This window comes from Anastrepha ludens, chromosome X (assembly GCF_028408465.1).
Source record: "Anastrepha ludens isolate Willacy chromosome X, idAnaLude1.1, whole genome shotgun sequence".
Classification (NCBI taxonomy): domain Eukaryota; kingdom Metazoa; phylum Arthropoda; class Insecta; order Diptera; family Tephritidae; genus Anastrepha; species Anastrepha ludens.
The window spans coordinates 45,003,276-45,075,364 of NC_071503.1; the positions used below are offsets into that span (position 1 = coordinate 45,003,276).

Here is a 72,089-nt window from a genome sequence, read left to right on the forward strand (position 1 = left end):
AAATACACTCGGAGGTTTGCCATTGCCGAGATTCGGACCTACATTCTCTCCAAATTCCAAATGGTAGTCACGCACCAACCCATTCGGCTACGGCAGCCGAATTGATGTAAGATGCATACCAAAAATTAGAGAAGGAGCTCGGCGAACCACCTAACAAGGGATGCAGACGCCAATTGTATATATGTACAAAACATACATATAATATAAACAATAAATAGGTTACAAAATTTCTAGAGCGCCAGTAACAAACGTTTTCAAGCACGGGCCAGTCAAATAAAATCTTTGAAAAGCTTTTCAATAACATTGGACATTTTATCATTTCATTAAAATTAGCGATATCAATTAAGAAGTCTCTGGCTCAACATAGATGGAAAGAAAATTCCCCAAAATTTTCCCTTATTTAAGAAAATAAGCTGATTTTTTAGCAGCTTACCGACAACTCATCTTCCGATCAACTTTATCAGAAATTAACTAATAGATGCTCACATTATTCTGACTAAGCGCTTATCAAAAATTGAGAAAACGGTCCTAAATCTTGACGAAAATTTCGATAACATTTTCGAGCATTTCAATTACGAATATCATTATCAGAAAATCAACATAATATTAGCAAGCAATAACCGCCTAAGTCGACTCAAAAAAATACTGAGTTATATTTTTTTATATCATATAATTGTATACGCTATTATACTATATTGACAAAACTTGATGTTGAAAAGAAATCCCAATAGCCCAAACGAAGATTTTTAAATTGCTATTTCGCGAAAGCATAATTTCCGATTTAGGCGCTTATTGCTTGTGACTAATGATATCTGTAATAACGTATGCGTGTGCGTGCATGAGTCCATATTAGTTCTTTGAGTGTGCACTCCGCTATTTCGTATCTTACATAAATATCGAAATAATTATCAAGACAATTCCAATCTCTTCTTCTTTGTTTTCTCTACGCTTGCAAACTGAAATTGTTTTGGATAATCATGAATAAATTAATCAAATGTTGTAACCAAAAATAAAAACAAATTAAAAAACAATTTGTCAATGTAATTGCGCTAAACTGCTCATCTCCTATTTACAAATAGCCCCAGTTTAGGCGGCATGGCGAATTCAGGTGTCGGTGTTCGCGGCGTTGGCGTGGGTGTAAGCGTTGGTAGCATTGGCCTCACTACAGGCATGCTGACACCCGTAGTCACAGGTATTGGCGGCATGATACCCAATTCATCATCCTCCTCGTCGTCATCGTCGTCAGCATCATCATCAAATCATTTGCAAATGCTCAATTCAGTCGGGACGACTTGTACCAGCGGAAATAGCAATGCTGTAGCGACATCAAGTGGCACCGGTTTAGTTAGTTCAAATGGTGGCAATCCGCAACACGTTGTATCTGGGGCTGGTGTTGGCGTCGGTGTTAACAATTCCATCAACGCCGCCGCTGCTCAGCTGCTTAACCAAGCTGCGGCCGCGGCGGCAGCAGCGATTGCCGGTCAAGCTAGCAACACGCCCCAGTTAAATAGTAACAATGCAAGCGGGAATAACAATATGCTTCAACCATCGTCAGTTGTGGGTAGCATCATGACATCGGCTACAGCAACCGTTACTAACGGCGGGGGTGGTGGGCCGCAACAACCGTCACCGCAAGCGCCACCAACGTATGTCAACTTATAAGTACAACTAATTTAGACGCTGTTAAACGATATGACAATCGTTAAATTGGGAGCTCACTGCTAAAAAGACAATTCAACTCAATAAACAACCTCTTTTTTTCGAAAAAAAAAAAATTCCTCCGAGTCATGTGTCATGTTAAATAGAGCATTAATGCAACTAACAATGGGAGGTAATTTGTAAACTCCTTTCGGAATCAATTGGAGTCTGCTGAGCTATCGAATATTTGGAGCAACTACAGCGTTTAACCAAATTTCAACCAATAAAAACAAGAGTACAACAAACTTGAAATCATACCACATAGCTAAATTAACAGCTGATTACAAAACAGAAATTAAAACAAATCATTAGTAAAATTAATTGAAGCAAAGAAATTGCAAGAAATTATTAATTTTTTAAGGGAAATTGTTTATTTAATTTAGTGTGGATTACTTATTTATAATAAAAAATTAAATAAGAGAAATACAAATTCAAATGCAACACCCAGATCAAACCCCAGCTAAAACTGCAAGAGGAAATCGGGAGTAAATAGTGATCACTCTGAACTTAGAGAAACGAAATCAGCAGAAGTCTCTGTTATGGAAACTGGTTTTATATAATTCAATGCTGACAGCTGCTGCGGTGCTTCTTGTAGTGACACTTGCATGTTAATGCCCCCGAGACGTGTTGCGTACTTCGAAAACAACAAAAACGGGTATACTCGTATGCGTTGAAACCATTGTTGTCTCGCTTTCGTTGATTTGTACTGTTTTCGTTTGTGTTTTTGTTTGGTTGCTAAAAATGCTTAATGCGATTACTTAAGTAACATAAAATTATCTAAATACATATTATTGGTGTAAGCAATTTGTTTGATTAACATTTTAGCCGATTATTTAATATACATATTTTTATACATACATACACGTGCATTTGCGTATATTGTGTTTCTCGCTCGAGGATGATTACTATCTTTGAACGTTACTAGGAAACCATTACTTATTACTGTGTGAAAGTTACTCACATTTCAAGCAAAATCAGATCTTTAGATATGTAGAGTGGGGAGAGTAAAAATTCCGAAAAAAATAAACAAATTAGTTCTCATGTTGTTCTTGCCATCCGCCTAATGAAAATATTTTTTTGGTTTTAATTATCTAGATGATATAGGAACAACCAAAATTCGTCAAAAATTCGATCAGGATATCATTCAATACGTATTTTGACCCCAATCTCAATAACTCGAACTCGGATAGTGATTTGTTTAGACTTCCAAAAATTGTTTAGAAAAACACTTTTCAAATGTTGCTCTTTTCCATCACTATTTACAAAAAATAAAAAAGTTTAATTGTCTTTGTTTTTTTACTTATGGTACTATATTTAAAATGTATTTTCCAACAAATTTTGTAAAATATTGGTAATAACTTAATTGTATTATTAATATTTTGTTAACTAAAATATCTACAAAATTTGAATTTTGAATGAAAAATGTATCGGATACATAAATATAATTTTCAGGATTTTTTAGATTTACAATCAAATACATAGACATAATATTTATATTTGCTCGGTACATTTATATGTATATTATATATGCAAATAGAATATATGTATATGTCTTTATATTTTCGAACTATTTATTTATATATTGGGGCAAATACGCGGCGATTGATACCCCTATTAATCACAAAATTTCTTACACAAATTCTTACCTTTTGTTCACTAATATATTATATAATGAAAATAAAAATTTTGCATAATATAAAAAATAAAAAAATTTATCTCATTTAATTTAATCAAATCAAATTAAATTAAAGAAGAATATGTTTAAGCAGAATTTTTAGTAAAGGAACACGAAAAAATTAAATGAACGAAAATTTAACGAAAATTTTACTCAGGTTGAGTAAATAAAACTAAACGACATACAACTGAATTTAATACATTCAACCTACAGGTGAATTGTAATCTTTTCCAGCAAAATCTCTAAACAATAATATATTATATGTAAATTTATAGGCCTCAACTATTTTGTGTACATCTGTAAACAAACAAAAAAAAAGTACAGTGGTTCAAATGCTTATCGAAACGTTAAATTAATTTTATTTGGAAAAAAACCAATCATTTGTTTATATTCAACTCGATTGAATTACGTATATAGAGTTATATTTGCATTCAACATTTTTATACTGAAAAATAAAAATCAACAAACACGATTCCATGGTTGCCAAGATGCGGCTCATCTACAACTGCTCAAACTTCTCTAAACAAGCGCTCAATCGACTGATCTGAATATAATCGAGCATATTTTGAAGGAATTGTCTAAAATTAAATTTTTTCGGATCACAAACTAAGCAAAAGAATGTTAGGAAGGAAGAAAACCATGCTGTAGTAAAGGCCAAAGGATATAGTCAGTAATTATTTATTAGAGAGTTTTGTATAATATTTTACGGACATTCAATTTTGTATGAATAGGACATGAATTTAATGGTTTTTTTATTTTTATATCTCAGTATAAAAATGTTGAATGTAATATATATATAATTTATTTACGTGAATAAATGGAGTAGACTCCATATAAATGATATATGTGTGCCTTTTTCGAAAATTAATTACCTTACGGTTCCGAAATTTTGTTTTAAAGTTTAGCAGTGAGTATGCATGATTAATCGTTTGATCCACTGTACTTGTATATGTTAACTGGTGCTAAAAAGTTGTATGTGCCTTGAAATTCATTTTAGTATTTCTTTTTACTCAAATAAATTGACGCATGCAATTATTTCAATAACATGTTCTTCTGCACCTTGTTAATGTTTAAATATTTTCATAATCATTGCTCTAGGCAGCATTATGAAAGCATTAGCAATGATTCAAATAAATAGATTCACAGTTACTAACAAATACCGTTACTGTGGGACGAAAACTAGATACTGCAAATAATTATATATGTTTACATAACTATGAATTCAAAAAAAAAAATAGTATTAGAAATTAATTATAGATACAGTTTCAAGCTAAGTGCCACCCCTTGCAATATAAAATACCGCAACTAATATCCATTTTTAAATTGGCTCTAAGCAAATAAAACATTTTGACTTATGAACACTTGGAATTATAAGCCATTATCTATCGAGTGTTTTTTATAAGTTAGGAATGCATTTTTTTATTATAATCTGTTAGATAATTTCACGATATTTATTTTTTTAATATATTTTCCGGCATGTATCCGCCTCGTTTACGAGTCACAAGGTCTTAGCGATTAGTCCACTTTTGACCAATTTTTTCAATAAATCTGACCGTATGGCGTCAATGTTAGCTTGAAAATTACAATAAATCGATTGTTAAGTGCGCTGTTAATGTCGTCGATGTTTAATAATTTTTGGAAACAGAAATTCGGCCAGCATGGCTCCATAGCTCTCGCCACTCATCGTAACGGCAGCTCCTTCTTTATTTCGAAAGATATAAGGACCGAAGATGCCGGAACTGCTCTATTAAGATCGCGAACAGATTTTTTGTTTTCAAAACAATTTACACAATTTGAAAGAGTTGTTCTGGCGTTAATCGATTCATGATGACTTGCCAAACCTTATTGAACAGAAATGTCAATGAATGGCAGCTGTGAAATCATAGTTATAGATATCGATAGTTCTCATACAGCTAAAAAGCACCCGATGTAAATATTAAGCCTGTTTAATCAACCAAAGGCAAAGGTTTTATGCGACTGCATTGTAGTTTCGGTTTTCGTAGTGAGTTCAAGCATAACTACCATTCGATGGAGCTCGTGTTCGATTCCTGTCTATACAAAAAGTATTTTCTAATATCGATCGTCTTATATGTATTTGTAACATCATGAAATTTTATATATTATATATATACCATATATGTATATAATTTTCGATCAGTTGGGGGAGGGCATTTGACAGATTGCAGAGAACTAAACACTGGGTACATGTACTACATAGAGACAAATTCTTTCCAGTGTATACAAATATGCCACATAGTACATATATGTCTATACATATACGTATATATATATATATATATATATATATATATATATATTCGCATATATATATATGCATATATATTAAATTACATGAAAGACAAGCATTGTTTTAAGCATTAGTTTTGTAATTTTTGAACACAATTGTTGTTTGGATGTGGATTGCTCGTTAATTGTTGATTTACATTATTCCATACTGCATCGCTTATGTATTCACCATATACAAGTGTACACATACTAGTTATTTAATGTTGTTCATATAATATAACGCTTGTATTTCAGTTAAATTTTGATTATTTTCGCACATTTGCATGTTTGATGATAAAATCTAATTGCACTTATCCAAAACTGCAGATATAATATTGTTGATCTTAGAATAATACACACTTTTTATAAAATAAAATATACAACAAAAATATTTACAATTGTGATCAAAATTCATGTATCCACTCGTAGTATTCATTATAATATCACCATGAGTGTTCATTTAAAAAACTAAGAGAGTTTAAGTTAATTATAATGATTCAAAATCCGATAGAGAGACTTTATTTAAACCAGACAGCATTTGTGATACATTTGTCATGATAAATTTGTAAACAGAAAGCACCAAGAATTTCGCTACATATGTACGAGTACTTATAATATTAAAGTAGCATCTACACGCTCAATACTGATTAATGATTTCACCCCTTTTGATGTCATACAAATCTTATAGCTGAAAAAAGCACTGGAAATGACAGCCCGTGGAACGTGGGGAATTACAACTCTGGGAAACTGATAAAATAATGTTAAAACAATCCTAAAAATAAAGTATCCTTTATATAGAATGAATGAAATAGAGGAATTCCGGAAAAGTCGTTCACGCGAAAATATGTATAAATTTCAAATACGATCAATTTGTACGAATTTAAATTTCATATCTACTTTTACATTAGCCTTTACTGATTTTCGGTATCTTCAGCACCTTGTTGTGTATTCCAAAGCTTTTTGTCGGGTGTTGTGCTAAGTATAGTTACACATTTTTCTTATGTTATTATTATTTTTACTTAAACTTTGTCTCTACAGATTTTTAAAAACTCAGTTTTTTAATTACTTATTGCATAAGTAAGTACCGGTAAATTGTAACAAGTAACAATTTAAATAGTGAAAACTTCCTTCTAATATGGCTTACTCAAGTTCAAGCTCTCTTGCAAATTTTTGGGGTACGAAATTTTGTAACAATTGTCATGATGTTTAAAATCAGGCTCCGCTGTGGCCAAATTTAACAGTATATTGTTGCCATACTTGCAGGGCCGTTTCTGTACAATGTCTAATCTCCAAAGGCAAACTCTAATTGCGCTCTGCAAGATGTAGAAATCAGCGCGCTATGGTCCTTTGAGTTCCTTCCAATATGTTTTAGAGATTTCCTGCAAAGTTCATTTCAAACATTTTTTTTTACTTTTAGTTTTAACGAAAAAATACACGATAGAGCATGCATTTTTGTCTGCATAAAATCAATCTTTGACCGCATTGGTTGTATGTTTGGGATCATATTACTGCATAAAGTCTGTGAGTGTCTAATACGCATACATATGTTACGTTAATATATTTTTCTGATTAGCAGTATTCATTATTTTTCTAACAAGTTTTGAGGATCTTGCTTATATTATATTCGTTGTTTATTTCAGTCGACGTAGTAAAAGTATCGATCTTACATTTTCGGACAATGAATAATTTTTTTTAAGTTAATCTGACCAACTTTTTTTAATCTGTAGAATGATAAATGTCCCCACCTAATTCCATTAAACAATGTACAGCAATTCAATGTACATAAACGTATATATAAGAATGGGGAAAGGGCTTTCCCCCGCCTGAAAATATCATCGGGTGCACTAATCGGAAAATTTGGAAATATTGTACATCACAAGTCTTAACATTTTCTCATCTTCCTTGTAGCGTTTAATGCCTGAGCAACACATGTGCGAGCATTGTTGTGCCTTTTCTCATATTGGCGACCTTTTCTCTCAATGCTTGACTAAAAGGCATTAGTTAGTTTCGGTAGCAAACAAGCTCCTGCGATCCAGAACTCTATAGCTCATTGTATTCCATGCTGAGCTAGTTACGTTGAGCTGCTAAATAAACAGCATTAATCATGAATGTTTAGCTGTTAGTTCCTCTCCGAGGGGCTCTCACGATTTTTACGAGACTTTAATTAATCACTCAATAAACATTCGTCAATAGTTAAATGACTTTTGTCTGTAACTATTAACTGATGGGAAATAATAAACGCTGCGAAAAACAAAAAAATTGAAAAACAAATAAAATGATCTTAAGTAGAAGAAATTACAGTTAATTTATGAAAAGGTTTTGGCAATGAGATCAGAAATGCCGTTATGGTCATGTGTTTGTTTTATTGAATCGAAGCAACTAATTTTTATCTAAATATTTTTTTTCAAATCTAGATGTTGAAAGTAATTTAAATTATAGTAAATATAAAATAAAATTCAGTACTGCTGAAGATTTCTTGAACTTCAACTGTCTCTTTTGCATCAAATTTATCATAATTTGTTTTCCAATATGACCTTTAAAACTAAAAGGTGTAAAATAATTTTCTTTAGACAAAAATAATTTTTACTCTTCTGAGTCAGTGTATAAATTGTCATTATATTTATTAGAATAACATACTTATTTATGAAAGTAATACTGATTTCTACGTACTATTGTATTATATAGTTAAAGTAAACAGTTCTGACCATATCCCAAGCCGCGCCAAATAGTCGCATGAGTAATAATCAACACTCTCCTCATGTCTGATTTAGCGGTAAAAGGCTTTGGAATGGAAGCCAAACCTCTTTCCGTCTTGATGACGAACATATTGGCTAACTGAAATCCATATTCACTGATCGATAATCATACATGATCACACACTGAAAGTCAGTCAAACTTCGACTTATCGCTTTTGACTGACCAAAAATGGCTCAGAATTCTAAATTCGACAAGGAAATCATGAAAGATGTCAAAGGGCATAAAAACTTGTGTTACATTACGGGCGCATTAGCTTCGTTTCTATTCACCAAATGTCGTGAAATTTACTGCAATACTCATATTAGGTACGAGTAGATGATACAAACAGACAAAGCTCAATTTCAAAAACGCTGCTTACTTCCGAACACACTTTGTATATATATAGAAAATATTTAAAAATAAAAATGGAATAAAATTCCTTTGCAAAGTTTTACTTTGTGGATCACTATATCGCAATTTTGCCGAATCCACGAACCAGCTATTTTGGTTTTAAAAGTATCAAGCAAACCAAAGGCTTTCCACACTTAATTCTTCCAAAGCAGAGGAGAACTTCCTCTTCCACTGCCACTAGGTTTGTGCTGAATCACGCTGCCGTATCCGTCGTCGCAAAATTTTCTACTAAATCTTTCTCTCAAACATTACAAGGGCCGCTATCGGCTGTATTATTTCACGATTCTGCGTCATACAAATTAACCAAATTTAAATGCAAAAAATGTCCAGTGAAGTCTGAATATAACAAGTCTTGATGAAACGAAAAACTCAATGGCACACAATTTTTCTGAGTCCTTTGAAAAAACCTCAATGTTCCGAAATTTCCCATACAAAAATGCCCCTTAGGTATAACGACCTTCATGGTACCTTCGAGATATATTGACGTTTAGAGTCCCGTTAGCATGTAGAGGTCTTATATAGTCCACAGAATTGGTCTCTAGTATTGCTAAGATTTTGCACTACTATCCATTTATGCATATTACATAGAAGCATGCATTTTTGGATTGACTAAGGCAAAGCTTGACTAAGGCGGCCGCCGCAGCCGAATGGGTTGGTGCGTGACTACCATTCGGAATTCACAGAGAGAACTTAGGTGCGAATCTCGGTGAAACACCAAAATTAAGGAAAACATTTTTCTAATAGCGGTAGCTTCAGGCAATGGCAAATATCCGAGTGTATTTCTGCCATGAAAAAGCTCCTCATAAAAATATCTGCCTTTCGGAGTCGGCTTGAAACTGTAAGTCCCTCCATTTGTGGAATAACATCAAGACGCACCCCACAAATAGGAAGAGGAGCTCGGCCAAACACCCAAAAAGGGTGTACGCGCCAATTATTTATATATATAAGGCAAAGCTTGACTAAATTATTCTATATATATTATTTTTTTATAACTTGTTTTTTTATAACGTCAATGAGACATCGTACCAGTTGTTTTTTATTGAATCCAATTTGTTCACATCTAATGCAGATACGTACATTGGTTGGTTCTTGCAATAAGATTTTTCCTTATTAAAAACTAATTACTGAAAAAGGCTGGTTGGCAAGGTTGGCAAAAAAGTCTTGCTGTATTTTTATTGAATTTTCAATTGTTCATAAAATTGGTTATAATAATGCGATTTAAGTCAAATATGCACCGTTTTGTTCGATGACGAGTTCCCAACGAGATGCCAACTTCGTAATGTCCCTCTTATAGAAGCTCGCTTCCCTATTGTCAAAAAACTCGCAAAGCCAATTTGCACAGGACTCTCTTGAGGACAACTTCCGACTACCAAGCTCGTTCGCCATGGACAGAAATAGGTGGTAATCACTTGGTGCGAGATCCGGACTATACGGTGGATGCAAACGAACCTCCCATCCGAGCTCCCGGAGCTTCTGGCGCGTCACCAAAGATGTGTGTGGCCTGGCGTTGTCCTGATGGAAGACAATTCGGCCTCTGTTGATCAAAGATGGCCTCTTTTGCATGAGTGCTGCATTCAAGCGGTCCAGTTGTTGGCAGTACAGGTCCGAATTGAGCGTTTGGCCATAGGGGAGCAGCTCATAGTGGATGATTCCCTGCCAATCCCACCAAACACACAGAAGAACCTTCCTGGCCGTCAATCCAGGCTTGGCCACCGTCTGGGCAGCTTCACCGCTTTTCGACCACGACCGTTTGCGCTTCACGTTGTCGTAAGTGACCCACTTTTCATCTCCAGTCACCATCCGCTTCAAAAACGGGTCGATTTAGTTGCGATTCAGAAGCGATTCGCATGCATCCATACGGGCAAAAATGTTTTTTTGCGTCAAGTCGTGTGGCACCAATACATCGAGCTTCTTTTTGAATCCAAGCTTGATGACTCTTTATTTTGCTCCATGTTTGCGACGCTATAACTCACGAACGAATAAAAGCAAACAACAATTAATCAAACACGTGTTAGCTTGTGAAAAGAGATTTCCAAAAAGCTCTAGCGTGAACCGATGCGACGAATACAACTACAACTACGCGCTTGCAAAGACAAGCTAGCGGAAATACCGCAAGACTTTTTTGCCAACCTTTATATTTTTCTTATTAGCTTCACAATCCTTGGTGGACCATAGCTTAATGAACAATCCACGGCTTCATCTCTCCAGTTGTGTATGTTCATTTTTTGAAGATCTGGTTCGATGTTGTCTAAATATCTCTTTAGTGGCGCCCTCTTTTTCTTCCTCAAAGCGGTGTTAAAATAAAAGCTTTTGCTTCCGTTGGGCTTTGATAAAACTTACTACATCCGAGGCTGTTGTTGGAGTGTCGGTACAAGTTTTTTTAAAACTGAGATTAGGTTGCCAGCCTAAAGGTCAGTCCCCTTTCGGGGCCCTCACCTTACACCTTTGATTCCTTGGGTTTCCACCAAGATTTGTTCTTTCTTGCAAAGACACAGCAACTTGATTTCCGCACTAAGTTAACAGTGTCGCCACGTGAAGGTGATGTAAGGGGATTGGAAAAAATAGGCGAAAGGCTTAATTTATTTTCGATCTGCCATCTCGTTGCACCTTTTTTCCATTTGTGGCTGGTTATACAATATATATAATATAAATATATAATTGACGCTTACACTCTTTTGTTGGTTGTTGGGCAGCTCCTCCTTCAATTTGTGGTGTGCATTTTGATATTTTTCCGAAAATGGAGGAAACTACAGCTTGCTGCCGCCTGTGAACGCCTGATGGTTTTTTATGAGGAATTTTTTTCATGACTGAAATATACTCGGAGGTTTGTCGTTGCATGTCATGGGCCGATGGGCCTATACCCACGGTTGGTTTCGAATCTTGGCACTACCGAATGGTAGTTCGCACCAACTCATTTGGCTACAGCAACCGAAGGCCGATTACTACTCTCTATGCTATCAATTCATATGTCAAAATAAAATGTTGAGTGTTTTTCCTATACAGCTTATATAGTCGTTCTATTTCAGAACTGTCCATTTTGTTTATCATCCTCGTATGTCCGGCCACAATAAAATTCAGTTCAGTTCAGTTGAGGCAGTGCTGTGACAGAGGTTAAATAAAATGTTATCGCACCGCATTGACGTTACTTTTCGCCTGGGCATTCAGCCTTTGTTCAAACCTTGCTTCCTAATCCAATTTGCTATTTTATATTTTATAAAACAATTGTGTGTAGTTGCGTTTTTTTATTATTCTTTTTTTGCGGAAATTTTTAATGGGCTTTGAATAATCATGCATGTTGCACGAGTAGCTGAGATGTCTTTATACTTTGTTTTTTTTTTTTATCAAATTAATCTTAAGACATTTTTATTTATTAATCATGTATCCGTAATATCTTCGTAAATGTTTAAGCAAAAAGATTTACGTATATGTGCTTATACATTTTATCTATGCATACACCTTTTTATTTATGTAACCACAAAATTACACATGCCACTGCGAAGCGAATTTCATAATGTAATTGATTGGAAAAGTTTCAAGATCAATTTTTGTTGTAAGTGCAATCAATTACATGTATAGAATTCGCTTTATGCTTACACATCTGAGCAGCTACATGTGTATTGTATGCTTTATCACTTATTAATAATATTTACTTTTCTCTACGTTCTTCCCTCGCCATGTACAGGCGTAAAAAGAAATGTATCCGTTACATGGAAGCGATAAGCAGCGGCAGTGCCGGTAGCAGTGGTACCAAGGATGATTGTTATCAAGAGTTAGACGACTTAGACGACCATGGCAGCGATGACAATTTAGGCAGCCCACAGAGCATTGATGACAATAATAAAACGCCAGATAATGATATAGAGTCCCTGAATCATTCGTTATCTAGTCCAGGCTGTCTAAGCGGTTTGTCTAGTCTACAGAGTCCGTCCACAAGTTTGGCAAGTCCGTTAAATCTGCTCGCTAGTCCAGCAACGCCAGTTACCGTGGGCCTGACATTCGGGATCGGCGAACATCAACAGAATGCGCAAACCCAACAGCCATTGCCGCATCAACAATCGGCCCTACAAGCGCAGCAGCTATTATTGCAGCCGAGCAGCGTTGTCGACGCGTCGGCAACACAGCAAATGCGTATGCAACAATCGGGTCAACAAATCCATTTGGGTCATTCGCATACACATACAGCACCCCCGCTCTCGAGAAGTAGTATTTTTGAGAATCCTAAAGCCACAAGGTCGTTCCTTTGTACCAGCAGTGGGAGCGGTGGCGCAAGCGTATTAGTGTCACCAACTCTGTCAAATAATTGTACTAGTGGAATATGCATTGCCAACAGTCTAACGAATACCTCATCTTCAACTGCTGCGGCTGTGGCGGCGGCGGCTTTTACAGAACGCACAATGCTCACAATATTGAGTCCTAGCCCATCTACTTTGCTGATCAATAGCAACTGTTTCCCGCCGAGCAACCTGGAGTCCAGTAATGGCGCGATAGGGTCAATAGCCCAAATGCTATCCAACACTAACAATGCAACATCTAGTTTAAACGCCAACATTTCTAAATCTACTTCAGTCACTGCAATTTCTAGCGAGACTACAATCACCCCCACCACAACCGGTGGCACCGGTCGTTCAAATGAATGTAATTCCTATATCAGTAGCACCAATTGTGGTATTTTTGAGAACATTTCGGCGGTAACTGTTACTCAGTCCACATTCACCGCAACCAAACCCATTGCAGTTATCAGTGGAAAATCGACAGCATCCTCGTCTGCTTCGTCTGCGGCCTCTTCGCCTGCTGCCGAAAACTTTGAAAAGTCAAATGTCGTAACAACACATCGAAATCCAATCGGAGCGAACCCACATGACATTAACAATCCGCTAAGTATTAACCAGCTGACGAAATGCGACGAAGGTACAAGCAGTAGTAACTGTCACAATAAGTCCCAAAATATCGGAGCCGAGGTCAGCACAACATCAGCGTCCACCAAAGTTAGTAATGGTGTCGCACAGCAATACAAGGATAATAGCCAACTGCTGCAAAAGGAGTTAGTCTTGCGATTACCACCGGCTGCGGCACAGCATCAGCAGTTGACAACGTCGGCTTTGTTGACACCAGCACAACAACAGTATCAGCAGCAATTCCATTTCCATGGCGCCTCAGGACCTCCGCCACTTCCATCGCATCATAATGCACACCATCACCATCCGCACGCGCATTCACCGCTATTCAACCAGCACTTCCAACAATTTAGCCACCACTTGGCGTCTGTAGCGGCAGTAGCAGCGGCAGCGGCAGGCGTACACGTGCCCAATATATTGAATGCGACAGTTGTTAGCGCCAATAACAGTATACACCGAAGTCCCAGCAGTGTACTGAATAATTTCAATATGCCGAGCGCATTCAGCATTAATGAAGCACCTTCCAACTTTGCTTCTCCGGCAATAACAACAACAGGGACAGGAACATCGACAGAGGCAGTAACATCGAAAGCGGCAGAAACATCTACAGCGGCTGAAGGTATCAGAGGTTGCAATACGGGAACTGTGAGCAACGATATCTCAATGCCGATTAGCCGGCACCTAGTGGCGGCAACGGCGACCGACGCTAGTGTCAACGGTTCAACTAGCGTTGTTGTCAATGCAAGCGCTGCTGGCGGTGAAAATGGTGCAATCAGCGTTACATAACTGTAACAACAACAAGTAGTCGTGCAGTCAGGTAATATAACAAGCAAAGTGTTGAACAGCGTCAAAGCAATAATCAACCCCAGAAACAGCACACCTTCAATAGCAAGGACAACATTATTCATAAAAATTCTCGTTTATTTTATATAGTTAAATATTTCTTATGCATGAAGGCACTAAAACTCAAAGCAGTACATACATATGTACATAAACAAGCATTCTTATCATTATTATCTTACATTGTAAGCGAAAACATGATTAGTTGCTAAGCCTTTTTAGAGCAATGGTGTTCAGTTATACATACATATGTAATTGCTATCAAAAAAAAAAAATAGTTATAATATCATAGCAAGCATTTTTGCAATCATTCGTAATATAATATAAATAATTATTTAATTGATTATTTCACTTAATTGATACTGCCTTGCAGGGAGCGGTATTCCGATTGTTATATTATGCTATATGTATATACATATGTATATATATTATGTAAGTATGAAGTTGTGTTTTCCAAAATGCTTAGAAAAATCTGTTCAGGTGGTAATTTATTTATTTATTTGAAGTACCTGCCTGCCTTCTTCGTAATTGATGAGTTTGTAGGATATTTTTTTTTGCAGATTTACTACAGCCCTTTTAGATATGTATGTATATCAGTTATAACTTTGAATACTAGTTTACAACACACATGGTCCCGCTGATTGGGTTAAAAATGACTGGATGGTATTTGGGTATTTGACATATGTACATATGTATGTAGGTATCAAAATCCTTTGTAAGTGCCTGTCCGTACTATCCAATTAATAAGACTGGTTGGCCAATGATTTACAGTTGGAAAGCTAATACATAGATACATATTAAATGTGACGAAAAGTTGTATTAATTCTGTTTGCGTTTAAAATATATATGTATGTACATTGTAGGAAATTTTTTTACGATTTTTCAAATTTTACTTTTAGTTTATGTTGAGATAAGTAGACGTCTATGAGATGTCATATAGAGGAGTTTGCGCCTTTGTATTATTATTCAAAGGAAAAATATTGCTCTTCCAATCTTTTCGCAGTAATATCTAGGATTAGATAACTTCTTCTAATCAGGATTTGTCCTAACAAATCCATTTGTTCACATCAAAAGTTTTTGTTAATTTTGGCCGAGGGCAAGACACTTCGCCAGTTTATTTTTCAGAGCGAATTCGCGTTAATTACCTTGTTATTTTTATATCAATCGCATCAAAGTATAATGTTTTTTTCGTAAAGTCATATTACAGGTTCATTTCGTATGTGTAGTTGGTCAGGTAAAAAACAGTGGTAGCAAATTTTTATTATCTTTGTAAATGACTCAGTGTCCAAAATTAAAACCTTACTTGTGCTTAAATATACTTATAAAAATTTTGAAATATTTTTGAGCATGCAAACATAAGCGGAGGTCAAATTTCCGGACATGAAACAACAAATGATACAAAAGGTTTTTTCTAATAGCGGTCGCCCTTCAGCTGGCAATGGTAACCTCCGAGCGTATTTTTTCCATGAAAAAGCTCCGCATAAAAAATGGTATGAAGCTGTAGGTCTCTCCATTTGTTCAAAAGATCAAGACGCACACCACAAATTGGAGAAACAGCTCGGCCAAATACCCAATAAAGCGCATAAGCGCAAATTATATATATATATATATATATAGAATAATAAAATAAATAATTTGAAATTTGAAACTCAGTTGTACATGCATATTTACAAATATGCATCAATGAATGCACAAGTTAATGAATTAATATTAAATAGATAATAAGCTCATAAATATTTAGAATCAAATTAAAGTCATATTTCAAACAAATAAAGCCTAGAAAAAAATATTTCGTAACGCAAAATTACACAAAAAAAGAACAAGTAACAGTTGATCGGTCGAAATAAAGTACATGCGCAATCTTCTGATATAATGGAGAAAATAACCTAATGATAGACTTAAATGAAACTCTAAACGAATTTATTAAAAACAAAAATGATACTGAAATTGTTATTAACAATATGCAAAAAATTAAATATAAAGCAAATCTGATCATATATTTTGTCATACTATTTACATAAAACCAAAAAATATCGAAAAGTTTTTTTTTAAACACAATAAGACTAAAATGTCTGCATTTTTCATACGTACAACAAACATACGCAACCAAACACAAATAAAAAACAAGCAAAAGGCGATAAACAGAATGCAAACGAATACATATAATATACGGGTAGATTCTGTAATTCACTTCCGAATTGCTAAAAAATGTAAATGAAATTTACTGCATAACCTGACCGATAATATTGATTTTTCCAACAACCCTATTGTATTGGAAACGTTAATAACGAAATCAAATTCGCTCTTGCCTTTTTTTTTGTACAATATATTTAAAAAGGCTTTGAAATGTTTAATTGAATGATTGGTCGAGACATGATGACGTATCATCAATACTCCTTTTTTCTACTGACCATTGATAATCTCTGCCCTATGGTCGGGAAGTCGAGGTCCAAGCTTTAGTTGTTTTCGACTTTCCTTTCAATGTCATGTGCGAGGCCAATTATGCTGGGATCTACGGGCCAGTGTAACTCTGAGAAACCCCATATTCATAATACCAGGAATTGAAATTTCTCAACTATTTCCTAGTTATCATTTTTGCTCTCGCTACTGCTCTGAACTTGAACAGATAATATCATAGTTGAGCAGGAACGCAAAACGCGTTTCGTTATTGCTAGCAGCTCAAAGCAGTAGTTTAATAAAATGTAAGTGCGCTTTGTAGTTGGAGTAGTGGTAAAGAATTGGAAATTGCGTTTGTTCTCGCTTCTGTTGCTCTGCTATTACTCCTATAACTACTATTTGAGCAGTGTTCGCTTTTTTGGGTAGATGCGTTTTGTATGTGCTTTTACGGTGCTACATTGAAAATATAATATAACCGACAAATTAGGTATATCAGTATACTGACATAAACTGATTTCCCACTGCTTGTATCTGTAAAACAGCTCATGACATCAACGTCAAAATTGTTCTTACGACAGTTCAATATATTGTTTATAAGCCATCAAAAGCATTTGCGTCTCAGTTTTGTTGCATTTTTAACACACTTTTATAAGGTCGGGTTGTATGTATGTATGTATGTATGTATGTATGTATGTATGTATGTATGTATGTATGTATGTATGTATGTAGGATTGCCAGGATTAATATTTTCTTTTTTTACCTGTGGGCAAAAAGTAAGGTGAATTTGGTTGTAAAATGAAAAGTCTTTATTTATTCTTGTAAATCAATTTCATCCCCTTCAAAACAATCCCCTCTCGATGAAATACACTTATGCCAACGATTTTTCCAATCCCCGAAACATGCCAAATAGTCCATTTCCAGTATAGCCATCAGCACCTTCTTCGATTCAGCTTTTATCTCCTCAATCGACTCGAAACGCGTTCCCCGGAGTGGTCTCTTGAGTTTTGGGAATAGCCAGAAGTCACACGGAGCCAAATCAGGCGAATACGGTGGTTGCGGAACGATATGCGTGGAATTTTTGGCGAAATGGTCACGAAGAACGAGTGCAGTGTGAGACGGTGCATTATCGTGATGCAAAAACCAAGAGTTGTTGGCCCATAATTCTGGTCTTTTTAGATGAATTGCTTCACGTAAACGACGCACAACGCTCAAATAATATTCCTTATTAACAGTTTGGCCAGGTGGAAGGAATTCATAGTGCACCACACCACGAAAATCGAAAAAAACTGGCCCATGGAGTGGGGTAGCCGTTTCTCAGGCTCCCTCCACGAAATAAGTTCTTCATCCCGATTACTTCTTTATCACGGCCGATAACTGCATAGCTTTAGACTCACAGTCGATAAGAAAGGAATTAAATATAACACGAATATATCGAATCATTAATTCACTGACTGCAATGATAACACTAATTTTCATTCATGATAAAAAATACTTTTAAAAAAAAACTAAAAAACACGCTTTTTTGCTAATCGAACTAAAAAGTAGAAAATAAAAAATAGTTTAAAAAAACTAAAAAACACGCTTTTATTGCTAATCGAACTAAAAAGTATAAAATAAATTTTAATGACAAAGAGACCTATAACGAAGTAATAGCAAATCGAACGATCAGTCATAGTCAACTACCTCAGAACAGAATTATAACAAAAATTAAGATACAAATAGAACAATTCAAATTAGAGTTAAAAGCGTGGGATGCATTTTAATTCACTTTCATTACCTTCTGTACATAGGTAGTTGGCAATAGAATGATTGTAATATTTACTATATCAAGCATCCAACGCTTTTGACTCTAATTTGAATTGTTCTATTTGTATCTTAATTTTTGTTATAATTCTGTTCTGAGGTAGTTGACTATGACTGATCGTTCGATTTGCTATTACTTCGTTATAGGTCTCTTTGTCATTAAAATTTATTTTATACTTTTTAGTTCGATTGGCAATAAAAGCGTGTTTTTTAGTTTTTTTAAACTATTTTTTATTTTTTCTGTGATGGAATTCAAACGTAATAGTGTGATTGCGTTATATTTGGCTGGAAAATCACAACCAGCATTTGCTCGTGAGCTCAGTCACCTCAAAGTGAATAAAATGTTTGTGTATCGCACTATAAAACGTTACAATGATACTGGTAGCATTGCAAAACGCTATGGAGGTGGACCAAAAAAAACCGCAACAACGCCAGAAATGGTTGGGAAAGTGAAGGCTCGACTTGAACGAAATCCACGTCAAAGTGGAAGAAAAATGGCCAAAGAACTGAAAATATCGCAAGACAGCATTCGACGCTTATTGACAATTGAGCTCAAGGTCAAGGCTTACAAGTTCCAAAAAGCACACGATCTTTTACCCCAGCAAAAAAAGTTCGATGCGAAAGAGCAAAGGAGTTGTTGCGTTTGCACGAACGTGGCGAATTTCCTAACATTGTGTTTTCTGATGAAACAAATTTCCCAATTTAGCAGTTCATAAACACTCAAAACGATCGTGTTTACTTGACCGAACGCTCATACGAGAATCTAAACCCACGTATGGCCACTCGAAGCAATTTCCCATCGCAAGTAATGGTTTGGGCCGCAGTGACCGCTGATCGACGCTTTCCAATCGTTTTTATCGACCCTGGTGTCAAAGTGAATGCTGCCTATTATCGGGAAAATGGTTTAGAAGTTGCTTTAGAGCCGTGGGCACGCAAACATTTCGGTCGTAGACCATGGACGTTCCAACAGGACTCGGCACCGTCTCATAAAGCTCGAGTGAACCAAGAATGGTTAAAAAATCATGTTCCACACTTCATTTCGTCCACACAATGACTTTCGAATTCGCCAGACGCAAATCCGATGGACTATTCCATGTGTTCCATTTTGGAGAGCAAGGTGAGGACTAAAAAATATGCGAGTATGGAAGCGCTGAAAAAAAGCGATTATACGAGAATAGACCAAAATACCTCAAGATCACATACGTGCAGCATGCAACTCATTTTTTGACCGTTTGAAGGCTATAGTCACGGCAAAAGGAGGTCATAGCGAGCTAAAATAAATATAGGTAAAAATTGTAATCATTTTTGAACAATTTTGTCTTTGAAATCAATAAAAACTAATTTCACACAAAAAAGATATGGTGTTTTCAATAGGTTACACTTCATATCGTTCACCCTGTTTGTTGTAAGTATGGTTAAATGCAACTTGCAATTTTTTATAGTTTCTGCATCCTTCACAGTTTTATGTTAAAAAAATCCATACATGCGAGGACTAATCTATCTATGGATATCTTGACTTTTTTTTTATCGATTTATTTATGCTGCACCAGATAACAAACACTTAATCTAATCACTTGTAGGTACATGTATAAGCAACCTAACAAATGAATGTTTATACATGGTGGGCCATATAGCGTTTGCTTTTTGAACCACCTATTTTTTTGAGAATGGTAACACAAATGACATGTCAAATGTGTTCATAATTTACTTAAAGGCTTGACATTTACGAAATGGGACGCTATACGCTTGAACAAAATTGGGAAATATTGAAAACCTATTTCCAAAGTGTTCATAATTTACTTAAAGGCTTGACATTTACGAAATGGGACGCTATAGGGTACGTTCGCGATGGCAATCAGAACAGCAGTGTTGCAAATTTTGCAAAGTATCACGTTCTTCTTGAATCTGTGGCAACACTTGCAAAAGTCAAACGTTCTATTTACTCATCACGCGCGCAAATAACCTCAATAACCGGCAACACAAAATTTTTGTCTGCAAGCTTGCATTTGTGTTAAGTAATGGAAAAAGAAAGGTAAGCGTAATTGTTATGTATTTAATGTTTTATGCACTTTAATAATTATAATACCGATTAATTTAATATATTTTTACTTTATTTGCAGCGAAAGACTGAATACTGCCATGAGCAAGCTATTAATTAGATGCCGGCTGGACATGGAGGCCGAATTCGCTGCCGGCAAAAAGAAAAGATCTGTTCTCTGGGGTAAAGTCCTAGATTCCATGAAGGCAGTAAATCCAGATGTTCCTGATAGTAAGGAAGTACTCCAGAGAAAATTTCTTAATTTATTAGCATCGTATAAACGCATAAAAAAGCGAAATAAAGAATCAGGTCGGGACGCAACCACCTGGGAGTACTTCGACGAGTTTGATGCCATGTACGGTTGTCGACATTCAGTTGAGCCGCCAGAGGAAAATTTGCAGTCTTCCTTGGCAAGCCCATCGGGTGATGAAAGCGAGTGCGATTTGGAAGAGCAGGTTGGCAGCGCAAGGAAACGTTCCAAGAAAACGGCAAATGAGGCGATATCATTTTTTAAGGAAGAAGCTAGCAAGGAGCAAAAACGTCATGAGGATGTACTACGGTTAGAGAGGGAAAAGCTTGAGATTGAAAAGGAGAAAATTCGTGTGCTAAACCCTTTGCGCGACATTTTAGCTAAGAGGACGTAAATGCTTAAACAAATTTTGATATGAAATTAATTTTTGAAGCTAATTTTGCAATGTTTTGTAAACGCAGTACAAAACACATATGTGGTGATATGAATTAAATTGTACCTTTCTTTTGTTGATTTTTATTTCTTTTAATAAACTACAAATTTAAGACATAAATAACATTTTTAAATCGTTTCTTTTTATTACTCCTTCACTGCTTTCAGTAATATTTTCGACAGCTTCTAAGGTTTGAACATGAGCAGCATTTATGCTTTGATCTAAGTTAATGCTGCTCAAAATATCCGCTGAACTTGAATCGCCATCGTGGGTTATGATAAAATTGTGTAATATAGAGCAGGCCATTATAATTTTAGAAGCTTTCTTTATAGTTGATGCATCAATGTGATTTAGTATTTTAAATTTTTTTCGAAAAACGCCGAAGGACTGTTCTATTAATACACGCGTTGAACTGAGGTAGTAGTTGAATCTTCTTTCTTCGGTAGAAAGATGCCCATTGTCCCTAAATGGGACCATTAAATATTTTGCTATGGGATAAGCTGAGTCTGCTAAAATTATTGCCCCATTAGCGAGCTGAACTTCTCCCGACGTGATCTTTTGGTAAATTGGGCTATTCTTCCATACGTTAGCATCATGACAACTTCCAGGATAACCAATAAAAACGTCTCGAAATCGAAGACTGCTATCACAAATAGCCTAAGAAGATTGAAAAAATTTAGTCACGTGTCCCTTATATACATTATATGTACATATACATTGTTTACCTGCATTATTATGGAAAAATGCCCCTTGCGGTCGTAATAGCTCACTACATCTTGTTTTGGAGTATTTATTTTAAAGTGGATTCCATCCATACATCCTACAACATAGGGAAACGAATTGGGTCGTTTTTCCTGGAACTTTTCCATCACATTCTGTTGCTCTGCCTGTCGCAGGCCAACAAATTTCCTTTTTAAGGCAGCATATTGCTTTAATGGTCTTGTAAAAGAGTTTATGAGCTGTACCCTTCCCCACATTGAATCGGTCAGAGAGCTGACGAAATGTAATTCGGCTGTTACTTAGCTTCCATAGAGTCAGGTACATTGCCTGTTTCAATGAATATCTTGTACCCAGCATTGACCAGAAAGGGTGCAAGGCAGTTATCAGTTTCTAAACACATTATTAAAATTAAATTATAAATAAAGCCATAACTTCTCAAATTTAATACTTACATGCAGTGTATCACGAGTCATACGAAAGTGGGAAAGGAATACGTCAGCGTCGTATAGTTCAATCGTGATAAAAAAATGTTGGACCTTTACGATACGTCTTTTCTTAAGAGTTTCTTCAAAAAGAAAACTCTTTTTTTTGTTTGCGTGCCTCCTTCTTTTTTCAAAATTTATTAAAAAACTATCAGCACTTTTCTCAATCTCATCTATTATTAAATTAATTTCCATTTCTACTGCGATCTGAAATCAAAACTTTTTCTCAAATTGATACCTGCAACATTACAGCAATATAACAGCTGAGTATCAGCAGTGTAGTGCAAAAAAAAGCAACAGGGTTGCTGTATTGCTGCAGTTATACATTTTCGCGAACGTACCCATACGCTTGAACAAAATTGGGAAATATTGAAAACCTATTTCCAAAGTGGTGAGTCAATAAGCAAAATTGTCGGATTTGGGGCTCCGAAAATCCGCAGGTTACTGTAGAGAAGCAAATGCATTCACAACGAGTCACTGTTTGGTGCGTTTTTTGGTCTGGCGGCATCATCGGGCCATTTTTTTTCGAATGAGCGAGGAGCCGCGGTTACAGTAAATGGCGAGCGTTACCGTGACATGCTCAACGAGTTGTTTCCAAAAATTGAAGAGGATGACAGGGACGACATTTGGTTTCAATAGGACGGTGCAACTTGTCACACTGCCAAAGATACACTCGAACTTTTGGCTACCGTTTTTGAAAACCGAATAATCAGCCGAAATTCCGACATCAATTGGCCGCCTCGGAGCTGTGATTTAAGCCCGTTGGACTATTTTTTGTGGGGAGCCGTTAAGGACAAATGCTATGCGAACCATCCAGAGAAGATTAATGCTTTAAAACACGAAATCCAAGTTGCCATTCCTAAAATTGAAGCCCAAACAATAGAAAATGTGCTTAAAATTGTGCTGATCGAATGAGCTACTGTAAAGCCAGTCGTGGCAGTCATTTGAACGATATTATTTTTCATTCATAAATGACAATGTTCAATTTTCAAAATAAAACAAAAAGTTCGAAAAAATATTGATGAGTTTTTTTTATAGCCAATTCAAAAAGCAAATTTTACATGGCCCACCCTATACTTCAGTTTTATTTAACTATGACTTAATGTTAGAAACTATTAAATATAGAGCATTAAGGAATTTCCAGGAATTGATCAAGTGCTTAATATTTACTTCAAACAAAGCCTTTTTTTAAAACATGAAAGTACACACGCGCAACAGAAGCCTAAATTTTTACTCTTATGGTTAATTTGGATATTTGGTCTTGAACCTTTTTCTATTTTTAACACACTTTTATTAGGTCGGGTTGTATGTATGTATGTATGTATGTATGTATGTAACGGAATCTTTGAGCTTAATTTTCACTGGCTTCTAAAAATCTGATCGACTTGGAATTTTGCACACCTATCAAGGACCGATGACAATGCAATAATTTAATAAAAGTTTTCCATTATCCTTATTAGGATTGCCAGGATTAATATTTTCTCTTTTTACCTGTGGGCAAAAAGTAGTGTGAATTTGGTTGTAAAATGAAAAGTCTTTATTTATTCTTCTAAATCAATTTCATCCCCTTCAAAACAATCCCCTCTCGATGAAATACACTTATGCCAACGATTTTTCCAATCCCCGAAACATGCCAAATAGTCCATTTCCGGTATAGCCATCAGCACCTTCTTCGATTCAGCTTTTATCTCCTCAATCGACTCGAAACGCGTTCCCCGGAGTGGTCTCTTGAGTTTTGGGAATAGCCAGAAGTCACACGGAGCCAAATCAGGCGAATACGGTGGTTGCGGAACGATATGCGTGGAATTTTTGGCGAAATGGTCACGAAGAACGAGTGCAGTGTGAGACGGTGCATTATCGTGATGCAAAAACCAAGAGTTGTTGGCCCATAATTCTGGTTTTTTTAGATGAATTGCTTCACGTAAACGACGCACAACGCTCAAATAATATTCCTTATTAACAGTTTGGCCAGGTGGAAGGAATTCATAGTGCACCACACCACGAAAATCGAAAAAAAACTGGCCCATGGAGTGGGGTAGCCGTTTCTCAGGCTCCCTCCACGAAATAAGTTCTTCATCCCGATTACTTCTTTATCACGGCCGATAACTGCATAGCTTTAGACTCACAGTCGATAAGAAAGAAATTAAATATAACACGAATATATCGAATCATTAATTCACTGACTGCAATGATAACAATAATTTTCATTCATAATAAAAAATAGTTAAAAAAAAAACTAAAAAACACGTTTTTTTGCTAATCGAACTAAAAAGTAGAAAATAAAAAATAGTTTAAAAAAACTAAAAAACACGCTTTTATTGCCAATCGAACTAAAAAGTATAAAATAAATTTTAATGACAAAGAGACTTATAACGAAGTAATAGCAAATCGAACGATCAGTCATAGTCAACTACCTCAGAACAGAATTATAACAAAAATTAAGATACAAATAGAACAATTCAAATTAGAGTTAAAAGCGTGGGATGCATTTTAATTCACTTTCATTACCTTCTGTACATAGGTAGTTGGCAATAGAATGATTGTAATATTTACTATATCAAGCATCCAACGCTTTTGACTCTAATTTGAATTGCTCTATTTGTATCTTAATTTTTGTTATAATTCTGTTCTGAGGTAGTTGACTATGACTGATCGTTCGATTTGCTATTACTTCGTTATAGGTCTCTTTGTCATTAAAATTTATTTTATACTTTTTAGTTCGATTGGCAATAAAAGCGTGTTTTTTAGTTTTTTTAAACTATTTTTTATTATATATTATATTTGGAGCAGGTAATAGCTGCACTAAATACTTCAAGTGTCGCTAGCAAGTATTTTCAAGAGTTCACTCGCTTACCTGCTAAAATCTCAAATTATATATACATATAAATAAATAAATCGTTAAAATAATGGCCAAGATATCGATATATTAGTATGTTCCAATTTTTGCTATTTAATATATGTATATATTAATTCATGCTAATATTAATTAGCATCTTCCTAAGAAGTGATACATGTCTTCTTCATCGTTGAAGTTGCACAGGGTGTAAATTTTCACCGCGTTTCCATAGGCTATTGCATTCAGTTTTAGCAATCCACATCTTACTTTAAATATTGTTGAGATATCAGCTAACCGCTTATCTTCTCTAAAGGCCGGCGGGCCAATTAGATGTCCTAAATTCAGTAGTTTTCGCGAAGCGTAGTAGGATGAGAAAAAAAACAATTAGCCATATGAAGTTTTGGGGATAGTTTAATATATATTTGAACTAAAAAAAAAAAATTTGTACAATCTCCAACAATATATTGTAAGCCGAGTTATCAATAGATTCCCAGAGCGCCTTGCCACTGAAGTATCCAACTTCTGTACAAGATACAACTTGCAATTTTCATCTGAAAACAAAAAAAAAAAGATTATTAATTTTGATGTAATTATCTTCGATGTGAACTAAGAAAATTGGGAGAAACACGTAAAATTCGAATTTTTGGGGAAGGTAGAAAAAAAAAGTGGTTTTTCAAGGAAAAAAAAACTCTTCAACTGGGTAAAAAAGTCGCTTAAAAAAAGTTTTTGGATGTTTTTTTTAGTTCACATAGAAGAGAAAACAATACTGAAGATAACGCATTTTGAATGAAATGGATAGCTCGTTTAGTTTTTTTGCAATCGTGTACATAAATTAGGTAAAATCGTGAAAATAAAAAGCCGAGAAAACGCGCTTACAGAGACGTACACAGAAACAATACACTACAACAATAAGCGCACGGTAGCTCGACGCCGCACTACGCTCGGCTCTGTAGCTCTGCAAATACTTGGAATTTAACTCCGAAAATTTGTGTCTCATGTTCTTGAATATCTAAGCTATTGATTTCAGGAAAAAAAAATCGATTTTTTTGACCTTTTAATTGGCCCGCCGGCCTAAAATATGATTCTGCTTTTGAGTAATACAAGTACATATTTATAAATTCGCGTTGTGCTTGATATTTTTTTTGCCATGTTCAAATTTTATTTTTTTCAAGCTTAAAGCCGAACTCCAAAACAAGTTTGTTCGTAATATGAACTGTGTTTATTTGTGCAGGAGTCTACTGGTGCTGTATTCATAAATAGTTTTTTAAATGTATTTCTGGTGTAGTTCTAGCGAATATAAGTAGCTATTCGTTTAATAAACTAATGTTAAAGTTTATTTATTTCTTCAAAGATTCGAGCGGCGTATGTTTGTTGGCTCTATACACAGTTTGATACAGAAGAAATTGCTTCAGGCACAATTAATGCTAGCATTTGCTGACTTATTTCTAGCTTCTACATACTTAGCAAACGCCATTTTTGGTGTGAGAATGACAACAATATATTGTTATTCTGCCACCACTTTTATTCCTTTGCATTTGCCACCATTTTTCAGTCTTGGTTAGTTGACCACATTTTCCATCAATCGGTAGATCACCTTCTAAACAGTCGTGTAGATCATTTATGTATGTATAATGTGAAGAGCAATGGCGATAACGAACAACCTTGTTTCACACCAGTGGTGGTTTCAAAGTAATCTGATACTTACCCATGTACCTCTCCAAACTGCTGCTCTCGTATTTAAATATAATATATATTTTCAATCAGATTTGTTATTTTGTTTGATATTACCATCTCTCATAGTTTATAAATTAATGGTTTCCTGGACACCCTGTCGAAGGCCACTTTGAAATTCGCGAAGTCTGCGTAAACTTTTTTATTTTCATTGAACTTTAAATATACTATAGATGTCAGATTGTATATGTATGTTATCCAACATTGAATAATCTTTCCTATAACCGGCTTAAAGTTTAGTGAGCCTGTTGGTGTTTTCTATCCAAATTGTAAGTCTTGCATTAATTAATCCTATCAATACTTTTGCGATACAGTTCTTAATGAATATTCTCCGACAATTTCTTGCTGTATTTGCATTGGCTTTTTTAAAGATTGGGAAAATTATTGTTTTAAATAATGATTCTTCGATTTTTCCGGTCTCGAAGATGATATTGTATAATTTCGTTAACCCTCTGGCAATGGAGGCAGCCTTTACTAACTCATTAGGTGTCTTGTTTTCTCCAGGCGCTATGTTTGTTTGGGATTTTTAATGATATGCTCTGCTTCGGTTATTGTTACATCTTTATCAAGATCCTTATCTGTACACAAATCAGGTGCTTGGTGCAACATACAGTAACTGGCACACCTAATTTGTCGGTTATACTCGTATTGTCAGTGTAGTACCGCAAAAGCATCTAAGAAAACAAAAATGAACACTGCCCAAATAGCAACTATAGCAGTAGCAGCAGTACTGCAGTACACATGAATAATTTCGCAAGTAGTGCTTCGGCCGGTTCCATGTCCTTTACTACTACTCCAACTACAGAAAGCACTTAAAATTTTTTTTATTACGGCTCTGATCTACTCATCTGTTCAAGTTCAGAGCAATAACGAGAACTGATCAATGTTTTGTTTGATAATGCTACTACAAAGTAGTTATTGCAAACACTGCTATTACATTCATATGTATGTATGCATAATATTACATAAACGTCTTCCGACGCATATATTGTGCTGGTATGGAGGTGTATGCATATATTTATATTTAGGGATATTACGCGATGTTAATACGTTAGCCGAAAAGGAATTTTATTTATCAATATACATATATCAATATACCAAATCCATAAACACACATACATACAAACACGATACTCTCATTTTTATCACCATGGGATTTATGTATGTATGTGTAATTGTATGCATATATCGTTATTGTTAAAATTAAGAATTAACATAAAAATGCGAAGATTTAAAAGAAAAAAATTTAACAAAAACATTAAAATTATTAGATGATTTCTCAGTTATATCTTTAGAACAAAAAGAAAACCAAATAACAAACACTCAAACACTCTAATACAATAAAAAAGAAAAACACGTGTGCCACATTATTGCCATATTTTTGTCAAATTTTATCTTACGCAAAGTTATGTAGGCGTAAATACTAAAAAAAAAACAAATAATACATTAAGCACATTACAAAAAATACTCTAAAAATATGGGACAGCAACAAAAAAGGTTGAATATTACAAGTAAACTAAACTTAAACAACGACAAAGATAAAATAAAAATATCATAGATCTTAACATTTTCAAAACCTAATAACAAATATCAACACAATAAGAGACAACACAAAATGCTAACAAATATATATATGTATGTATGTATGTAGGTATTGTTTACTTAAAAAGTGTTATAAATACAAAAATAATAAAAGTAAAAAAGTATATGCCCAGATGGGGAGCAAAGAGCCGACATACAATAGCTGCATTCTATTTTAATCCGACCTGGAAAATAACTCTAAGAAATTTGCGTATTACATGAAAGGCAACAACACAAAATATACTACGCCTGCTGATATAACCGGTTTGAGTTGAAGCATTGAGTAAGTAATAACATAGAGTCGTAATCTCGAACAAAAGTTATTTTGTATTTTGTTGTGTACTGGCACCCCCTTTGCACGCAAATATGTTCCGCCTCCTTTTTCATGAAAAGTGAGAAGTATGAAAAGAAGAGGATAGACAAATCATCGTTTCCAGTTATATTCGCATTCTTTGTCAGAAGAAAAATGTATATGTAAACACAGATACACTACAGCAAAAAAAGGAGTAGTCTTGTTTCAAAAGAAATTTCTAACTTCACTGCTATATTATTTATTTGTATGATTCGCATTCGTTATCACTGTAGCCATTCTGTCGCGCACTTAGAAGACATATTTACATACATACTATGTATGTATGCATAAAAATTTAGATTCTTTCAGATTCCACCATTTTATTGAAAATACGGATCTTAACAAGTATTTATGAGAACGTCTAAGGTAAAATCCGTCAAAAAGTCGATACTGCTGGAGGCACCACAAAACCGAGGCGCATCCACACTTGATGATATCAGTAGATAGCTGATTTGTGTTTGTTTTTACGATTCGGTGATTTCAATGACAAGTGCTTTTTTTTAATTGTTTCGCCTTTTTTTATATTCTGAATTTTTAAAATAATAATAAATGCAAATTTAGTGTTCATCCTACTGCTGTAATCTTCTTTGGATTCGCTTTGAATAAAACGAGATATAAATATGTCGGCCAGGAAGTTAAATATTTTTCACCAAGTTGTCAAATGTTTCCATTGCTGGGATCACATGATTTCAAACACTGAGTTCCCAATATTAAACAAAAAGTTATCAAATGAATATGTTAAGATTAACCTTTTTGAGTTTAAAATGCATTTTACATTTGCTAATTCAAAGGCTTCAATATTCACGAAAAAACGGAGGAGATGTCTTACTTGTAGGTACTGTGTCAGTCATCATTCAAGATTTAAGACATATGTACGTACATTCTCAACTTAACCGCAAAAATAGATCTGACTTAGATGCATATAATGCTTCGTTACAACAATTTTGCAACTGAAAATTACTACATACATAGTATTCTTCATACATATTTTGTTTATTTTTATTTTTTTCGTTACTTACAGGAAAAGAATTTAACCCATTTACTCAGATTTCGTAAGGACTAAGGGCTATGCCGCAAGGAAGTTAAGGAAACATCACAATTAGTTTAGGTTATGTTAGCTTGGCAGAAAATCGCTCCGTAGTGTTGTTAAGAGAGTGTGTAGAAGTCTGGGCCTTTCATACCACTTCTGATGCACTGTTTTGCAAAATTTAGGCAGTTGCGATGTGCAAAATGCTGGTCAGTAGCACAAGGGTCAGCCAGCGCAGGCGGTACCTTTGAAAAATTTCAGAAGTTCACAAGTTCTTCAACTTAATAACAGCCTTAGTAATAGTAAACGTCTTTAAAATGATTCACAATCTATAACCAAAAATATTTAATTTCTTTCGCAACTTTTAATGAACTATCACTTTTGCGTTCAATACCCATTTTGGACATGACAACACCTAAATAATAAATTATATTATATAATGAAGTACCTCAAAATAAGGAGGTAAAAAAAACTAAATTTACTTAATACCAATTCTTCAACCAAACGCGTTTACTGCTAGTAAAATTTTTCCAGAGGTATAATTTTCAAGACATCAGATGTTACCGATAGAAAGAAAGCTTTAAAGTACAAAAAGAATTACATGTATTTTTCAGAAAATAAAAATATTATACTTATATAAACTTTTGGAATTGTCGCATGCAATGCTAAAAGGGTTAAATTTCCACTGCATTAGCAAAATTATTGTTTCCAACAGCTATTAATAATGTTATATTTATTAGGAGTTGGCATACAACTATTGGTCCCTCCATTTGTAGGTCTTCTTCAAAGCACACACCACAATTTTTCATATTTAACTTGCCAATTAAAATTTGTATTGCCTCTTTGTCTGATATGCCTACGATCCTGCTTTTAGTTCGGCAATCAGTGAGAATCATGTAATAAGTGTTTTCGTGAATTCTGGCAAAAACTAAAAGTATTATATCTTGAAAAAAAGTATTAATAGACTCTCAGTTATCTTAATACCAATATTTTTGCCTTCTAATTTAACATGTCAAATCTATTTGATTTCATTTTCCGATTGACTAGAGGGAAGACAATTCTCCTGCCTGTGCCTTTTAATCACAGAAAATGCCAAGGTGAGGAGGAAACTTACTTAAAGAAACCGTCAAGCTTTTCTGAACTAACAATAACCTAATTAAAAAACAAATTTTAAAGTGATTTATTTTATATAGATTTGGATTTCCTGTTCATGCAAGGGTTTATACTAAAAAAACCAATAATTATAATATAATAATTTGATAATATATGTAATATGTTCTAAAAACAATGACAAAAACATGTATAACATAACCAAAGCAATTAAAGGAAACAGTGTATGTATATAAGAGTTGAAAAAATGACAGCAGTAAAGCTATTTCATGGAGGATAGAGGCGTTGACCATTTTTAACATACAATTTTTTTTAACAAGCATGTAGAACTAGCTTATGAAAATCTTTTTCAAGTTTCACATACGAATGCACGAGTATGGGTGGTTATAAAAGCGAATTATTAAAGTAAAGCAGTCACAAAAAGCAATTTAATTTAAACTGCAATGTATAGGGTAATATATTTAGAACAAATAACCAAATAAAAAAGGAACTAAAGGAATGGTAATGGAACTACAAAAGAGAAAAAAAGAAACATATGAATATTACCAATGCAGTTTATGAATGCATGCGTGTTGGTAATTGCCAATTTTCGTAAAAAGACTGTTACAATCTATTAGTTGTATACATAAATAACCAATAACAAAGTAAAATTGTAAAGGTAATAGCAATTAAGAAATAAATTAAAATTTATAATTTGTAAACAGAAAAAGTTACAAAAATAAAAACATAGAACACACATATATGTATAGTTAATAGTTATTAAATAAATGTATGCATGTATGAATGTATGTTATTATTTAGTTATAAGACAAATGTAATGATGTATGTTGTGAACCAACTCGAACGTTAAATTGAGTTTTTGTTGTGTGTGAACAACTAAACAACCCAGGAGGTACCAATTAACTAACAAGAAAAGAAATAGCATACAAATCACTAATACTACACAGGCCATTTAAATCACAATATGCGCTATGTACACACAAACGTTGCTCCTAACTTCTGACTTTACATTAAGGAGTAAACTTACATATGCAACATATTTAAATGTATGTTTGCAGCAGAAATGTTTCTTTTTTTTGGAAAATGAGTTTGAGGAAAGTTTCATTCTTTGATGACGTGATTTTTCTGTCATTATTTCTTTTCATACTTGGACTTTATACTGTTATTCTAAAATTTTTTCTTCTGTTTTTAATATTTAAACTTTATAGTGTCTCTCTTACTTTCATTTCTCCTGATGTTCTCAACAAATTTTGTAAACTTAGGCTTTATGGTATTTCTCTAAATTATTCATTTAATTTTTTTTGCTTCTTTTAGGGGTGGTAATCTTTATGATTTCCTTTACAATTTTTATTATAATATTTCTAATTTTTTGATTTTTAATTGAAACCTTTTTGCTCAAAAACATCTTGACTTTTATTTTGTTTATAGTATAGAACTAAAAAAAAGTTCCGATACAATAAATAAATAAAAGTTAAGAATAAAAAAAACTTTAATTATTTATTTTTAGCTTAAAAAGAAAATTAGTTTTGAGTAAAAATTTCCGTCCTTTCTTAGCCAAAGTTACGAATTATTGAAACAATTAAATAATACATGATGTTATGTGAAATATGTGCTCTTGAAAGCCACAACTTCACTCCATTTTTCAGCTAGCACACGGATTCCTCTGACGAAAAATACAAGTTCTTTGAGTCCGCTTGCGATGATTTTTACTGATACAATTAAAACTTTCATACTAACAATGTAACTAATTTCTGCAACAGAATAACTATGCTATATTTCTGAAAATGTGATAATTGCAACAGTTTTATGATATCTTCGGGAAAAATAGTCTTTATGTCACGAACAAAACTTCAACAGATCTCTCATTTAAAAATAACTTGAGAAAAATTGTAATCTTTTGATAAATTGTAATCATGTGGGTTTATTTGATTAAGGAACTATTTATTCCTCTTTCATAAATATACCATTTTTACTCGCTTATAAGTGTAAACTAGTTTTACTGTGTTATTATTATTTTTGAGCAAAACACTACAAATTAACTCTAATCCCATGATGATGGTCGTTCGTATTCGGCCTGTTTTTCATAAAACTACTGCACGGTGCATGTTTCATACCATTTGTTTGTGTTAAAAAATGTGCGAAAATAATACAAAATTAAGAATCAATTTACTTTTGATCGATATAACCACCTTTTGCCTTGACAATGGCCTTGAAACGAGTCGCTATCTGCCCGAATGTGACTTGCAGGTATTTTGGCCCACTCGCGGCCAATGGCTTTTTTCAGCGCCTCGAGACTGGTGAATCTTTTAGTTCGGATCTTGCTCTACAAAATAGCTCAAAGAGATTCGCGTCTGGTGAATTTGAGAGCCATTGTATGGGCGTTATGGAGTTCGGAACATTGGCTTTTAGCCCTTCTTGGTTCACTCGAGCTTTGTGAGATGGTGCCGAGTAATGTTGAAACGTCCATGGTCTGCCCTGAAATGTTTGTCTGCCCATGGCTTCAAAGCTACCTCCAGAATATTTTCCCGATAATATTTCGCAATTATCTTGATGCTCGATGAAAACGATTGGAGAGCGCCCATTTGCGGTTACAGCGGTCCAAACCATTACCTGTGGCGGGTGCTGCCTCCTGGTGGCCAATCGATGAATCAAATTCTCGTACGAACGGTCGGTCAAATAAACCCTATCATTTTGGGAGTTTACGAGTTGCTCAATTTCAAAAGCCTTCTCGTCAGAAAACACAATGTTCGGAAATTGACCGCTTTCGGCCAAGCGAAACAACTCCTTCGCTCTCAAGTCTGACTTATTGCTGCTTTGGTTTGAGATCATTCACCTCTTGGATCTTGACTTGAGATAATTTTTCAGTATGTGGCGGATGCTACGGTCAGATATTTCAGTTCTTCCGACAGTTGATTGGCACTTCGTCGGGGATTTCGCTCAAGTCGATTCTTCACTTCTTGAACCATTTCACGTGACTTTGCAGTCTTTTGATGACCACCTCCATGACGTTTCATGATGCTACCTGTATCATTGTAACGAGTAATGGTGCTATAAACAAACACTTTATTTACTTTATGGTGCTCGAGCTCACGAACAATCGCTGGTTGTGATTTTCCTGCCAAATATGATATAATGCAATGACACAATTACTTTTGAAATCCATTACTGATTTTCTTTTTTCGCGTTTACTCTCTGCAAAATGCTTCCGCGCGTTTGTAAAAAATACTCTGGACTGTCATTTAGCTAACTAACAGACAGCTGACGCACGGGCATCGAGAGGTCTGAAGTTGGGGTTTGTTCGAGGCACGTACTAAAAGCAGCAATACTGCTGCACTGATGCCAATTTGCAACACTGTTGCAATTGCTCAACTGATACTTTTCTGATGTTCGGCAAACAAAAAATTTTTGATGCCGATTTATTTGTATTCGCGCGCAACATTTGCCGAATTTGTGACACTTCGAACGTGATGCTTTTGATAAGGTTGCCAGAATTTTACATCGAACGTGATACTTTCACAAATCATGCAACACTGCGGTTGTGATTGAAGCTCGAACAAGCCCTTGGTTACATTTCGAGTGCCGGACCCTGTATTAGGATACAGATTATTATTACACCATACTGGACAGGTCTCAAAAATGGAAATCATTGCTACAACCATCTTTGTATTTTGTGTAACTAACGGAGTAATGATGATTTTCCGGCACTGGTTTTTGATGCTATAATTTTATATTTATTATTAAAATATAGGGTTGTTCAATAGGTGCGCTTCAACTGTGGGCGAACGACGCAATATTTTGTATTTTTCGCTTGTCATTTGTAAACTTCATTAGTATACATTTCATCATGGAACGCTACACACTTTAGCAACGATTGCAAATCGTGGAAATTTTTTATGAAAATAATCGTTCTGTTGCTGCTACTTTAAGAGCATTACGGCCATTTTACGGTCCATTTAACAAGCCGTCCCGTTTTGGGGTTATGTGAAGTCATTGGTCTACAATAACAAGCCGGCGACGATTTGTGAGCTCAGAGCCAATATTGAACGCGAAATTGCTGGAATTTCGGCCGATTTATGCAAAGAGTGGTCGAAAATTCGGTTCAACGATTGGACTTCGTAAAACGTGCACGCGGTGGTCATGCAAAAGAAATCGAATTTCATACTTAAATGTATATGCTCAAACTTTTTAATAAAAAAAAAATTAGTTAAAAAAGTCAAACCGTTTGTGTTTTATTCAAAAAAGTTCAAAAATTGAAGCGCTCTTACTGAAAAACCCTATATATTAATATAGTTTGGGAAAAAGAAGCCCATTTTTTCTCGGTAGATGGCTGTAGTGATCGATATCTCGTAAAGTATCGATCAAACAATTTAAAGTTTATGCTCGTTGTCAAGGTGACATTTCACACTAAAAACATAATTTGCTGTTTTTTGCTCGTTCCGTTCAGTACTGAATTACAGTGTGTTAACAATGGAGGGCAACAAATGGGAAATTCGGTACATTTTAATGTTTTTCTTTGATAAAGGCGAAAATGCCGCTGAAATTGTTGGTGTTGATGATGCCGATACTCTAGCAGCTAATTATGTGTAATTTTGGTTTCGTCGATTCCGTTCAGGCATTTTTGATGTTAAAGAAAATGTCAAATATGTCGATAAAGTCAAATAAATAATCGGAGTTGACCGGCATGTTAGCACCGCCCAGGAGCTAAAGATCGACCATAAAACAGTTTTAAACCATTTGCGGAAAGTTTTACGCAAAAATAATGAATTTCTTTTTCCCCAACTAATATATCTATAGCAATTGATAAGTAGGGATTAGAATGATTTTATACATACCGATTATAAAAGTGCGATACATGTATGTAGATATATAATTCAGCCATATATCCTCTTATTCAAAACAAATGCTTACAGTTTTTAAAACTTTACAATAAATTAAAAAAAGAGATTCTCAAATCCTTAATAAGAGAACGTTTTCTTCACTATGCTCCCTTCAAGTAGAATATCTTTGTTGCTCTCTCAGAGTAAAAATGTCCATGTTGAATTGTATTGGGAATGATCAATCTGATCCAATACTTTCGCGAAATATGATAATGCCATTTTTTAGAAGTATTTATGCATTATGTATGTTGTTAAAAAATTATGTTTTAAAACTACTTAGCTCTGATTGACTATAATTTGAATTCATTAATTCTAGTTTGCTTTTATTACGCTTTGTCCTGCGATGATACTGATTAAATTCGAAAAGTCGGAATAAAAAACAAGCTTTAGTTTAAATTATTGTGTAATTGCATATGTATGCATTTATTTTAAAGTTTTTATTTCTGAGCAATTTCGGAAAATGTAAGTAAGTTTTCCGTTTTTTGTAATTTTTTGTGTGTTTGTATTGGTTTTTACCTTGCAAACTTTTGACTAATATATAATTTTTTATATGTAAATCCAATATTCTGCTAGTAAAAAAAAAAAATAAATAATTGGCGCGTACACTTCTGTTAGGTGCTTGGCCGAGCTCCTCCTCCTTTTTGTGGTGTGCGTCTTGATGTTGTTCCATAAATGGAGGGACCTACAGTTTCAAGCCGACTCCGAACGTGCCCATTTAGTGCCCATTTACACGATGTCTCCTCTGGAAGGGAAACATTTTGTTCGGTGGTGAAGGACGGCCGCGGAAGAGAGAAGGGAATTTGTCTCCTGTACTGGCGACACGCTTTGTGCTTCTTATTCGTATTTCCAATCTTAAAGCAATTTTTGACAGTTGCTTCATTCGTTTTCTTCTTTCGTGGAAGAAAGTTCTAAGTTATGTGTTGGTTTTCAAGCAAACGGAAGATAACAACGATGACAAACATACGAACGCTGCTTGGAAAATGCACAATTATTTTTGCTAGTAAAGTAGTATAATTTAAAATAGTTATGGGACATGTTTATGTTGATTTCTAATTTTTCCCTGCATTTCTAGATACTCCGTTTAATTTTAAGTTAATTATTTACATATGAAGTATTTTTAATTTAATTTTTTTTATTCAAGTATAAGAATTTATAAATATATTTCAATAAAAAACCAACAAATTATTTATTATTTAACCAGTTTGCATTTTTCATTCATATATTTAAGAAACTGTTGTCGAACGCTCTCTGCTTTACATGTAAGCGCGTGCTAGAATACATCCGAACCAGACGATGCTAAAGTATTAAATGTCAAAATGTCGCCGAAAACAATTTTGCCCGTGTGGCCGCGAATGAGACATGAAAAGAGAATTTCCAGTGTCTCCATTCCAGATGTCTCCGTGTGTAAATGGGGTGTTACACGAGGAGACAACTGGAAGGGAAACATTTTGTTCGGTGGTGAAGGACGGCCGCGGAAGAGAGAAGGGAATTTGTCTCCTGTACTGGCGACACGCTTTGCTCTTCTTATTCGTATTTCCAATCTTAAAGCAATTTTTGACAGTTGCTTCATTTGTTTTCTTCTTTTGTGGGAGAAGGTTCTGAGTTATGTGTTGGTTTTCAAGCAAACGGAAGATAACAAAGATGACAAACATCCGAACACTGCTTGGGAAATGCACGATTATTTTTGCTAGTAAAGTAGGTATAATTTAAAATATATTATAGGGCATGTTTATGTTGAATTCTAATTTTCTCCGCATTTCTAGATAATCAAGTTAATTTTAAGTTAATTATTTATGTATGAAGTATTTTTAATTTAATTTTTTTCATTCAAGTACAACAATTTATAAATACAATATTTATATTTAAATAAAAAAACAACAAATTATTTATTATTTAACCAGTTTGCATTTTTCATTCATATATTTAAGAAATTGTTGACGAACGTTTTCCGCTTTACATCTAAGCGCGTGCGAAAATATATCCGAACCAGACGATGCTAAAGCATTAAATGTCAAAATGTTGCCGAAAACAATTTTGCCCGTGTGGTCGCGAATGAGACATGAAAAGAGAATTTCCAGTGTCTCCCTTCCAGATGTCTCCGTGTGTAAATCGGGTGAACGGCAGATATTTTTATGAGGAGCTTTTTCATGGCAGAAATACACTCGGAGGTTTGCCATTGCCTGCCGAGGGGGACCGCTATTAGAAAAATGTTTTTATTAATTTTAATTTTATTTTATTATTCTGCTAGTACATATTATATTATCTTAATAGCCACTAAAAAATCTATACGCGTGTGCAATATGTGTGCGTCTTCAGATCACGAACCCAATTTTGCTTTCGGCAAATATGTACATACAAATTCCATATACATATTCGAATGTATGCAATATCACAAGTTTCGTGCTAACAAAATTAACGTACTTGTGTAAAGTAACTAACGAAAGAGTAAAAGCACATTATATAATTAGGTATATAATATGTTATTTGCACCAAGTATGTAACTGCTGTTGAGAACACTGTAAAGTTTGAGAAATATAATTGTAGTCAAGATCGCTGTTAGATTTGAAAAATGTTTAAATCACTGTCTGATTTCAGAGCTTTATGAACCTTTATGTAAAGGCATCAGCTCCGATATTTAAGTCTCGAGTGTTATTTCCAATTAACTACGTATTTATGTTTGATATAAAAGTAGTAATTTTGTGTATACAAATTTTGCAGTACATAACGGACTTTGTTCGGCCCGCAACTTGTTTCGTCTTTGCCTAGAATTACATATTAAGTATGTTTGCATACGTAGATGTGGCGGTCATATGGAATGGAAATTTTCACATTTAAACAAATCGCACAGTTCGACTGCAAGTAAGCGTAAACTCAGGTTACAAGAATCAATAGCTGCTTTCATATTTACCAACCACATAGCAAGTAATGAATAAAATTTAAAATTCCCTAGAATCTACCTTTGCATGTGATTGACAGCAATAAATTAGCGAACTGATATGTAATTCCATCGCCTAAAACTAAGCACAATGGTTTGATCCCGTTGTAAGACATTCCAAAGGCAAGCATCCCGTTCCTTACTACTCACTCAAACTGTTATGTAATTCGATTTTTTTCAATGGATCCCGCTTAAATTATGCAATATAAATATAAATGTAATAATAAAAAAAGACATCCCTACTTGTACTTGGAAGCACTGGCCTTAGCATGTTGCTAAGTGGCTAAGAGGCGCTTGGACATCGCTGGAAGTATTCGGGCAACCGCCGTAGACAAATGGGTTTGTCTCTGGTCTTGGTAGGCAATGGTAAACCTCCGAGTGTATTTCCGTATGTGAAAATATATCAAGACGCACAGCCAAAGTTGGAGGAAAAGCTAGGTCAAGCAGTCAATAAGGGATTTAAGGTCAATTATATATGTATATAAAGGGTGATTTTTTAAGAGCTATAAGAAAGTTTTTCAAAAAAACACACGTAAATCGATAGTACAGTCCACACAATTTAATGTTTGAAGATTATTTAATGCAAATGTTGACCGCGACTGCGCTTTAAATGGTCCATCCGCTTAGTCCAATTTCGGCATACTCTTTCTAATGTTTCGGCCGGTATCTCACTTATAAATGCTTTAATGTTGTCTTCCAATGCGTCAATTGAAGCAGGCTTGTCTGAATAGACATGAGCTTTAACATAGCCCCGCAAAATATAGTCTAAAGGCGTTATATAGCACGATCTGGGTGGCCAATTGACAGGTCAGGAACGTGAAATAAAAAGTTCACCAAACTCGCCTCTCAATAAGTCCATTGTTACGCGTGCTGTGTGTCATGTGGCACTGTCTTGCTGAAACCACATGTCATGCAAGTCAAGCTCTTTCATTTTGGGCAAAAAAAAGTTAGATATCATTTCACGGTAGCGCTCACCATTCACAGTTACGTTACGATTCGCAGCATCTTTGAAGAAGTACGGTCCAATGATACCTCCAGCTCATAAACCGCCCCCAATTGTGACCTTTTCTGGATACATTGGTAGCTCTTGCAATTCTTCTGGCCCATCTTCACTAAAAAATCGACAATTCTGCTTATTTGCATACCCATTGTTCCAAAAATGAGCTTGGTCGCTGAACACTATTTTTCGATAAAAAAGTGGATCTTCGGCCAACTTTCCAAGAGCCCTTTCACCAAAAATTCTGTTTTGCGGTAGGTCGTTCGACTACAATTCTTACACCAGCTGTATTTTGAAAGGCTTCACACCTAAATCCTTTCGCAAAATTTTCGACGTTGTTGAGTTACAGAGGCCCAATTGCTGCGAACGGCGACGAATGGATAATTGATAGTGATTTGCAAGCGTTGTTCGTTTGTAAGACGATTGATGGTTGAATTATAGACCAAAATGAAGATGTTTGACAGTGAAACAAAACACGAAACGTGCGTCAGCTGTTTAGACCAACTGTTTAAAAAGATAATAGCTAAAAAATCACCCGTTATATATATCTTCTTCAGAGATGCCCCGAAGCTTTTGAAAACTCACGAATTTTTTGACGGTCCCCTTTACATAAAAATACAGAAAAATTAGATATTTCTGAAACTCTTAACTGCAGTTAAGTTCTTAATAGAAATAGGTTACACGGTTGGTGGAAAATACTGCTTTACTGCTTGTTAATAAGCTTCTGCAATTTTATCTAAAACTTTTTTTAATTAATACTAATTCGTTCTAATTTCTAATTCGTTCAAATAATTGATTTATACTGATTTAGAATTACGAATAAAGTTTAGATTTTATTTTTATGTGAAAACTTTTCCAATTTTATGGTAAAACTTATCATGCAAATACTTCCATCGCTTTAGTTTTTTATTATTATTATGTTTATATACATACGTCTTAATCTAATATACAGTCTATTTCACTTGATTAGAGGCAACAATTTTTATGGAAGAAAATGGCTATTAAAGCCACCGTATTTGACCTAATAATCCAAGATTTTCTTATAATTCAAGTGAATACCGTATTTTGCTCGAAAATAAGCATGCATGAAAAAATTATTCCGTCTAACGGTATTTCGCAGCAGTGAAACTTCAGCAGCTGTAATACTTTATTCGTTCACTGGGATAGAGGCACTAAGAAAAAATAATAAATAAATAAATAATAACAAATGTAGGAAATTTGGTTTTTCACACATGTTATTTAAATCTCAATAGTTTGTGCTGTCGCTTTGTTTTTAAATTACTTCGTAAACACGCTGATGAATCGTTTTAATGATTCGAATTAAAGAAATTTTGTCTACAAGGAAACCATCCCCATAGATTTTTTTTTTATACTTCAAATATGGCGCTTTTAGATTAGCCTTCGAACGGCAGATTTGCGATTTGGCTGCAAGATTTGCCATTTCTTTAATTTTTGCTGTTGGAAAGGCGAAATTTTATGCAATCCTAATGATTTTGCGAATTTCCTTCAGTATCAAAACCATCGTACTTCTTACTTTCTAAATGTTATCACAGGAGTCACCTTCTTTCGCGTAAAGATTCACAACGTTTGGACTTCAACCAATCTTTTGGGCGATTTGAAAGTACCTCTGAAGTTGAGATTGTTTTTGCGATCTGTTAAACTTTTCTGCTTTCCCATTTTATTAATATAGAATTAAAAATTTTTCGACCAAACCCAATGAATGCTTAAAAACGATCCTTTTTTACAGCTTTAATGTGCAAATAATGTATGCAAACTGACTGCTTCTATTCAAGTGAACCAATAAATCAAGCACAATATGTAAATATATTCAAATATATATGCAAATATATTCAAATATAATATATGTAAATATATTCAAATACGGTTGCTTTAATAACCATTTTCTTCCATAAACAGTATTGCCTCTACTCAAGCGAACCGAACTCTACTTATGGTATATACCATATACTTATGCACATAGATATACATCTCTTTTAACGAAATGTTTTAATTTTCCATATTGTCTCATTTTATAATGGTTTTGTCATAGTAATACAAGGAAGATACATAAGAACACAGTTCATATCATTATCATTATCAATTCCCACTTTAACGACCCGGGTCATGTTAATGGGTGTTGGCTGTGATATAAAACTTCTGTTTTTGTAGTACGAAAAAGAAGAAACAAAAACAATTTGTAACATTCTTCCACAATAATTGATGTCGAAAATTCATTCAAAAACGCGATTTCTACTGAAAATCAGGGGTTTTCAAGAGCTAATCAGTTCAATTGTTATCTGTGAAGTATATCTCTGAAATACTTTTCTAATTTACTTCATAGAACTTCATGTTTATGTATACATTCAATTGTAAGTGCTACCAATTACAGGCTATGCTGCCAAACTAATGGTGAAAAACAAAACGAACAGACGCCGTTAGATTTTTTTGTTGGGTACCGTATGTTATGCGAAGAATTCAGTAACGATTCCTTTAAGGCAAATATCGAGCAAACTTTTTGTGGATATAGCTAAAAACTAGGTTAAGAGAATGCAACACATGAATGAATTCGTATTTAATAAATAATGGAATATTTGGTATTTCGAATGAATGAATAGCATACCGAAAAAAATGATTTTTGTTCGTTTCTTAGAAATTTTAAAAGAAAACCACTATTTGGACTACACTTGACATATATCTGTATTAGCGGAATATTAAATATTGGCATAGGTGAAAAACTTCTTCTTTGTCTACTACATAGCGATCTGTAATTAAAGCTGCTGTATAGTGAAATTATGACAGTTCTTCGATCTTCGCCATTGGTCTTTCTCAATCAGTTTTAGTCATTAATAAACTCTCCATGCGATAGTTTGAAAAACATCATATCACATTTCGATTTTATTTACGGAACTACATCACAAAAAAAACAAAATGCTTGAAAATTGCCCAATGTCTTCTCTTTTCTTTCTTTATAAACATAAAAAAAAATTACCGACTGACCAAAACTCCAATATACTTCAAATCGTAATCAACACATATACACAAATCCTTGTAAAACTCCCATTTTATTGAACTATAGAAAAAAGGATTAAAAACAAATTCATGGGATACGTTTATAGGTACTTTGCAACTTAGTAATTTATGTTGGGTCGTCTTTTGATCATAACTTGTTGAAATGGATTTGATTAAGGCATCGATTTGATTAAGGTTTTTATAATATTTTGATACATTTTTTACCATTCAACATTAGCGCTATAAAAATGTCTGCCATTTTTGAAAACCGATTAAGAAAGTATTGCCCATATATTGTATTTTCGATTGGTTTAAGGTCAAGGCTGCAGCAGGCTATTCTAAAACTTCTGTTTTGAAGCATGAACGGATTTATTGCCATGCTGGAAAATCCATTGCTCATCGAAATTATCGTCAAAAAAGGTATTAAGTACTTTGTCTAGAAGTTTTTTATATTTGACACTATTCAATTTTGTGGATATGATACATAAAGGTGATTTTCCTTTGACACTAATAACCCCTCCGAAATTACGACCCATTCTCTAAACCTTATTCTCCCGTTTCTCATGCCTACACATTCGTTATTCTTTTTACATATTCTAGACAAGAATCCGCTTGCAAAATTTATTGCACACAACGGGTAGTATCTTTGAAATTAAGAGTGTATTTAATTTCAGCACATCCATTTTATTTATTTATAGATAAACGTTTGCTTTCCCGAGCATCTCTAGCGCTAAGTTTTGGTTCTTTACCATTTCTCTTGGTACATCCGTACTTTTCTTTCAAATGGATGTTATGCAAAAGCGAAGCTCTGCTTCTTTTTAGTTTTGAAGCAATCTCTCACATTGTAAGGCTTCTTTCTCTACATGCTAAAATTTGTCTCTGCTCAAATTCAGACAAAGCTTTTCCGCGCGACATAGGTTTTGTTTCTAAACCAAAACAACCACATAAATATGCGAGCGTGATAAAGTGATCAAAAGCAACTCTAATAACAGTATAATAATTTTAAAGTAATAACTTACACGTACACTTTTAAATTAAAAGGAAATTCTTTTGGTCTCATAATTATTTCATTTTACACAGAACAAGAATTTGCATGTTAATAATTTCCGTAATGAGACATTTTTCTATTATTGCATTAATAGATATCATCATAATCATCATGGTCTTATAGTTTTTTCGTGCGGTGCACCTTATTTGAATTTTGAGTGTCCGTACATATGAGGTAATGCTGAGGTCGATAGAATACAGAAGAATAACATATTAATAGCAAATGAATAAAATTATGGTAAACTACAACAAATCTGTAAATGGGATAAATGAGACCTCTGATATAGGTAATTGCATTTGGGATCTCTGTGTTTGGAATATCTTGGCGGAGAGTGTTATGCGTTATGAAGTAATTCAGCTGTATTTAACATACATGCACTTCTTTTTCAAACTCGTTTTATGAAATGTTCAATTATTAAGCGTTTGTTTATTTTAAGAATTCATTTAAGCCACTGCAATTATCCAAATCTTCCAAAAACAAATATTTATATTTTTTTAATTATATGACAAGTAGAAGGTAGATATTTATTATCATGTATAGTATATATTTTTTGAAGAAGTACATTTGTAAGCTTTAATTTCATTGAAATATGTACGACGTTATAAAGACAAAACATTCTGCTCACCTACATATATTTCTTACATAAATTTATTTATGCAGCACTAACTTAAGATTTTGTTCGAGTAATTCAACGCATATTAAATAAATAGAGTGAGAACTCCTTTCGTATAAGGAGTGCAGTAATACACTCAAAGCAAATATGCATATATGTAAGTTATTTCGCGAATTTTATTACATAGGTACATTAAAAATTACTTAGTTTTTGTACATTGCACACAAAAACTAAATATAAATCTATACCCATACACAGAAAAACTTAAAAATGTAAACGAAACATTTTAATTGCATATATGTATGTATGATTAGTAGATTCGTAGAATTAAGTGATTAATTATTTTGTTATGAATGACCGACTACGTTTAGTTACAAGTGATTAATACTACTATTATTTTTAAACATATATATACATACATATATATGTATACATCTATAGAGATTTATATATGTATGTGCATACAAATATATTGTATACTAAAAATAATTACTGTTAAAAGAATTAAAAAAAAATATGTAAGCACCCTGTAATGTGACCACAACCACAACCAATAAACAGAACAAACATCTTCTTTATTAATTTATAAGAAAATTCAAATAAAGAACATAATACATCAAATAAAAAAATGTTTTATTCTTCTTTAAATTCCTTGGCTTAGCTGGGAATAAAAACCAATGTCTGTATCTAATGGTACTTGGCTCTACATGTTTATACAGGGTGGGCCATATAGCGTTTGCTTTTTGAACCACCTATTTTTTTGAGAATGGTAACACAAATGACATGTCAAATGTGTTCATAATTTACTTAAAGGTTTGACATTTACGAAATGGGACGCTATACGCTTGAACAAAATTGGGAAATATTGAAAACCTATTTCCAAAGTGGTGAGTCCTCTTCTTCTTCCGCGGTTACAGTAAATGGCGAGCGTTACCGTGAAATGCTCAACGGGTTTTTGTTTCCAAAAATTGAAGAGGATGACATGGACGACATTGTGTTTCAACAGGACGGTGCAACTTGTCACACTGCCAAAGTTACACTCGAGCTTTTGGCTACCGTTTTTGAATTCCGATATCAATTGGCCGCCTTGGAGCTGTGGTTTAAGCCCGTTGGACTATTTTTTGTGGGGAGCCGTTAAGGACAAATGCTATGCGAACCGTCCAGAGACGATTGATGCTTTAAAACACGAAATCGAAGTTGCCATTCATGTAATTGAAGCCCAAACAATCGAAAATGTGCTTAAAAATTGGGTTGATCGAATGGCCTACTGTAAAGCCAGTCGTGGCAGTCATTTGAACGATATTATTTTTCATTCCTAAATGACAATGTTCAATCTTCAAAATAAAAAAAAAAGTTCGAAAAAATTTTGATTCGTTTTTTTTATAGCCGATTCAAAAAGCAAATTTTACGTGGCCCACCCTATATATAATATACGCCCTACAGCTACCAACCAATCTCACTTTTAAACTGTCTTGGAAACATTTTAGAAAATATTATCGGAAACCGTCTCGCTTGGTATGCCAAAAGAAATAATCTTATGAGATCTCGTCAAGTGGCATATAAAAAAGGGCACGGTACAAAAGATGCCTTGCTAACCCTTGATCATTTTGTAACTAATGACCTATCTTGTAAAAGCCACATATTTTTTCTATCATTAGACTTCGTAAATGCTTTTGATAGCATAATAATTTGTCGTATATTTAGACAGCTGTTACGGCGAAAGGTTTGTACAAAAATGTTAAAACTTTAGAAGATCGTTTTTTGCTAATAGGAAACTCTCAATCACGGCCAATGGTTCGCACTCATCTGTACACAATTTATCCATGGCCCTACCCAAAATCATCCCTCTCAGCATTATTATTTATCGTCGCCTTTGATGAAATAAGTCACCTTCTATCTATGTATAATAAATACCATAGATAATAAGATGCGAAACTCTTTCATTTGGCGTGAGAACGCGCCCATGAGTTTCAAAACTTGGCAGCATTCACACATAATGGAATGATGAACAGCTGATGGGCGAAATGGCGGGCTGCCATAAAAAACTCGCGGAAAATAACTGCCAAAGTTTCGTTTGTTTTTGCTTAATTGAGAAATGCCGCGATTGAAATATGTATTTATAATTACACAGGCCGACAGCATCTCAGATCCAGAAACCGGACTATATATTTCCGAAGGTTTATGATGCGCTAAATCCAAATTTGACCTCAGAATTGCTCTATTAGCTCTGTGTTTTTAGATATCCTAACTTAAAATTGCAAAAAACACCGTTTTTGCCCATATTTGAGGTTATGTAGCCTTGCAGATGTTTTCTTTCACCAAAATTAAAGGATGGCATCTTTAAATACAAGCCTTCTTTTTTCAAATGGCGTTGAGTTTGCTCAAATATCGTTTCTTTTCGCTGAGATATCGCATTTTGAAATTTTCATGTTTCTAAATTTTCCTACACCTGAAAATCGATTGAGATAACATAGACATGATATAGTCGATTACTAATTTTCTTGAATTGAGTCTTATTTTTCTTAAAATTTTGTCTCACACCATAAGTGTGCTGACTCACCACACCCCTACACTATCTAACCCACGGGTACCGAGTCACACCCAGCCCTAACCCCTAGAAACCACCCTTACCAAACCGCAAACAGGCTAACCGGCCAGCGCATCATAAACCTTCGGAAATATATAGTCTGGTTTCTGGGTCTGAATGTTGGTTAAATTTTGTCGGCCTGTGTTATTTATCTTAAAATTAATTCAATTAAAACGTAATAATTTAAATTGAATTGAGTTTTGAGATTTTTCTAAAGCTTCTTATATCCTTCTATATACTTCTAATTAGTCTTGTGTACATATATATTTTTTTTTTTATTATTATTTACATTGTAACTAGTTAATAAATTATAAACTAACGAACAATTTGGATTTAATTTTGTACAATACAACTAAATTTAAAAATACTCTGCATCAGGCTTGCAGGGAGATGGGCTACTGCGTGAGTTGGTGCGGTTTTTTTCGTTTCAGCCTTTCTTTCCATTTAACGGGGTCAATTAGGGCTGAGGCTTCGCTATTTACATGGTGGCGTAGTCTTTCCATATGAGACTTAGCGTTGATGTTGATCGAAGTGGCAACTGATTCGATGCCAAGGTCGCGTTCGATATCGGTGTTACGGACGTACCAAGGTGCATTAACAGCGCATCGTAGTACCTTATTTTGGAATCTTTGTATGGATTTTATGTTGTTTGAGCTTGAGCAGCCCCATAGCTGGATCCCATATGTCCAAATTGGTTTAAGCACCTGCTTATATAAAAGAATTTTATTGTATAGGGATAAGGCTGATTGGTTGCCCATAAGCCAGTACATATTTCTAAATCTGATATCTAACTCTTCTCTTTTCTTTTTAACGTGAGCATTCCATCTAAGCTTGGTATCTAGTGTCATACCTAAGTATTTGGCGGTGTTGTGATGCGGGATTTGTACGCCGTTTATATGTAGTGGCAGATATTTGATTTTCTTCTGTGTGAAGTCTAAATGAACCGATTTTGTTTCGTTTAGTTTTATGCGCCATTTAATGGTCCACTCGGAGATTTTATTTAGATAAATTTGAAGGTTTTTGATTGAGTCAATCTGAGTTTCTCCTACCGATAAGATGGCTGTGTCGTCAGCAAAAGTTGCTGTAGAGCAATTTATGTCAATAGGTAGATCACACGTAAAAAGAATATAAAGAATGGGCCCCAGCACGCTGCCCTGTGGGACGCCAGCTTTAATTTCCTTAAGTTCGGAATATGTGTCTTCGTATTTTATTCGGAAAAAACGATCGGATAAGTACGATTTTAGAACATTAAAATATTGTATTGGTAGAAGCGCATTTATTTTGTTGAGGAGCCCAATGTGGCAAACTTTGTCAAAGGCTTTAGACACGTCGAGAAAGACAGCAGAGCACACCTTTTTTTCCTCAAAGGCGTTTTCAATGATGCGAGTAATTCTGTGCACTTGATCGATGGTAGAATGTTTTGTGCGAAAACCAAATTGATGCACTGGTATTATATTTCTTTGCTTAATAATTATGTTGAGACGTTTGGCTAAAAGCTTTTCCATCAGTTTTGATATAATTGGTAGGAGCGAGATAGGCCGATAAGATGTGACATCATGCGCTGGCTTCCCTGGTTTATTAAACATAATTATTTCAGCAGTTTTCCAATATATTGAGATATGGTGCAATTTGAATGTGGCGTTCATTATTTCAGTAAACCTAGATATCGTGCATTGAGGAAGTTGTTTTAAAATTTCAGCAGTAATAAGATCATACCCAGGCGCTTTTTTTGATTTTAGTTTATTTATTTCACCAAGCAATTCGGACTCCGTAACAAGGGGAATTTCGGCATCAGTTTCATAGGTAAGTGGCTGCATTCCGGCTATCCTCGACGTGTCATATGGCTTAAAGATGCCCTCGAGGTACTCAGCAAAAACATTAGCTTTTTCCTTACTGCTTTTGGCCCAAGAACTGTCTTCTTTTTTGATTGGTGGGTACTGTGTTACTGGCTGTGAAAATTTTTTTGTGCATTTCCAGAGCGAGTAATCAGTGCTGCGTTCGTTCGATAAGCTCTTTAGATACGTACTCAGAGATCTGTTTTTAAAATCTTTTATTTTCCTGGAAATTTCTTTCGTAATTTTATTTAGTCGTTTTTTGTCGGAGGGAGATCTTGTTTGCTGCCATCGTCTTCGTATTTTGCGTTTTTCTGCGACCATATCTTTAATATCTTTGGTATATTTATGACCTGATGTGACAAACTTTTTTTCCGAAGTGCTACTCCAGGCTGCCAGTTGTATAAGGTTAGATAATCTTAATATTTCATCATCTAAATCGGAAGTGTTGGTAATTTCTGCATTGTGATTATCAGCGGTTAAAACGTTCCTAAAATATTCCCAATCCGTATATTTATTTGTTAGCGTAAATGGCAATTTCTTGATAAGCGCATTTTCATATAATGTTAATAAAATTGGAGAATGATCCGAGTTCATATCCAACCCGCTTTCTATGCTGATATAATTAGCTGATATTTTTTTGGCAATGAAAAAATCGATTAGGTCGGGTATTTTTTGTGAATCCGTTGGCCAGTATGTTGGAGTCCCAGTAGAAAATGTTATACATCCAGTCTGTTGAAGAGCTTTGCATAATTCTCTACCTTTTGTAGTGGTTAATCTCGAGCCCCAGTGTGTGTGCTTCGCATTGAAGTCACCGCCCATTAAAAATCGGTTGTCGTGACTATTAATTAGCTCTATGTATTGGTCGCATTTGATCTGATGTTTTGGGGGACTATAGACTGCAGTGACTGATAAATTCCTATCACTCTCCACTGTTATGGTTATTGCTTGAAATTCAGGTATAGAGATGCTGCCTTCTTCGTAATGCTTTATATTGTTTCTTATAATAATAGCAGCGCCTCCTCGTGCGGCGTTGTTTGGGTGAATTGAATGGTATGTATTGTAGACATATGTTGTGTACATATATGAATAAATTTTACATACGAGGTTTGTTAAAAAAATAAGGAGAATTTCCAAACTTCACGGGCTACGTACATCGACCTTTATTTTTCTTATGTTGGTACACTCATCTCTAACATATGTTCACGGTTTTAGGAATATAGCATGTATAGTTTGTTTGTGAGAGGCATAAATAAGACTAGTGTTTTGCGTGTTTTATTCAATCGAAAAAATGGATCAAAGATGTTCCATAAAATTTTATATAAAAAATACAATTAAGTGCTCCAAAACATTTGAAATGTTGACAGTGGCATATTGTGAGAGTACTCTGAGTCCAAAAATGCTTACAAGAGTTCCGGAGTGCCAAGAGTCGAAAGCAGAAAATCGCCGAACACGCAAAACACATGCCTTATTTATGCCTCTCACAAACAAACTAAGCATTGTGCCATATATTGCTAAAACAGTGAACATATCTTCGAGACGAGAGACATAAAAAAATAATAATCGAAAGTCGAATGTACGCAGCCCACGAAATTTGAAAATTCACCTTATGTTTTTAACAAACTTCGTACATGTAATTTTATTTAAAACTGTGTGTTGGTGTATATACCTTCTGATCAAATATGAACGAGACGTTATCAATAAAACGGTCCGCGGATGACATATGGCAAAAATAAATTTTTTGTTTTTTGGTAGGACTGTTATAAGCTTACATGGCAAATTTCAGCGTGATACGTCACATAGTTTGTTTTCTGTGCTACTGTAAACAAGTCAAGCTCGAGTGTGTTCTTCGAATTCTCTTTTATGACTTCAATTGTCTCAAAATGTTTTCCACGGAGCGGCAACTTGAGCTTGGGAAACAGGAAAAAGTCACATGGAGCCATATCAGGCGAATACGGTGCTTGCGGAACGATATTAACATTATTTTTGTTCAAATAATCGCGAACAAGACGTGATGTGTGAGCTGGTGCATTATCGTGATGCAAGAACCATGACTTGTTGTCCCACAATTCCTTCCTTTTAAGACGAATGTTCTCGCGCAAACGCTTTAAAACGTCTAAATAATATTCAGCGTTAACCGATTTTGCGATTTGCGCGATTTTCAAGCACAATTTCCTTTACTTTTCCGATGTTTTCGTCGTTTACTGATGTTGCTGGACGACGTTCATGAGGCAAGTTTTCAACCGATGTACGGCCCTCTTTGAACGATTTGTACCACTGGAAAACACGTGCACGCGATAGAGCAGAGCCCCCATAGGTTGTCTGCAACATTTTTAAGGCGTCTGAAGCCGAACTTTAAACAAATTCTTTGTTCAACTTGAATTTCCATCGTTAAATTCGAAGAACACACTCGAGCTTGACTTGTTTACAGTAGCACAGAAAACAAACTATGTAACATATCACGCTGAAATTTGCCACCATGTGGTGAAACATGGCACATTGGCTATGCCAATGGAGAGCCGAGTGAGTGTGAGCGATATACCGCCGTCGAAACGATCTGACGCAACGGAACAAGTTGTGGAGGATGTGGAGATGGCAGACAATCTCTCAGTAGACTCAGACGGATCTCTGGTACCGAGTAAGTCTTTGACAACGAACGCAGGTGTTGGTCTAACCGCAAGGCAGATCAAACGAAGAAGACAAAAGGCGAGGCAAGCCGAAGCACTAGCTAAGGCAAGGACTCAAGCTCCGTCAACTTCGACACCTGTAACGGAAACGGGAAACCGTGGCAGAACAGAGGATTCATCTGTAGCGCTGCGCTCTTCCGGAAACGAAACGGGGTCTGTGCCAACAACCGGGAAGAGGAGAAAGGCAAAGAAGAGGAAAGTCGAGAGACGGAATTCGGAAATGCCTGCATCCTCGACCCAATCCAAGGCAGACAAACCTTTGCCTGACAAGGCAGAGGCTAAGGGACCTCAAATGTCGAATGACACTCTTCCGTCAACGTCTGGCGAATCATTCGCGAGAATGGCAGCAAAGGCAATGACGGTGGAGATACATACCGACAAACAAGATGGTCTACTGTCCAAAGGGCAACAAGACTATCTTGACAGCTATCTTTGGAAAGCTATCGGTGAGTCGAAAGGCGCGCCTACTTTCGAGGGGAAAAGCGTGGTGGACGGCATCGTAAAGGTACACTGTTCCAATGCTTTTCCCCGAGAATGGCTAGAAAAAGCGATAGCAAAGATTCCCCTCTGCGAAAACAGCAAGTTTATTCTTGTTGAGAGTAGCAAAGAAAGGTTGGTACGAGCGAGTATCTGGATTCCGGGTCCTTCCTGTAATACAGCAGAACTCCTCAAACGCATCCGTGTTCAGAATAAGGATCTTGACACGACTCTCTGGAGAGTATACTTGTGCACCTGGCAGAAATCCGCTACCACTTCAGAGGCGGGTACCCACCTGGTACTGGGTATCGATCTTGGGTCCCTCAAGGTTCTTAAGTCGAAGTACGGGTGCCGTCCTCACCTACATCTGGGGCGGATCCAGTTCCGTGTCCAGGATAAGGTGGAGGACAAAGCGTAAATATACTCAGTCTCATGACTGAAGTAATATTTACACAGATAAATCTGCAGCATAGCAAAGCGTCTACGGCTCTCTTGTGCCGTAGGCATGCAAAACTGCAAACAAACCCACACATAATACTTATACAAGAACCATGGGTATGTCACAAGCGTATCTGTGGTCTAAGTGCTATGTCGTGGGGACAAATACTTCATTGTGAAGGGAATGTGAGACCGCGAGCATGTATTATCATGCCGAGGTTGATCGAACACACGATGTTAAATGAGCTATGCTCCGGAGATATCGTTGCTGCAAAAATAAAGTACTTGAAAAGTGGGAACAGTGTCGAAGCTATCATAGTTTCGGCCTACCTACCCTACGACTCTTTACAGCCACCTCCTTCGAGGGAGCTAAGAGAAGTGGACAAGTACGCAGAATCCAATAATCTGGGGCTAATAGTGGGCTGTGATGCAAATTCACAGAACATTGTGTGGGGAAGCAGCAAATGCAGCCCCAGGGGTCTCAAGTTACTGGATTTTATCCTGTCATCCGATTTGGTCATTCAAAACACTGGTGACAAACCAACTTTTGTGACCAGAAGGAGACAAGAGGTGATTGATTTACCACTTACCAATAGGTCAGTTGGAAATCAAATCAACCGATGGCGAGTTTTGGAAGAGGACTCTCTTTCTGATCATCGTCTTATCGAATTCCGACTGGGAATTGACACAATATCAATACCTTCCGGTAGGAATCCTCGAAATATGGACTGGGACAGGTATGATGAGCTTGTAACAGAGCGATTACCAAGCCTGAAAAAACTCAAATCAGCAGAAATGATTGAAGATGCTACTAAGAAATTAGAAGGTACTTTAATCAATTGCTTTGAGGAACTGTGTCCACTCAGGCAAAGCAGACAGGGGAAAGCGGTTCCTTGGTGGAACCCTGAACTGTCGAAGCTTCGTGTACGGTCCAGGAAACTTCTTAATAAGGCCTTGAAGATTAAAACAGAAGAGGACTGGGCCAATCATCGACTTACACAGAGAGAATATAAGAAAAAAGTACGGCAAGCCAAACTTGAATCCTATAGAAATTTCTGCAGTAACGTCGAAGAAATGAGGGAAACAGCGAGACTTTGTAAGGTCCTTCATTTAGACCGCTCAGTAAGGCTGGATTCCATTCGAAAACCTGATGGTTCATACACCATTTCCAAATCGGAAACGCTTAATGCTCTACTCGAAACCCATTTTCCGGGTAGTAGAACTCTCTCTGAAGTTGAGAGTGGCATGAACAATAACGGTGGCAACGGTGGAACCTCTAGGTACAGCTGGTATATTGCTAGTCGGATAGTGACAAGGGAATCGATAAGGTTTGCCTTATCTTCCTTTGAGAACTTTAAGTCCCCTGGACCTGACGGAATATATCCAGCAATGCTTAAAAAAGGAGGAGACAGGCTGATTGAGGCCCTGAAAAGGATCTTCACAGCCTGTCTTGCATTTGGTTATATACCATGCCAATGGCGACGCGTAAGAGTAGTATTTATTCCGAAGCCAGGAAAAGATGACTATTCCCTAGCAAAAAGTTTTAGACCAATCAGTTTGACATCCTTCATGTTGAAAAGTCTGGAACGAGTGGTGGAGAAACATATTCGAGTGGGGGTATTGCCGAGAAGTCCACTTAGTAGAAATCAACACGCTTACCAGAGTGGAAAAACATGTGAATCAGCCTTACACGATCTTTTTAGCAAGATTGAAGCCGGGCTGGAAGCTGACGAATACACAACGGGCGTGGTCGTGGACATTGAGGGGGCTTTTGATAATGCCACTTTCGGCTCGATATGTTCTTCTGCCGAACGACACGGAGTTAATCAAGCCATTATAAAATGGATATACTCCATGCTCTCTGAGAGGCTGTTAACCGCTGGTGGGAGCGATGACGAGCAAATCACAGTCAGGGCCAAGCAAGGATGTCCCCAAGGGTGTGTTCTTTCTCCGCTGCTGTGGTGCTTCGTCGTAGACTCCCTATTAGTGGAGATGCAGGAACTCGGCTTTCACGTCCAAGCATATGCGGACGACGTCTGTGCGCTAACATCGGATAAATCCTTAAGGAGGCTTTGCACGAAAGTGCAGAGGATTCTTGACAAAATCGATGATTGGTGCATGAGACAAGGTCTTTCCGTTAATCCGAACAAAACAACCATAGTCTTGTTTACGAGAAAACGGAAATTGGATGGACTCAGTCTTCCAATACTGAAAGGTATGACACTTGGTCTTTCCAACGAAGTTAAATATCTAGGAGTAATCTTGGATAAGAAGCTGACTTGGGAGACACACGTTTCACTGAAGATGAATCGTGCATTGAAGATTTTTCAGCAATGCCGTAGAGCCTTTGGCAAAACTTGGGGTCTGAAACCTGCTGTGGTCCTATGGATATACACCGCACTTATCAGACCAATCATCACTTACGCTTCTGTGGTCTGGTGGCGACGGAGCATGGTTAAGTCCACAATCCGGGAACTATACAGGCTGCAAAGAAGTGTATGTTTATGCATCACGGGTGCCATGAGTACAAACTCTGGTGATGCCCTAAATGCTATGCTTGATTTGCTCCCCCTGGATCTTAAGATACAACAGGAAGCAATAAAAGCAATGTGTAGACTCCATAAATATGGTTTTTGGCACGAAGATGGAACTTCGGGACACAGAGAAATCTTTAAGTTGCTGTCGGAGCAGTATCCACTGTTTTTGGCACCTAAAGATGACCTGATACCCACAGTTTCATTCGGAAGGAAATTTGATGTCAGATTTCCATTGTGTGAGCAATGGAGCAATCCAGAATGCACGCAGGGAGGTTTGACGGGTATTTTCTTTACCGATGGGTCCAAGACTGAAATAGGGTCTGGAGCCGGATGGTACTTAAACGATAGTAATAAGTATCACTATGCTACGGGGGGAATGGCAACCGTTTTCCAAACAGAAGTTTTTGCCATCCTAAAAGTAGCCGAATGGATAATCGAGAGGAGATGGAGCGGGAAACAGATTGGAGTCTTCAGTGACAGTCAGGCTGCATTGAAGGCCCTGGAGAACGCGAAGCAAACCTCAAAGATTGTTCAAGAATGTAAGAAGAAGCTTAATTCTGTCGCAAGACAAAACAGGCTTGTACTTATATGGGTTCCGGGACACTCCGGTGTTCAAGGAAACGAAATTGCCGACGAATTGGCCAACCGTGGATCAGCGGTGCTCCCACAGGGGCCAGAGCCAATAATCGGAATCAGTCCCGCAGGAATCAACAATTGGATCAACGATTATGTAGGCAATCTACATAAAGAGCGATGGTCCGGTCTAGAACGCTGCAGAACTGCAAAGTGTTTTGTGACAAGTCCGAACAGAAAACTGTCAAACTTTCTACTAAAACTTAGAAGGAAAGACATTCGGTTGATGGTCGGCGTCATTACAGGACACAACCCATGGGGTCAGCATATAACCACCATTGGAATCATCGAGGACCCGGTATGCCTGTCATGCTTAGAGGAGGCGGATAGCACTGAGCACTTTCTCTGTGAGTGTCCTGCCTTTGCTAGAGCGCGACCACGAGTGTTGGGTTCCGATGTCTTGAGAATGAGTAATATTCGTTCTCTAAAACTGGAGGATATTTACAGATTTGCCAAAGAATCTGGAAAATTCTCACTGGACTAACTATCTCTATCTCTGTCTCTATTCTTTCCTATCTCTTTCTCTGATACTTTTCTCCCTCCTCCTTGACTATCTACCCCATTTCCAGAGCTTTAAATACAATGGGCTTTTTAGCCTGAGTGTTTTAGGAGCCACCAAATCTCCTGGTGCTCCTTGGCTCGACCTTTTCAAATTCATTCAAGCTTATAACAGTCCTACCAAAAAACAAAAAATTTATTTTTGCCATATGTCATCCGCGGACCGTTTTATTGATAACGTCTCCTTCATATTTGGCAGAAGGTATGTAAATTTGTAAACCGTTTTTCACTAAGAGCGCTTCAACTTTTGAACTTTTTTGAATAAAACACAAACGGTTTGACTTTTTTAACTAATTTTTTTTTATTATCGAGTTTGAACATATACATTTAAGTATGAAATTCGATTTCTTTTGCATGACCACCGCGTGCGCGTTTTACGAAGTCCAATCGTTGAACCCAATTTTCGACCACTCTTTTGCATAAATCGGCCGAAATTCCAGCAATTTCGCGTTCAATATTGGCTCTGAGCTCACAAATCGTCGCCGGCTTGTTACTGTAGACCAATGACTTCACATAACTCCAAAGAAAATAGTCTAGAGGCGTCAAATCACACGAGCGCGGCGGCCATTCGACCGGTCCATTTCTGGAAATAATGCGCTCATCGAACTTACTCTTCAACAAATCAATGGCTTGTGGCCCCGTCCTGTTGAAACCACATGTCGTCTAAGTCCATACCATTCAATTGCGGCCAAAAATAATCGTTTATCATGTCGCGGTATCGATTTCCATTCACAGTAACGTGGCGATCGTTCTCGTCAACGAAAAAATATGGGCCAATTACGCCGCCGGCATGTAAACCGCACCAAACAGTCACTCTTTGTGGGTACATTGGTTTTTCGGCAATCTCTCTTGGATTATCTTTCGCCCAAATGCGGAAATTCTGCTTATTGACGAATCCACTGAGGTGAAAATGTGCGTCCTCACTGAAGATGAAGTGCGCGATATGCATTTTGATTTTAACGCCCGTTTTCATAATAAGCCTGAATAACTTTAACGCGTTGCTCAAGTGTGTAGCGTTCCATGATGAAATGTATACTAATGAAGTTTACAAATGACAAGCGAAAAATAAAAAATACTGCGTCGTTCGCCCTCCCTTTCGGAAAAACGCCTTACATACGTAAATATTTTATGGCTGAAAAGCGTAGGAAAGGGAATTCAATTTGAGTTGGGGATATTTTAGAAAGATTAAAGGTTATCTGTTTTAACTCATTCTGTTCATTGTTTCAGGATTTTTTATCGTACCCACTCTTTATGTTATATTAGAAAATCGGAATATTTTATATATTTATTTATACTTATGTATATATTTCGTATCCATTACTTTACTATTATATTACTCTTGTATTTCAATTTTGAATAATTTCATTTACATACAAATTTTTGAATTTTTTGATTGTTAATGTATTTTATATGGATTGTGCTAAAAATCGATAAAATAAAGGGTGATTTTTTAAGAGCGATACGAAAGTTTTTCAAAAAAACACACGTAAAATTCAGAAAAATTCATGAAATTTATAATTTAATGTTTGAATATTATTTCATGCAAATGTTGACCGCGACTGCGCTTCAAATGGTCTAACCGCTTAATCCAATTTCGGCATACTCTTTCCAATGTTTCGGCCGGTATCTCACATATACATAAATGCTTTAATGTTGTCTTCCAATGCGTTAATTAAACTTGTCTGAATAGACATGAGCTTTAACACAGCCCCACAAAATATAGTCTAAAAGCGTTATATCGCACGATCTGGGTGGTCAATTGACAGGGCCCGAACGTGAAATAAAATGTTCACCGAACTCGCCTCTCAACAAGTCCATTGTTACGTGTGCTTTGTGGCATGTGGCACCGTCTTGCTGAAACCACATGTCATGCAAGTCAAGCTCTTTCATTTTGGGCAAAAAAAAGTTAGATATCATTTCACGGTAGCGCTCAACATTCACAGTTACGTTAGATTCGCAGCATCTTTGATGAAGTACGGTCCAATGATACCTCCAGCCATTAAACCGCACCAAACTACGACCTTTTCTGGATACATTGGTTGCTCTTGCAATTCTTCTGGCTGATCTTCACTCCAAAATCGACAATGCAGCTTATTTATGTACCCATTGATCCAAAAATGAGCTTCGTCGCTGAACACAATTTTTCGACTTTAAACTTTCTTAACAGAACACGCATTTTTATAATAAAATTCAATGATTTGCAAGCGTTGTTCGTTTGTAAGACGATTGATGGTTGAATTATAGACCAAACTGAAGAAGTTTGACAGTGGAACAGAACACGAAACGTGCGTCAGCTGTTTAAACCAACTTTTTAAAAAGATAATAGCTAAAAAATCACCCTTTAGTTGCAAGCCATTTGCGCAAAATAAAAGAAATAGAAATAATGAATTTCTTTTTCCCCAAACTAATACATATTCCTTTAAGTCATATTGTAATCATATTAGAAGTTCTTTGGCAACTCGATTAAACATTATCAAATACCTATCTAGCAACACCCAAATACACTTGATAATGCCGTCAGAGCATCAGACACAGCAAAAATAGTCTGCGCTCTTTCGATGTACCGAATGTCTCTATTACGCAAAATCTTAATACCTTATCATGCTGCAATCCTCGAAGCATTAGAGCTTTTTCCAATTCTTGAATCAAGTGCTTATTAGCAGAAGCCGGCTCACCGCGCATCGCTAGCAAAGTTACTGATTTAATATCATGTATTGGGTTGGCAACTAAGTAATTGCGGATCTTTTTTAGCAATTTTTTCATGGAACTAAATAATTTTATTCTGTAATGTGTTGCCCATTTTGATCAAGGACCTTTTGCAATCTTTCAGGCAGCATCATAATCCCACGTTCATAAGACTTCTGGTTCTTATTAGCAAAAAACTGAATCAGGTGCGATTTGACAGCATCATCATTATTGAAATTTTTATAATACCATTCAAGGAGTTTTGTAAAGATCGAAACAAAATGTAATCAGATGGTGCAAGGTCAGGACTATACGGTGGATGTGGCAAAACTTCGCAACTAAGCTCCAATAATTTTAGCCGAGTGGCAAAGATGTGTGTGGCCTTGCATTGTCATGATGGAATACAATACTTTTTCGTTAGTTGTTCAATGTAGGCATCAGAATTGATCGTTCGGTTGGGTGGTAAGAGTTAAAAGTAGACAATGCCTTTGTAATCACACCAAACTGATAACAAAACCTTCTTTTGATGAATGTCAGCGTTTAATGTTGTTTGAGTTGGTTCACCTGGCCTGCTCCAAGATCTTTTTCACTTGATATTGTTGTAAATAACCCATTTTTCATCGCCAGTTATCAGTAGTTTTAAAAATGGATAATTTTCATTACGGTTCTTTACCAAATCGCTCTGTTAATGCGTTGCGTTAAATGCGTTTCTTTTAATTCGTGAGGAACCCATGTATCGAGTTTGCGAGCATAGCCAAGTTGTTTTAAGTGATTTTCAATGCATATATGTGACACATGAAGCTTCTCTGCAATCTCACGCTTTTCATTTTTGAGTGAAAAATCACTAGAAGGAAATTTGGCAAACCAATTTTGACACCGCCGTTCTTTTAAGGCTTCATCACCATAAACAGCACATAACTTTTTATAAGCTGTCGATGCGGTTTTCCCTTTGCGGAAATAAAAAAGGAGAATATGACGAAAATGTTCCTTTTGATTTTCCATTCTTCAACGACCGCCAAACGAAAACTACGCAATCGATCAAAAAACTTTTTTTACTGATTGACAGATGAATTGCCAACTATCAAATGAGCCCTTGATTTTGAAAGTGGTATAAGTCAAAATTTTTATAAATCTAGCTTATCAGCTATTTCATATCAAATCCATGAAAATTAACTCGATAAAATGTGTTAATTTTTTGATTGGTAAACAAAATACCATTACTGTGTGTTTTGATAGTGGTATAAGTCAGTCTGTTCACAAAGTTTGGTAAAATAATTAGTAATTTTGTCTTGTCTTCAGATAACGGTTCAGGTATGATCAAGTAATCCTTTTAATGTAAAGACGTAAATACTATGATATTAATAGTTAATTATAGACATTATACGTCGAAGAAGTACAAGGTGGCGCAAAAGTAACCTTGCGATGTTTTTTGGCTATAATTTAAAAAAAAAATTAAAAACTTTGATTCTTCTTGTGGATTATTTTTATTTGGTCTTTTAATTTATTTTACATCAAGTCGAGAATATGATGTCATGTAAATGGCCGCCGCCAAAGTTGATTGCCATTTGAGCCCTTTTTATGGCATTCTTGACGGATATTGTCTTTAAGAGCTGCAAGAGTCTGAAGCTTGCTGACATAAACCCGCGACTTCAAAAAGCCCCACAAAAAGAAGTCTGGAGCGGTCAAATCAGGCGATCTTGCTGGCCAGTGCAAATCGCCAAAACGGGAGATTAGGCGCCCGGGAAATGCATCCTTCGGCATATCGGTTGTGGCACGTGCAATGTGTGCCATTGCACCGTCCTGTTGGAACCACATGTTTTCCAATCCCAATTCATCAAGTTGCGGCAAAAAGAACTCGTTGATCATTGCTCTGTAGCGCACACCATTCACAGTAACCGTTTGGCCCGCGACGTCTTCGAAGAAAAAAGGTCCGATGACTCCTCCAGCGAAAACAGCACACCATACAGTGACTTTGAGCGGGTGTAATGGCTCTTGGGTTACACGCGGATTTTCAGTGCCCCTGAAGCGTAAATTTTGCTTATTTACGTACCCGCTAAGATGGGAATGGGCCTCATCCCTCATGATTATTTTTGATGAAAAATCATCTTCCTCTTGGTGGTGATTAAGGATGGCTTGATCGTATGTTAGACGCGATTAGCGGTCAGCAGGTAACAGCTGATGCACCGTCTGGACTTTGTACGGAAACATCTTCAAATCTTGTACCAAAATTCGCTGTAAAGACCGTCGACTGATACCCATTTGCGTGGCACGTCGTCTGGTCGATGTCGACGGCGCTTCCATGACATCCTCGGCTACAGCAGCAATATTCTCTGCAGAACGGCTACTCCGGGGTCTGCCACGCCTGGCAGCATCTCGTGTTGTGCCAGTCTCTTCGAGGCGAGCGGCTAAACGTCGCAGTGTTTCACCAGTAGGCGTTGGACGGCGAGGAAATCTGCGACGAAATTCACGTTGTGCTAAAGTCACCGACCGATTATTGGTCAAATAAATAGTCAGCAATATTCCGCGTTCTGGAGCCGTGTAGCGTAACATTGTTTATTAACGTGTATTTCGCATGTGTTTACTACACAAATGTCAAAACAGAACTGACATTAGGGGCCAATGCAAGATTTATAGCTTTTTCTGATAGGAGGATTACTTTAGCGGCACCTGTTATAAGTAATGTTCCCAAGAAATGGGAACGAATAAGACTAATATCGTCTTCAGATGAATCAGTTCATACTTTAAAAGTGAAAGAAAGAGGACACGAAATCAACGTAATTATGCACAAAATATAATAAAGATGAAGAGAAATAGTGGAGAGGAATATGAAACAAAAGAATCTAAGCCCGTGAGTGGAAAACTTTTCCAAAATAAAGATTGCCTTTGTTCCAAAAAATTAATAAATGGAATCGGATATGAATACAGGAGAGCTAAATTTGATTCTTTTTGGAAATTAGCAAGTTTCGAAAAACAGAATTGGTTTCCGTATGGTTTGGCTCGAAAACAATCAATAAAACAAAGACGACCCAGAAATTACGAAGGATATATGCGAAAATGTAGTTTTAAGTTTCATCTAAATGTAAGGAATTCACAAGTTTCTGTTTGCAACACTTTTTTTTTGATACTTTCAAAATATCTAACGGCAAAATAAGCCGTGTATTAAATGCTAAAACGGATGCTAGAACGGATGGTCGTTGCAAAATGGTTGGTTCATCTAGAAAAACAGATGAAGAAAAAATTAAAGTGGTACGAGAACATATTCTGAGTTTTCCAGCATGTGAGAGTCAATACACGAGATCACATCACACTTCAAGTCGAAAGTATCTAAGTGCTGACTTAGATATTCGAAAAATGTATATACAGCTCATACGTGAAAAAATGTGATGAAAATATTACATCATGTGTGAAGCAGAGGATTTACAGGAAAATATTCAATACGGAGTTCAACTTAAATTTTCATACTCCTCGTAAAGACACGTGCCAAAAGTGTGATTCGCTAAAACTAAAAATTTAAGCAACCAGTAATGAAGACGAGAAGTTGCATCTGATGGAAGCTCATGATTCACATCTTAACAGTGCCGAACAACCTAGAAAAAGTGTAACAGATTACATACAAAAAGCAAAAGATAACCTGTGTGAATATAACATTTGATCTACAGAAAGCACTTTCTTATCCAAAACTTTCTGTTTTGGTAGCTTATTATAAGCGCAACATGTCCGTATACAATGAAAATGCTAAAATGTATGCATGGGATGAAACAATCGCCTCAAGAGGATCACAGGAAGTTGCGTCCTGCATCTTAAAGCACACTCGGGACATTACCACTCAAAAGCATGTCATAGCTTACACTGATGCCTGTTCAGGACAAAATCATAACATAGCTGTAGTTTGGTTAAAAATTCTTCAGTCACCTGATAATAATGTTGAAACAGTTGATCATAAATGTATGGCATTAGGTGATTCTTTTTTGCCAAATGATCGCGATATTGGTTTAATAGAAACTAAAATTAAAAAATCGAATTATTTATAGATACCTGAGCATTATTATAATTTAATAGAAGTATGTAAAAAGAAAAACCCATTTTTGGTAGTAAAAATGGCTCAGAAAGATTTCATTTCGACAAAACAACTAAAAGAATCAACGAATAATAGAAAGAAAAACACCAATGGAGAAGCTGTGTCTTGGCTAAAAATACAATGGATTAGATTTCTAAAAAATGCTCTATATAAGATTTTTTATAAAACTTCCTTAGATGACGATTCCAAATTCAAAGTATTAGACGAAGTATTACCGAAATATTGATTTGCTTCCGTTATATATAACCGAAGAAAAACGTAAATATATGATGGATTTACTACCCTATATCCCACCAATTCTTCACAAATACTTTATTTCCTTACATACCAGTTAATAATTTAGTTAGTTGCAATGAAATGAGTTTGAATAAAATGTTAATTACTAATAAAAATGTTTCCTTGAAGGTATAAGTCATTGTTTAAGTCATGCAGTTAATTTTGAAAGTGGTATAAGTCATTTCAACCTTTCAAAACCACATTTCCTTTAAAAAATGGTTATAAATTTCAGAATAATAATAAATACTTGTTTGTTGGCATTATTTTACTGTCGAAAAATCATATTCCATAATACAAAAATATTTTTTAATCCCTTAAAATGCAAAACTCTAAATATCTCGAAACAAGGAAAATATGACTTATACCACTTTCAAAACCAAGAGTGACATCCGCAATTACTTAGTTGCCAACCCAATATTAGGCAAAATATTTCAATACAACTCAAAATTATTTGAAGACGCCTTACTCAGTCGGTATAAGCAGAACACCCTTAACTTGACTTTTCGAGCACCATTCTTTGAGACTTTTGCACATTACAACGCTTCGCGATGGAATTTTATTTACATTGATGGATCTAAAAGCTCTCCATACACTTCTTTAGCAGTCACCAACAAAAATGGAGGTACCATAACACAATGACATCTTTATCCCAGGTGTTCGATTTTCACGGCTGAAGCGTAAAGGATCAACCTAGCTGTCAATTATGCAAAGAAAAATAAGGAAAATAAATGATATTTATTGACATCATGTATCACCGTAAACAATTCGAAAAGAACTATCACATATATTAGGAGTTCACCGATTACAACATGTACCAATATTAAGGTTATATGGATCTCTGGGCATGCTGGAGTTCCAGAAAAGGAAATTGCCAATGATACTGCTAAACGAGTTATGAAGTCACCTACACTAATGCTTATTGTAGGTGTTTTAACAGAGCAGATTTCTACGACTTCATTAAAAGAGAAAGAGTCCTGGAAGAATTAGACGGTTGGAAAATGCACCATGCGATCCCACAAGCTGGTCTCCGAACGTGCTAAAGCTTTACATTCGATTAAGGCGAGACCATACGATATTTAACCATGTTCCTCTGCTCACTAGAAAAAGACCATTCTGCTGTCCCACTCAATGCCCGAAAGAAATCGAATATCAGTGCGCTGACAACATTAACCTAACAATATTCTCCAAATATATAATTTTCGTAAGGACACTAATATCTTAAATCTAATCTTATTTAATTTATCAATATTTGCAATATTTTTATATTCATAACTTTTATTTTCCTTTTTTCATGTAACTGAATTAAAATAAAACAAAAATTATTGTTATAAAAAGACGATTGAAAGCCTCGTGGCTAGGGTGGCCTAACACATGGGTTAAAAAGTCCAGGGCCTAACAAAGAAAACATTTTGACGTGATAACGTTTTATAATTTGATTTAGCCGGCTGCACGCACGAAAAAATGTGTCGTTACCTTGCTCATTTGTCGTTACCCTGCTCATTAGTGTTACCTTGCTCATTAGTGTTACCTTGCTCATTTGTTGTTACCTTGCTCATTTGTCGTTACCTTGCTCATTGCCGTTACCTTGAATGAACTGCAAGCGAAAGCGCGGAACGAACAAAGCAAACGAACGGCAACGTTCGACATCTTGCTCTCTCCTACTTAAGTGAGCGTATATATGTATGAATATGCGCATATGTACATATATAAACTCACGTATTTGTATTTGCATATGCCTTCTTAGGGATTATTATTAATTTGATTTACTTGAAGAATTTAAAATAAAACCAAGTTTGTTAATAATACCTGTTGTTTTAATGTTATTATTATTCATTTTTTTATTATATATGAAGGAAAAAATGTATGGTAATATTTACAATATACCTTATAAGATATGTTGTATACTAATATATGTATATAAACATGCATATACATATACAATTTCGCGCAATTTTCAAAAAGAACAAATCTATATGTAAAGATGCATACAAGTCATATGGGCATATCAAATATACGAATCTATTCCGTACGCAAGCAAATGTGCTTGAACTGCAAGCGAGAGCGCGGAACGAACGACAAAGAGCACAATCGGCCCCCGCGTTCGGCAACGTTCGACATCTGGCTCTGTCCTACTTGAGTGAGCATATATATGTATGTATATGCGCATTTGTATATAAATTCACATATTTGTATTTGCATATGCCTTCTTCCTGTGTGCATGGTAATGAACCATTTCTCTGTTGAGAATAGGACGATGATAGAAAAAGTAGGAAACGAAAGGGAGTGTTTCGAGTGTAAAGTGTCTTGAAAAAGGCAAATCGATGATGGTGCCTCTTAGTGTTGTTGACTTATTAACGCCTGATGCACAATCGAAATTGAAGATATCTTCCATGAATTTGATAAATGTTTCGTCATTTTTCACGTTTGTGTAAATGTAACTTGATCTATTCCATTGCAATTCCATTTACCTCCTCCTCTATATCCATACAAAATATCTATCAAACAAATAAAATTAAAATTTTGTTTTGAAAATTGCAACCATTCCATCAATATTTTCTTATGACGTTGTCACGTTAAACTGTCGTCAGTAAACTTTACATACAACCTCTTTTTTTTTTTTTTTGTTCAAAATTAGCTTTATTCATCAACGTAATTTCCATAAAGAACAACGCAATCGTTCTAGAGCCGCTCTAACATTTCAATACCACTTTTGTAGAACGATTTATCTTTTACCTCAAAATAGGCCTCAGTTTCAGCGATAGCCTCTTTATGCGAACAAAATTTCTTACCGGCGAGCATTTTTTAGGTCTGCGAACAGCAGTAACCGCTGGGAGCCAAATCTGCTGAATACGGTTGATGTGGGAGCAATTCGAAGTTCAATTCATGTAGTTTGTCGTTGTTTTGATTTACTTTTGACACGGTGCGTTGTCTTGCAAAAGCGGCACCCACTTTGAACAGTGCTTTCTCATAGTCAAATGCTCATATAATATAAAGCCAACACGTTCTTTTGATATGTTTACGATGCCAACTAACTCACGCAACTTCACTTTCGATCATTCAAAACGATTTTGTAGATTTTGTGAATTTTTTTTATGTTTTCTGGTGTTACCGCCTCACTTTATTGTTGTTTCTGATGGAGCAGAGGTCCCAAAACACTTTTCAAGCCATTGCTTTGCTTGAACGGCATTTTTTCCCGCCAAGAAGCAATGTAAAATTAAAACACGAAATTCTTTTCGATCCAATGTTTTGAAAATAACAAAAGTAGCTTCACTCTTAGCACAATAATAAACCAACTAATGAATAGAATATCATGAAATTTTAATAGCTGTCTTTTTAAGCTTTAGTATTTATTAACTGAAAAAGATATGAATGCAATAAACTTGTGCCATCTATGTGTTAAGCCCTGGAATTTATTATTGTATAAATTATTATGAAGAAATAAATGAATTAAATAAAAAAGAAACCATTTCATCAAAATAAGCTTTTGTAAAAATAATGGGTCTTTCAAGAGTGACGCCTAGATGTCAGTAATGAATAATTCCTAGATGATACCTTTTTTATGCCATCTTTGACATTTGTCGAGTAGGCAGATGCACAATTTTACACGATAGAATGACGCATTAAAATTGTTAAAACTTATTATGAAAATGGTGAATCTTTAAGAAGAACATATTGCAAAACTCTTGAATATTTGGTTGAAATAATGGTCCGAATGAGTCGACAATTCAAACTTTGGGCTGACTGGCCAAAAACTAGACGTTTTGTTGAAAACATTCTTGCTGAGCGCAAGTGCTAATGGTGGGCATTTCAATGATGTAATTTTTACATATAATTATTAAGAGCCGTATTTTCGGCTGACGTAGTCAAATGGTTTGGTGCGTGACTACCGTTTGGAGTACGTAGGTTCGAATCTCCGTGCATGAGACACCAAATGAAAAACAAAGTTCTTTTCTAATAGCGGTCGCCCCTCTGCAAGCAATGGCAAACCTCCGAGTGTATTTCTGACATGAAAAAGCTACTCATAAAAATATCTGCCGTTCGGCTTAAAACTGTAGGTCCAACATGTGGAACAACATCAACACGCACGTCACAATTTATTGTTTTCATTTCGAATAAAAATAGTGAAACCTGAAAGAATATAAATTTATACATGTTTTATTTGAAAAAAATATATAGGTGCGTCTTTTAAAATACCTTATAAAGCGTTTTTCAGTAAGAGCGCTTCAACTTTTGAACTTTTTTGAATAAAACACAAACGGTTTGACTTTTTTAACTAATTCTTTTTTTATTATCGAGTTTGAACATATACATTTAAGTATGAAATTCGATTTCTTTTGCATGATCACCGCGTGCACGTTTTACGAAGTCCAATCGTTGAACCCAATTTTCGACCACTCTTTCGCATAAATCGGCCGAAATTCCAGCAATTTCGCGTTCAATATTGGCTCTGAGCTCACAAATCGTCGCCGGCTTGTTACTGTAGACCAATGACTTCACATAACCCCAAAGAAAATAGTCTAGAGGCGTCAAATCACACGAGCGCGGCGGCCATTCGACCGGTCCAGTTCTGGAAATAATGCGCTCATCGAACTTACTCTTCAACAAATCAATTGTAGCGTGCGCTGTGTGGCTTGTGGCCGCGTTCTGTTGAAACCACATGTCGTCTAAGTCCATACAATTCAATTGCGGCCAAAAATAATCGTTTATCATGTCGCGGTATTGATTTCCATTCACAGTAACGTGGCGATCGTTCTCGTCAACGAAAAAATATGGGCCAATTACGCCGCCGGCATGTAAACCGCACCAAACAGTCACTCTTTGTGGGTACATTGGTTTTTCGGCAATCTCTCTTGGATTATCTTTCGCCCAAATGCGGAAATTCTGCTTATTGACGAATCCACTGAGGTGAAAATGTGCGTCCTCACTGAAGATGAAGTGCGCGATATGCATTTTGATTTGAACGCCCGTTTTCATAATAAGCCTGAATAACTTTAACGCGTTGCTCAAGTGTGTAGCGTTCCATGATGAAATGTATACTAATGAAGTTTATAAATGATAAGCGAAAAATAAAAAATATTGCGTCGTTCGCCGTCCCTATCGGAAAAAAGTTGAAGCGCACCTATTGAAAAACGCCTTATATAAAGATAAAATTAAAGAAAAAACAAGAGCGTGGTTAAAGAATTGGGGAAAATAGGTAGGAAGGAGTTGTGGTTCAAGGAGAGATGAAGTCCAGAAGTTAGATAAGGTTGACGGGCGGTTCCAGCCTATTAGATTGACATACATAGCATTATAGAAACTTCCTAAGAAATTTGTAAAATCTAAAAAATCTACTATCTAAAGAAACATTTGTGGATCTGATATCCATTACAGAAAGCTTGCTGCTGCAATGAACCGATTCAAAGCAGTATTGCGGTTTTGTGTTTAGAGATCGTAACAATTAAGTATTGACAACGAAAATAAACTTGTACAGCCCACGGCATCCGGCATGCTATCAGAAGTGTTAGATGCTTCAGAAAGTGATATTTTGCAATGATACATAAAATATATCAACACGAAGGTTGAATAGCAACAAGCAAAACCACATTTTTATAATAAATGTAGGATCCCAGGAATAATTGGCTGTGTTGATGGCATGTAAAGGGTGATTTTTTAAGAGCTATTGGGAAATTTTCAAAAACACACGTAAAATTCAGAAAAATGCATGAAATTTTTATTTAAATCGATAGTACAGTCTATATAATTTAATGTTTGAAGATTATTTCATGCAAATGTTGACCGCGACTGCGCTTCAAATGGTCCATCCGCTTAGTCCAATTTTGGCATACTCTTTCCAATGTTTCGGCCGGTATCTCACATATAGATGCTTTAATGTTGTCTTCCAATGCGTTAATTGAAGCAGGCTTGTCTGAATAGACGTGAGCTTTAACATAGCCCTACCAAAAATAGTCTAAAGGCGTTATGTCGTACGATCTGGGTGGCCAATTGACAGGTCCCGAACGTGAAATAAAATGTTCACCGAACTCGCCTCTCAACAAGTCCATTGTCATGCGTGCTGTGTGGCATGTGGCACTGTCTTGCTGAAACCACATGTCATGCAAGTCAAGCTCTTGCATTCTGATCAAAAAAAAGTTGGATATCATTTCACGGTAGCGCTCAACATTCACAGTTACGTTACGATTCGTAGCATCTTTGAAGAAGTACGGTCCAATGGTACCTCCAGCTCATAAACCGCACCAAATTGTGACCTTTTCTGGATACATTGGTAGCTCTTGCAATTCTTTTGGCTGATCTTCACTCCAAAATCAACAATTCTGCTTATTTACGTACCCATTGATCCAAAAGTGAGCTTCGTCCCTGAACACAATTTTTCGATAAAAAAGCGGATCCTCGGCCAACTTTCCAAGAGCCCATTCACCAAAAATTCTGTTTTGCGGTAGGTCGTTCGACTTCAATTCTTGCACCAGCTGTGTTTTGAAAGGCTTCACCCCTAAATCCTTTCGCAAAATTTTCGACGTTGTTGAGTAACAGAGGCCCAATTGCTACGAACGGCGAGGAATCGATAATTGATGGTCATCATTAACACTGGCTGATACAGCTGCGATATTTTCTTCAGTTCGCACTCTACGTAAGCGTGTTGGTGGTTTGATATCCAATAATGTAAATTTGGTTCTAAATTTAGTCACAATAACTCGAATAACCGAAGAAGCGCGCGATAAACTTTCTTAACAGAACACGCATTTTTATAATAAAATTCAATGATTTGCAAGCGTTGTTCGTTTGTAAGACGATTCATGGTTAAATTATAGACCAAACTGAAGATGTTTGACCGTGAAACAAAACAAGAAATGTGCGTCAGCTGTTTAAAAAGATAATAGCTAAAAATCACCCGCTACATTATATTGATAATATGCACATTATGTTACAATAGAATATATCTTTTCAGCATTAATGTTATGGTTGTAAGCAGAATATGAATGTGTAAACTTTAGGCTTATAATCATATAATGAAAGTACCTACTATTTATAAAAAAAATCGGGAATTATGTATGCTTCTATGGTTTTGAATACTTTGTAATTGAAAGCACGTTTAACGGAATACTTGGCTAAAATCCTTCATGCATTTCTTTTTTAATAATTTTTATCCGCTTTAGGTGATGTTGAATATGATCTAAAACCATGGCGAAAATAATTCAGGAGGGGTAGCCAACATCGAACCGTTACTCGGCTCTGAGCGAATTTGAAGGAATCAACTGATTTGCTGACGTCACTTGGGATATGACGGTGGTTTCTTTACGACTAAACCGAGAATAAGTTGAAAGCATAAAAAATCAACGCCACCAGTGCTCATGTCCCACTTATAGAAAGAGGGACGGTATCGCCTTCCCAAACCTGGTCGAATCGAGGGGTAGCCTCGAGGGGCAATACAAGTAGGGGAGGAAGGGTGCCGGAGTCGACACTCAAGGCTTTATCTGGAGGGGAGGTCGGAATCGACTTCGAGCACCATCCCGGGGGGTTGAGCAGGAACCCGCTTCTCGTAGGCAGACAGTCGCTTGCGGAACCGCTTGCGACTCGTAGTGAGGTAGGATTGGAGGGGATGACCAGTACCGGCAAGGGGTTTCCGCAAGCTTTCCGGGGGATTCGGGGACTTCTCTTCAGGACAGAGCAGGAAAATCTTCTCTGACCAACGCATAGCCACTAAAATCTTGGAAAGCTACGGTGGTCAAAACGCTTCATGGGTACGTGAGAAGCATTTACGGACGCTTGAGTGGGCCAGGACGGTACTCAGTGGGGCAGAGAAAGGCCGGGCGGAAAGGGAGGGTGCGAGAGCACAGCCACTTGAATCTCTAGTGAAGCGGCAACGCTCCCAAGAGTAGGAAATTCTTCGACCAAAGAAACCGAGGACTGGTGGTGGTCCGCCGAAATCTTTTAGCGAAGTCGCTAAGCGGCCGGCATACATCACTCTGGCGATTGTCGCCAACAGCAGGGAAGATGGCGCCATTACCAGGGGTGAGTAGAAAATAGTGGCAGCCGCCGTCTCTGCGTACCTTTATAAAGGTAGTAAGGGAAAACTCTGGACCTCCACCGTGCTGTGAGAATTCCGGGTGGCACCACGGTACCTTGAACGGCATTCTGTGCGCCGATGACCGGTCGGTCACAATGTACAGCGCAGCAATAGCTCTGGTGGGGGACGTCTGGAAGGGAGCCAAGCTGAAAGCTGTGGACAAAAAGGGCCTACCTCACGTCCGCGCGCCCGGGTCTGGCTCCCCTCTGAGCCCTCTGCACCTGACAATATGGGGGAAATCCTCCGTTATTGCAACGATAAAATTCCCACGCACAACTGGAAGGTAGTCACGGTGGAGAAGTCCGAAGGACCTTTTCGGCAATTGCAGATTCTGCTAAATGCAGAGTCCCTCGGGCCTCCCGCTGAAACTAAAGGGATCATCACTTATGGTTTCGAGAAGGTAGATCTGAAGGTTTACCAGACCGATGCCAGGGGGGATGTCCCTGCAAGGCCCACGGT

General features: G+C 36.1%; 2 protein-coding genes across 3 annotated transcripts; both read left to right on the forward strand.

Annotated features, from left to right (window-relative positions):
• The first annotated feature begins 1,674 nt into the window (after nucleotides 1–1,674).
• LOC128869604 (mucin-5AC-like) lies at nucleotides 1,675–37,375 on the forward strand. 2 transcript variants are annotated; one of them, XR_008455344.1, is made up of 3 exons: nucleotides 1,675–2,353; nucleotides 12,489–20,773; nucleotides 20,862–37,375. XR_008455344.1 is itself a non-coding variant. In XM_054112177.1 (2 exons), the coding sequence occupies exons 1-2, from the start codon at nucleotides 2,304–2,306 to the stop codon at nucleotides 14,485–14,487; spliced, it is 2,049 nt and encodes a 682-aa protein (XP_053968152.1). In that variant the 5' UTR covers nucleotides 1,675–2,303; the 3' UTR covers nucleotides 14,488–37,375. The 2 variants fall into 2 exon arrangements, 1 of the variants encoding a protein (XP_053968152.1); XM_054112177.1 differs by having other exon boundaries at nucleotides 12,489–37,375.
• A 24,371-nt stretch (nucleotides 37,376–61,746) lies between these two features.
• On the forward strand, nucleotides 61,747–63,113 carry LOC128870010 (uncharacterized). The gene is made up of 2 exons (XM_054112606.1): nucleotides 61,747–62,280; nucleotides 62,397–63,113. Exons 1-2 carry the CDS (start codon nucleotides 62,015–62,017, stop codon nucleotides 62,596–62,598), a joined length of 468 nt encoding a protein of 155 aa, XP_053968581.1. The 5' UTR covers nucleotides 61,747–62,014; the 3' UTR covers nucleotides 62,599–63,113.
• Nucleotides 63,114–72,089: the final 8,976 nt, after the last annotated feature.

Coding starts and splice junctions, on each gene's coding strand:
- LOC128870010 (XM_054112606.1), top strand. CDS start 62,015: ATGAAGAGAAATAGTGGAGAGGAATATGAAACAAAAGAATCTAAGCCC. Junction 62,281..62,396: donor ATGCGAAAATGTAGTTTTAA/GTTTCATCTAAA, acceptor AACGGATGCTAG/AACGGATGGTCGTTGCAAAA.
- LOC128869604 (XM_054112177.1), top strand. CDS start 2,304: ATGTTAATGCCCCCGAGACGTGTTGCGTACTTCGAAAACAACAAAAAC. Junction 2,354..12,488: donor TTCGAAAACAACAAAAACGG/GTATACTCGTAT, acceptor CGCCATGTACAG/GCGTAAAAAGAAATGTATCC.